This window comes from Sinocyclocheilus grahami, unplaced genomic scaffold, assembly GCF_001515645.1.
Source record: "Sinocyclocheilus grahami isolate Dianchi unplaced genomic scaffold, SAMN03320097.WGS_v1.1 scaffold3.1, whole genome shotgun sequence".
Taxonomy (NCBI): domain Eukaryota; kingdom Metazoa; phylum Chordata; class Actinopteri; order Cypriniformes; family Cyprinidae; genus Sinocyclocheilus; species Sinocyclocheilus grahami.
In genome coordinates, this window is record NW_015505182.1 from 1456271 (window position 1) to 1526925 (window position 70655).

The 70655-nt window shown below is 36.9% G+C and overlaps 7 protein-coding genes and 1 long non-coding RNA gene across 9 annotated transcripts in view; 5 read left to right on the forward strand and 3 right to left on the reverse strand.

Annotated features, from left to right (window-relative positions):
- Positions 1–2646: 2646 nt before the first annotated feature.
- Positions 2647–7377, reverse strand: gata1a (GATA binding protein 1a). Its single transcript, XM_016267641.1, has 6 exons — positions 7254–7377; positions 5485–5692; positions 4395–4886; positions 4172–4317; positions 3251–3376; positions 2647–3165 (listed from the first exon to the last, which is right to left on the reverse strand). The coding sequence occupies exons 2-6, from the start codon at positions 5690–5692 to the stop codon at positions 2884–2886; spliced, it is 1254 nt and encodes a 417-aa protein (XP_016123127.1). The 5' UTR covers positions 7254–7377; the 3' UTR covers positions 2647–2883.
- A 7136-nt stretch (positions 7378–14513) lies between these two features.
- Positions 14514–16936, forward strand: LOC107563599 (ras-related protein Rab-7a). 2 transcript variants are annotated; one of them, XM_016248535.1, is made up of 5 exons: positions 14514–14670; positions 15384–15510; positions 15686–15904; positions 15984–16109; positions 16276–16936. In XM_016248535.1, the coding sequence occupies exons 1-5, from the start codon at positions 14618–14620 to the stop codon at positions 16360–16362; spliced, it is 612 nt and encodes a 203-aa protein (XP_016104021.1). In that variant the 5' UTR covers positions 14514–14617; the 3' UTR covers positions 16363–16936. The 2 variants fall into 2 exon arrangements, with proteins under 2 accessions (XP_016104021.1, XP_016104100.1); XM_016248614.1 differs by having other exon boundaries at positions 15984–16105; positions 16276–16349.
- Positions 16937–18160: 1224 nt separating this feature from the next.
- Positions 18161–44095, reverse strand: LOC107563734 (host cell factor 1-like). Its single transcript, XM_016248709.1, has 29 exons — positions 43824–44095; positions 41184–41375; positions 40865–40883; positions 40033–40181; positions 39095–39255; positions 38798–39006; positions 38622–38706; positions 37738–37844; positions 36805–36984; positions 36320–36658; positions 36070–36221; positions 35796–35972; positions 34848–35066; positions 34628–34732; positions 34312–34528; positions 33907–34049; positions 33672–33804; positions 33332–33528; positions 31914–32562; positions 26190–26317; positions 25627–25959; positions 23412–23631; positions 23075–23335; positions 22627–22730; positions 22401–22538; positions 22111–22296; positions 20367–20664; positions 20207–20270; positions 18161–19781 (listed from the first exon to the last, which is right to left on the reverse strand). The coding sequence occupies exons 2-29, from the start codon at positions 41364–41366 to the stop codon at positions 19742–19744; spliced, it is 5196 nt and encodes a 1731-aa protein (XP_016104195.1). The 5' UTR covers positions 41367–41375; positions 43824–44095; the 3' UTR covers positions 18161–19741.
- A 5366-nt stretch (positions 44096–49461) lies between these two features.
- Positions 49462–52805, forward strand: LOC107563511 (blue-sensitive opsin). The gene is made up of 5 exons (XM_016248443.1): positions 49462–50008; positions 50118–50286; positions 50477–50642; positions 52036–52275; positions 52415–52805. Exons 1-5 carry the CDS (start codon positions 49636–49638, stop codon positions 52520–52522), a joined length of 1056 nt encoding a protein of 351 aa, XP_016103929.1. The 5' UTR covers positions 49462–49635; the 3' UTR covers positions 52523–52805.
- Positions 52806–53145: 340 nt separating this feature from the next.
- On the reverse strand, positions 53146–54371 carry LOC107563818 (uncharacterized). Its single transcript, XR_001606150.1, has 3 exons — positions 53813–54371; positions 53529–53563; positions 53146–53347 (listed from the first exon to the last, which is right to left on the reverse strand). It is a non-coding gene; the product is annotated as an uncharacterized lncRNA (long non-coding RNA).
- A 1904-nt stretch (positions 54372–56275) lies between these two features.
- Positions 56276–58634, forward strand: LOC107563418 (red-sensitive opsin). Its single transcript, XM_016248333.1, has 6 exons — positions 56276–56491; positions 56821–57117; positions 57243–57411; positions 57584–57749; positions 57831–58070; positions 58157–58634. Exons 1-6 carry the CDS (start codon positions 56389–56391, stop codon positions 58253–58255), a joined length of 1074 nt encoding a protein of 357 aa, XP_016103819.1. The 5' UTR covers positions 56276–56388; the 3' UTR covers positions 58256–58634.
- A 3664-nt stretch (positions 58635–62298) lies between these two features.
- On the forward strand, positions 62299–67338 carry LOC107563333 (guanine nucleotide-binding protein-like 3-like protein). Its single transcript, XM_016248219.1, has 15 exons — positions 62299–62372; positions 62472–62512; positions 62912–63019; positions 63160–63276; positions 63605–63688; positions 63806–63941; positions 64021–64124; positions 64253–64397; positions 64535–64622; positions 64701–64878; positions 64971–65113; positions 65844–65980; positions 66079–66242; positions 66353–66527; positions 67133–67338. The coding sequence occupies exons 1-15, from the start codon at positions 62360–62362 to the stop codon at positions 67198–67200; spliced, it is 1701 nt and encodes a 566-aa protein (XP_016103705.1). The 5' UTR covers positions 62299–62359; the 3' UTR covers positions 67201–67338.
- A 529-nt stretch (positions 67339–67867) lies between these two features.
- The window catches only part of LOC107563887 (transcription factor E3-like), a 7981-nt gene continuing 5193 nt past the window's right edge, over positions 67868–70655 (forward strand). The window contains exons 1-3 of the mRNA XM_016248892.1: positions 67868–67950; positions 68965–69200; positions 70304–70528. Coding sequence (XP_016104378.1) covers positions 69009–69200; positions 70304–70528 — 417 coding nt within the window. The 5' untranslated portion in view covers positions 67868–67950; positions 68965–69008. The remainder of the gene's footprint in view (positions 67951–68964; positions 69201–70303; positions 70529–70655) is intronic.

A 70655-nucleotide genomic window follows, 5' to 3' on the forward strand; every position in this document is an offset into this window, starting at 1 on the left:
CGCAGACCACTATTTCAGTGCAATGTGAAGCAGGTGCTGGAATATTTATTTGAGCTTCAGAGCATTTGGTTGTGCTCAGTTAGTATTGGCGTCTCCGCAAATAAACATCATCTGTCCTTTATAATTATTTTTTGTTTATTTTAATCCTCATGAAGCTCATAGAACTTCTCAGTTGTAACTTGACCTCTATTCAAGTTCAAGTCTGCTATCTTGACTATTGTACTTGCACCACACTGCCCTTAGAGGTCACTGTCTGTAAGATCAATGTCATTCATTAATACAGATTATACAGTAGTCAGCATTTGAAGTGGATCAAAACTTTTCATCAAAGTTGTCCCCAGGGCCGTCCTTAGCTGATGCGGGGCCCGGTTGCACCCCCCTAAGGATGGCCATGGTTGTCCTAAAACCTGTGTTCTTGTCTTGGGACAACTTTAATGAACTTTTTTGATCCACTTCAAATGTTAACTACTGTAATTTATACAATATGTTTATGACAGCTACATCTTTCTAAGTCAACTAAAAACTTTTATTTACAGCAGCCCTAAAACCTGTTTATAGTCATGTTAGCCTGACAAATGCTTTGTAGTTAATTTCAAAAAAGCATTGTGGTCTTTGTACAGACACCTAGTTACATGATTAGTATGCTATCATTTTGAAAAGTATTATGCAGAATTTACATTGTGCTATTGCATTCATGGAGAGTATGGTTGCTCAAGAAATTTAAATGAATGGATGTCCGTGAGTCTGAAAATGTGGAACGTGCACTGATTCAATATAGTTTTGATAAAAGATTTGGTAGTGGACATGTAACATATGGGGTTTGTATTTGCAAGTATTAGAGTGAGGGAGGAGAGACTGAAACACGAGAACTGTAACAGATGTCGTTTTTAAATTTGCTCGACTGGTCCTGTGGTTGCTAATCTCTTGCAGTCATTTGTCACCATTTCCCCAATACATGGCCGGCCGTCCCAACAGATAAACTCAGAGAGGGCAAAACAGAAAAAATAGATACCCATCACCTGCCACTCAGAGTTTGTAAGTTCAACGTTTCAAACATCTTTTATGGACTCGCCATATCTGTTAAGTTTGTTTTTATTTATCAAACACTTGATATTTGTGCAAATGTCTGAGATGAGAGATTTTAAAAACATGTATCTATGAGTAGTGTTAAGATTCAAGCTTGAACGTCTGGCAGTTTAGGCAAGCCTTTGCAAACTGAGTTTTCTGAAACCGTTTCTGATTAACGAGTCAGCGAGGGGTCAGGATTAGGTGGCGTCCACAGATGTTCATGGTTCCTTGTAAGACGTGATCTCTTCGCACTTGCACATGACTAATGATCAATCATTCAATAATTTGCCCACAGTATACACAAGTATGCAAATAATTATGTATTTCTGAAATTGCCCCATGAAGTATGCTAGTTTATTTTAGGGCCTTGCTGAGGAACAAAAATCGCAGGTGCTTGAGTTATGTTTACAGTTTTCTTAAGCATGCAACCCCCACCCCTAAGGCAAAGATAAATATGCTTTAAACATTTGCAGTCATTATTTGGAAGCTGATCCCATTCAAGGTGGTTAAAAGACAGTAAATGTGATCTCTGGTGATGCTGTGGAGGAGGGTCAGTGTTGAGAGTGTTGTGAATATAAGGTATCACTTTCACAGCACTCTAAACTGAACTGTCCCAACACCTTGCATTAGTGAAAATGGCAGTTTTTAAGTGTAAATGCTAAAAGGTAACGACTGTAAATTCCTTTTTTTTTTTTTTTTTTTTTTGATGTTGTTGTTGTATGTGTAGGTAACAGAACACACAGTTCAAAGGTCATTGTCAACTGATGTCCAGGAATGTATTCCTACTACACAAGTGCATACCTACAGAAAATACTTCATTAACGGTCAAATCCAGTACATACTATAAGAGTATGTGTATGTGGACACAGGCCAATTGTTTTTCAGCATATCTTGGTTCTAATATTCTCTGTAAGAATTTAAGTGCAGGTGCAATTATTTTGCCAGCATCTGGGCCGCACAGCCCGCAGTCGCGTTATGTACACAAATATAACAGTTTTTCCATGTGAGCTAAATTTAGGACCTGGCACAAGTGGAACCTTGGTTAAATGCTTTGTCACCCTCTGCCAGCTTTATGGAAAGTGTTTTATTTGCATGTTCATGCTCCAAAAGCAGATCAATTGTCAAAGCCTCTGCGGAATGGATGAATGGACAATGACACTATTATTGCATGGCTGGAATGACATAAAGTCCAAATAGCGAGCTCCAAACCACAAGGTCTAAAACAGTTTGCAATATTTAAATACCATCACCACATTGAAAATGGTTACCTTTGATAGTTAAACTTATATATAAAGGTCAACATGTAACATGTTGTTTGGTATCAGTGAGGGGTTACTTAAGCTTATCTGTAGGGGCAAATCAGACAAAAAACACTTCTATAGTATTAATCAGCAGGCTATATAATGGTATTGAACGTGCAATATTTCATTAATATATTTTTTTATTATTTTTTAATGTACTTAAATCTTTTAATCATTTAAATGAATGAACGTAAAATGTCTTTTTCAACCTCAAAACCTCATTTAATTGAACGTTTCAAAAGAAGTCATAGTATTATTACAGCACATACAATAAGCCATACAATCATATTTACATTTGTCATTCTAATACAGCTGACAGTTTCAGTTTTACTGTTCCACTATTCAAACTACATGACGGGTTCAAAATCACTGACAAGCTGGTAGACTGCGACTGTTATGGAGCAGCTTTAATGTATTTTCTCTTTACTTAAAAATGTGATGCATGCATTTATGCAAGAAGTGTGTTTACTATAGGTAAATGTAATGTCTCGTTATGGTCCAATAGATGTTTCCTTCACAGTAATGTGGGCACCATGCCAGAGTTTGGGTAGTGGGTGTAGGGCAAATTTGGAGAGGAAAAAGTGGAAGGGGGCAATAGGTGAGAGGTGTGACTGTAGGACAGGAGGGGTCCTGGGTTCAGACAGTAAGGTCCTACATGCTCATCAGGAGGTGCGATGTGAGACATGTCGGGGTAAACCTCTGAAGCTGCACTCTTTTTGCCCTTCTTGTTTCTGTTAGACACCTTGCGATTCCGTGTCTGTATCCCATCCTTCTTCATAGTTAAAGGCCTGTTGACCTGCAAAAAGACAAAGAAGAGATTTTAGGTTTGGCAGTTCCTCGTTTTTTCCTCTGATGAATGTAGTATGAATGAGTGCACTCACGTTGTGGAGTTTAAAATAGAGGCCACAGGCGTTGCACACAGGCTCGCCGCTAGCATTGCGTCTCCATAGTGTCGTAGTGCTTGTGTGGCAGTTGGCGCACTGAGTTCCAGCACGTTTGCTGACAATCTGACAGAAGCAAAGTGTATTGACACTAAAATGTATAACCACCAGATAATGAATTAATAACTCAAATTAATTAAGAATCAATAGTGAATTACACAACTACACAATATCCATCCTTACTCTGATACATACAGTACACTCAAAGCAGCAAATACTATATAGCAAATCTCGGCTATGTGATTTTTACATCGTTAAAAATATGTGAATGATATTATCACCCAGTAATATATATATAAAAAGCTGGCTGTATAGTATATGCTACTTTACTGTGTACATACAGTACACTTAAACACAGCAATATGTAGTATATAGCAAATCCTGGATATATTTTTTTTATAATGTGGCAGAAATGTTTTATCAAACAGTTCTGTATATAAATTTGATGTACTATTTGTTATATTTGACTTTTCGCATACATACAGTAAACTCAGGTAAAGTGATTTATACTATATAGCAAATATCAACAACCTGATTTTTTTTTGCCAAATTAAACTATATTATTGTCCAACTCTTGATATAAAGCTGCATACCGGATATTCCCATAAAGCTATATATACTATATAGCAAATCTCAGCTGCTTGATTGCTTATATCAAGCTCTAATTATCTTATCGCCCAGCTGTAATCTGCTAAATGCAACTATAAGACATGAAGATATTAAATATTATAAACCTTAACTTAATGATTTTATTTGAAAAAAAATGTGTACTGTGAAAATTCTATATAAATAATTTTAACTCGACATGATATAATCACAAACTATCACCAACATTTTTTTTTTTTTTTTTTTTTTACGTACCAGCCTCTTTTTTGGTCTGATGAGGGGTCTGTTCTGGCCGTTCATCTTATGGTACAGTCCGCAAGCATTACAGAGGTAGTGGCCCGTCCCATCTCGACGCCACAGAGGGGTGGCAGTGGCACCACAATTTACGCATTCACGTGCCTCTGTCAAATTCAAAAGTAATGCTGAATCATGCATGATTTTAACTTTCTTCAATCAATTCCAGAGGACTTTTACATACCCGGTGGCGAAAGTCTCATCTTGTTGAGAAGTTTGGGTGAGAATGATGAAGGGCTCATCCAGGGTCCCGCAGTAGAATAGAGTGCCGCTGAACTATAGTCCTGTGACGTGGTCATGTACGACCCGTATGGACCCAGCATGTGTGAAGAAGGACTGTACACACCTCCAGAGGCTGAACTCAGATTAAGAAAGCTGCTTACACCTCCACCCATGGGACTCAGGCGCTCGGCTTTCAGGACTTCCTGGAGCCTGGGACTTTCCTTTCCATCATGACTCGGGGAAGGGAAACCCTCTTTGGGGGAGGTGAAAGATGGGGTAGTGCTGTTCGGGTAGATGGATGTGGAAGTGTGAGGGTGGAGAGGCGTCTTTGTGAATGGGCTGCTTGCCCAGACAGTGGATGTGGGGTTGTAGGAAGAGTTTAGAGAGTGACCTGCAGAGTTGTCCAGCCACTGGATGTTTCCCGGAATTGATGGAGAGGAGTAGACTTGGCGAACTATTTCAATGGAATTAAAACATTAACACATTTTGACTCAAATAGAGCACAATATTGACTCTTATATTAAACAGTAATAGTTTTGAAAGATGTTTTTCAAAGTTTTTGTCCATGAGGTGACAATGTAACAACACTGGACCCCATTGGCTTTCAATGTATGGACAAAAAAAACAACAAAAGACATTGTGTTGCACATAAGGTCCTACAAATATGAAACAAAATCAGAGTGAGTAAATGATGACAGACTTTCAATTTTAAGTTGAACTACCCTTTACATTTTTATAAATAAAGGTTATTTATTGGCATCTATGGTTCCATAAAGAACCTTCAATTTCCATAGAGCCTTTTCATGTTCTATAGATTAAAATTGTTCAGCTGTTCATCGAAAGGTTGTTTGGGGAAACTAAAATGGCTCTTTTATGGCATTGCTGCAAACACCCCTTTTGGGAACCTATATTTTTTGGGAGTGAATGGTGGCGTGTCTTCGCACAACACCTCCTGATCTTTTATTATATTTACAATACCATTTGATTGTAATGGTAGTGAGGCAGAAACTGCACATCTCACAATCCTTTAAATGCAGCAGTGAGAATCTCACCTGGACTGTGTCTGTAAGACGACGAGGCTCGGCTCTGTCCGCTAGTGGAATAATATGATGGCAGTAAGTCAGTCTCAGAGCTGGAATAGAAAGGCTCATCATCTTCACTGGGTGGCAGCAAACCAGGCTCAGTGGTGTAGTTTGCCAATTGGTCTGGACTGATCAGGCTGGGGGACACCCAACGAGACTGCTCGGATGAGTTCTCCATCTTTCATGTGGAAAAAATAATGTTCAGACTTGCTTACCAGTATAGGAAGAATTATTAATTCATTTTAAAATTTGATAATTGAGCAATTTTTTAAAATGATGATTGCATAATTAATGTTGACAGACAATATTATAAATGAATGAATTAAAAATTCTATACAAACATTTTTCTCAATCCTTACAGCTGAGCAACTGCCATCAAGATGAATGGGAATGCTAACAGATAGCTTAATAGGTATTGTAAACCCCCTTGGTCAGTACAATACTTTAATAAGGTATCTAGACACACTTCCCTTTAAAAGGTCCTCATTTGACTGTCAGCACTAAAAATACATCAGCATGTCTGAATTTCTCAAAGGCATTCATAACAGTTAGCATTAGCTCACAACAATGTTTACTCCCTTAGGGGAATTGACTATTAAAAGATTAACAGAAAGACCATAGTATTGACTTTGAAAAACAGAATAACTGTCGAGCAAGATCAGTATTGATTATACGTTTGTCCTGCAAAATCTTTTACATTTATGTTCAGTCTAGCATCTTATTTTTTATGACATTTAAAAATATATAAATATATAAAATTTTTTGTAGCTTTAAAGAAAGTTAACCGCAGAAGTGACAACGTTCGAACATATTTTCTTGTCATTTCCCTCAGTCAATCATGTTATCGCGTGTTGAACAGAAAAACAATCTATCTAGTTGAGTGATTATGAATAGCATCATATTCTCCTGATAACTGTGGCTTATCGTGCATTATCAGTCTATAATCATCACACACATTTTTTAACAAAAAATGAACGAATTGTGAATCAAAGCACAAATGGCCCATTTTACCAGTGAAGGCACTGACAGTTACATGTAGGTCTGAGAAAAATGCTCTTGCTTTACAAGTAGTTATAGGCTAATTTAGAAATATATTCATATAATATTAAACCTATTAAAAATGTTAAAATTTTTGTATATTAAATAAGAGTACTGTAGTATTTATCATATTTCTTTGTATGTTAATGCAAGTGAGTTATAAAACAGACAGTACACATTATTATTAATTATTTTTATATATATATATATATAATTTTTTTTAATAACAATTACAATGCATTTTGAAATTGGAACGTTTTCACTTGACATTAATGAGTAACATCTTCTTTCGTTTTCTTTTTATTAAATTATTGTCTCTTAAATACAACAAACCGTAATTTGCTCATCTAACATTATTTTAAAATGTGCTGGTTTTAATAGCAAATAACAATTGCACATTTGTATTTATGTAAGTTAATAAAAATGTATTGCAAACAGCAATATTTATTTATTGGCTTATATGTGAATTAACCGATTAAATTGGTTGTCTGGACACTAAGATCTAGACTATAACAAAATATCCTACGTATTAAGAACCAAGTATATAAAATATTTGGCAAATATTAAAGATGTATCAATTTAATGTAAAAACTATATAGCCTACTCTCTTCTATATCTAAACACAGAAAATAATGTTGTGCGTATAAAGCCAGATAATGTGTTGTGAGACACTTTTACTGGCACTGTATGGAAGAACTTACCTACAAGTGATGTACTGAGTATCGTGTTTATCAGCTGAATAGATTCACACTGCTGCACAGATCATGGAGGGCGGCTGGTGAATGAGAGTGTACTGGTCCTCTGCTCGCTTGCTTATCTCCTTCAGTCTTTGGGAACTAGTAACTTCATTTGAAATTGTAGGGCACCAATGGGTGGGGTTGGGGTTGGGGTACTTTTTTGGACACTCCTACCATACGGCCAATTTTGAATATATGGCAGATCTCTGGCTGACACAGCAACTAAGTATAGATCAGTTTAACGAAGGTGGTTGGCCATTATGATTGTGTATGATGGTCGAAAACATGATTTTGATGATTTCCTATTCAGATATCACAATCAACTTTCAATAAGTTATTGAGCTTTTTGGTTCACAAAAACGTCTATAAGATTTTAACAAGACGGCTGTTATAAGATTTACACCAATATGAATTGTGATTGGGCTACTACCCAGAAGGTTGGGTTACACATTTAACCTAACTGTTGGTTGAAAACAACCCAATCGCTGGGTTTGTCCATATTTTACCCAGTGCTGGGTTGTATTTAACCCAGCATTTTTTAGAGTGCACCAGAAATCCTTATACTGTTCCACACTACAAACCAGAGGTTATATAACATTACCTGGTGTATAAATACAGATAAAGAGGCTAATCTAACAGTTCATTGTCTGAGAAAATCCCACAGAGCATATGAGAAACCCAAGTTTACAGCAACCATAAACTTATCGTTCATATGATTCAAGCACTGTTGTGAAAAATTCACAGAACATGTACGTTTTCTATAGCACTCACACAATTAATATAGGAATTAAAACAGCACAAAGAAGTAACAAAGACTGTTCCAAATGGAAACAGTGACTGAACAAAGCAAATGAAAATGCAAAAGCACTTTTCCCTGGTGCAGCTCAGCAAAGAACAGTAATGCAAATAAACTCAAATGCTGCATTCATGGTCAGAGATACGGACACAGCATGGCCTGGACTTAGACTGTCACTGTCATTTGACAGTCAAAACACTTTCAACTTCCCTCCACCATTGTGCATTTATAATTTTCAGGGAAACTGGGAAGAGACCCGGAGAAGCAAATCCTTCAACAAGGACCAGTTTATTGATTTACATAGGGCCCTATTTTAGCTTCATCATGTGTGCCAATACATTGTTACATTAGGACAGTTTTAAAGCAAAATTTGATTTACTCACCCTCATGTCATTCCAAACTGTATGACTTGTTTTTCTTCAGTGGAACACAAAGGGAGCTGTTTAACATTTAATGAAAGTGGATGGTGACTATAGGGCTGTCACGCAGCAAAAAGCAAATAAGAATAACATAAAACACCACAGAAGTATAGTCCATATGACACATTTTGTATGAGAAAAAGTTCAAATTCTAAATCATTATTCATCCAATTTTGTTTTAAAACATCCATTGTCAGCATTCACTTTCACTGTATGGAAAACAGTATAGCTTGGACATTCAGTTAAAAAAAGATACGACGGTAAATGATTACTAAGTTAACTCTCATTTTAAAAACAAGCCAATAAATACAACAGGACTTAATTTCTGTCCTGAACATGTTGTAAAGTTACAGTATTTGTGGTGACAAGGCATTGTCTATTGTTCTATAAAAAAAATGTTTTATTAACTTTTGACAAAGTTTGGATCTTCTCACAAAAACTAGACTGCCAAACAGAAAGAAATCTATAAAGAGAGAGAGGCAGTGTTGAGGGATGTGGCTGGTGGCTGTGTGTGTGCTGGCTGCTGAACTGTGATAAGAGGTTATCAAGATTGGAGTCGGAGGCTGGGGAATCGACCAGCCATGACAACACTACATGAACAAACTCACAGGAACAGTGACACCCTACAATGGTAGTCAGACAACTTTCTCTTTTACACACACACACACACACACACACACACACACACACACACACACACACACACACACACACACACACAAACACAAACACAAACACACACACACACACACACACATATTTACTTGGCTATCTAAATGAGGACTTTAGATGTCTAGTATTTGAATATGAAGCTAATTAATATAGACTACCTGAGCTCAAATCAGTGAATATGTTTCTCATATACATGCATACATGCATTTTTTTAAATGATGTATAGATAAAAAATTAATTTGAATATGAAAGACTCAAAACCATTTCTGACTGTATGCATATCTACACACTACTAAAAGTTTAGGGTACATTTTTTGAAAGAAGTCTCTTATTATTAAAATTAACTGTTTTCTATTTGAATATATTTAAAAATGTAATTTATTCTTGTGATATGAAGCTGAATTGTCATTACTTCAGTCGCCAGTGTCACATGATCCTTCAAAAATCATTCTGAGATACTAATGTGGTGCTCAAGAAACATTTCTTATTATCATCGATGTTGAAAACATTTCTGCTGCTTAATATTTGTGTGGAAACTGTTTTTCAGGATTCTTTGAAAATCGAAAAAAAGAACAACATTAATTTTAAATAAAAACTTTTATAACATTATGAATGTCGTTAGTGTCACTTTTGATACATTTAATGTGACCTTGCTAACTAAAAAACTGACCCCATAATATAGGTCTAAAAATATTGCATTAAATTGGTCTCTCAAATAAAATAACTTGGTAAAATGATGTGCATGCAACACACTCTTGTGCCATGTGTTTGCAATCCAAGGTTTTGTTTAGGGGTAATTAGCACAATGATATCCATTCCTGAAACCAGGAAGTCCTCAGATCCAGGTGCAAAATACACAATGCCCATGTGGATCCATAAAGATGTTTCAGTTGGTGAGTGACACAAGACTCTGTGGGAACTGTTACTGGTCAGGGTGGTGTGGGGGCCGGGGCAGAAAGGCCAAGAAGTTGGGGGTAGCTGTAGGTTTTTGGGGCAGCCATCCAGTTCCAAGGAAAGAAACCTCCATGAAAGCAGGCCCTTATCTCTGCCTCACACAGCCAGCTGAGCAACTCCATGTCATGAGGTACAGCTCAAAGGACCGCCTCTCTCTCCCTCTGCCTCGACTTCTTATTTTATTTATATCCAAAGTTAGAATGAATTTGTTTCAGGTCACATATGTAAGTGTTATTGCCAACAAGTAGCTTTATTCCCAAGTAATGACATATCTCATCCTCAAGACTCTAAAATCATTTCTAGCCAAAAGTCTTATCCCAAAGATAAGTACGAGTGAGAGAACACAGAATGCTTCTTGTCTATGGGTTGCAGACTGTAAGAGGACAAAATTTCCAGTCTGTCCCTCCTCACACCACTACCTATACTTCATCCACAACATAACGAATAAAGCTGTTAATTCATGACGTCAATTTGTAGGCTAACGCAGAAAGCTATTTACCATCCTCATGGGGAATTTCTCATTTGTTTTTAGAAAAGTGGTTTTCATGAACAACAAGAAGGAAATTACAGTGCTGTCCGATTCTTCAAGTATACGTAAACTCACATCCTTGTGGTAGTTGCAGTAAATTGCTAACAATGTTTAAAAGTTTGAGGTCGGTAGGATTTTTTATGTTTAGATTCTTATGCTTATACCAATGCTTCATTTATTTGATCAAAATACTGTAAAACAGCATATTGTTAAATATTATTACAATTTGAAATATATGTGTTCTGTTTTAATATATTTAAAATTTTAATTTATTATTCCTGTGATGGCAAAGCTGAATTTTCAGCATCATTACTCTAGTAGTCTTTAGTATCACATGATCCTTCAGAAATCATTCTAATATGCTGATTTAGTGCTCAAGAGACATTTCTTGCTATTATCAATGTTGTACAGAAACAGTTTCTGTGGAAACTGTGATAGTTTTTTCAGGATTCTGTGATAAATAGAATGTTCAAAAGAACAGCATTTTATTTCAAATAGAAATCTTTTGTAACCTTATAAATGTCTTTACTAGCACTTTTTCATCCTTGCTAAATTAAATTATGAATTTCTTAAAAAAACAAACAAACAAAACTTGGTGACCTTAGACTTTTTTAAACCACAATTGTCTCATTTTGATCTCATCAATTTGACATTTGACAACTGTCTTCACATTTGAGTGACTGTGTGTAATTTATGTTGTACAACAAAATGTGAAAGTATCTTAATGTTATGATAGATAGATAGATAGATAGATAGATAGATAGATAGATACTGTATATATATGTGTGTGTGTGTGTGTGTGTGTGTGTATCACTTGAATATAATTCATAGAGAGAGTGATGAATGTCACATAAGACAGAGGTGAAATTCTAAACTTTCAAAGAAGAGGATGTGTACCTGACCGCAAAGCCACATCCCATAAGTAATAGTGTGACTCAAACCAGCTAAGTTTGTATGTGTTTTGTGTTTTTGTGAGGTAAGTTAGTCAAAACCACGTTTCAGCTGAGGAGAACTGGCCTCAGTATTCACTGTTACAACTTAACAGTTTTGGCATCCACACCCTTAACTGACACAGAACAAGACACCTCCCATATGAGGTGCCCAAGTGTTTGCCTCTATATTTTATACTTTGAAAGCCAAATGAATGATTAAAGGGGTCATATGATGCTATTTCAAGTTTTCCTTTCTCTTTGGAGTGTTACAAGCTCTTGGTGCATAAAGAAGATCTGTAAAGTTGCAAAGACTAAAGTCTCAAATCCAAAGAGATATTCTTTATAAAAGTTAAGAGTCAGCCACGCCTACCTAAAACAGCGTTTTAGATCTGGGAAGATTTGCATAACACCGCCCAAATGTTCACGCAAAGAAAGAAGGCGTAACTTTTATTCTCGCTGTAGTATTGTTGCTGCCGCCATGTCGTGAAGGCGCTGTGTGTTTCATTGTGAAAGTGAAACTACTTTGTTTGGTCTTCCAAAAGAGGACGATATCTACTTCGTTATGCCTGAAGCTGATCCATGCTGGTCGCTAATGAAATACATCAACTTCGCGCTGTGGATCGCCAGATCGGCTTTCACCGTGGACAAAGCGGAGTACAGCCCGGGGTAGTCACATGTAGTTGCTGCAATCCCGCCTCCGCTCACTCAAGCCGGTTTCCGCTCACTCTAGAGTGTAACCCACAGAGTGTAAGTACGTTTTTTATATTTAAAAAATTTGCCACTGACGATTAAAACGCGAGTTTTGAGCAGTGTAGAGTAGCGTTTGTAGTTGATCATTTCTCCGATCACAAATGCAGACATGGTTTTATGTTTACGTGGCGCGATGCATTGCAACGCGTAAATAAGACAGTATAAGTCATTATTATGTCCCCACTGGATGCAATAATTTATATTTTATAATGGGTTTATAATGGGTTTGAATGTTTTTGTCTCTTCGCTCTTGGCCGGGACACGGCATCACAATATAGTGAGGGGCGTAACATTTCCGTCACACGCTTGAGGTATTCGGTCAATCACAACGCACTGGATAGCTGGCCAATCAGAGCACACCTCACTTTTTAGACCGATGAGCTTTGTAAAAATCGATGCGTTTCAGAAAGGCAGGGCATAGAGGAGAAACAATAATGTACAGTATGTGGAAAATAATGTGTTTTTTTAACCTTAAATCACAAACACATTTCATTACACCAAATAATGTTCTTTTTAGCAACATCATATGACCCCTTTAAAAGCTATCCTTACAAAACAGTACTGTACTGGTACCATGGTATGGTATCACATGTCTACACCACTGTACTTTGATATAATATGATGCTGAATTATTAGGCTATTAAATGTATGATAAGAGCTGGGTAGATTACTTTCAAATTGTAGTCCATTACTGATTCCAAATTATATGACAAAATTTGTAGTTAGTAGCCTAATGTATAGGCCTAATCCAGTGCATTACACATTTTAGGTAATAGGCTAATCATACTACTTTTAGATTACTTTTGACCTAACTCATTTATAACATTTATTTAAATAGGATAATATTGTACCATATTGATATAAAAAAACAAAGAGTAAGAAAATATATTCCATTCTTTGTTATTAACAACATGAAGTGCATTAAAAATTACATGAAGTCAAGGTTTTCCAAACTGGGGTTCCTGAAGGAACTGCAGGGGGTTTGTGAGTTTATTGAAGCTAATAACTGAATCATAAAAATGTTAAATTAAAATAGGACCTAAAAAAATTTATAAAAATAAAGTGCTTACTAAAAAAAGACGATCACTGCAATAACTTACAGTAGCCTATGTTTAAGTCATCTGAGGTAATTTTCACCAAAATCGATATGAAACAAACAAGAGACATTAAAAACAGTGCCATTTAAAATTTTATATTCATCAGACCAAATGGAGTAGCCTAATTTAAAACCTAATTTTGCTCATTTTCAAACAGCCTTTAAAGTTCATACTAAACCTGTAAAGTTTAAAAAAAATCAAAAGCACGAACTGTACCTCTGTTAAATGAGTTTTGCCTAATGCCCTTTAATTTTAAATTCACACTTTGTAGTTTCAATTTATTTTTATAGCTGTGTGTTGATGCCATGAAATTTAAAATCAACTTTTTCCCTTAAAATTATAAATTTTCTCAGTTTAAATATTTGATATGTCATCTATGTTGTGTTCTGAATAAAATTATTGAAATTTGAAACTTCCACATTGCATTCGGTTTTTATTCACAATTTGTACAGTGTCCCAACTTTTTTGGAATCGGGTTTGTATTTGAACTTGCACAATTGTAAAATATTTCACTTGCTGAATATTGTAATTTTGAAAGTTTAATTTAAAAAATCAACAATTTACTTTAAAAAAACCGTGCCATTTCATCGATTCCATTCATATGCTGAACATGGACGACAGAGATTAGCCTATCTAACAACTGAATGGCGCTATTGACCAATCGGAATTTAGTAGCCTAATTCAGAACGCGCGTAATCCTCTTAATTAGTGTTAATTTCCGCATTTTCTAATGCATTTTACTGCATTTTTATTTCAAGCCATAATCAACTATACCAAATATAAACTATAATATATATTAACCTACATAAATGCTGAAAAACGTTCATTGTTAGTTCATGGTGGTCATTTTGGCCTACTTTAAAAAAATTAAGAGCAATGCTATAGGATGACTACCAGAGAGATCATAGAATTTAAAACAGCCCAACAGGCCAAGTCTAACATTTCTGATAGCCTACACCACCTGTTTAGTTTAGCAAGCCGTTTGTTTACCTTACACTGCTAAGGTGGTTAACCATTACCTATTTTACTGTGCAGCTGTTGAAATGTTTTGATGGTTTTCTTATGGATCCGTGATACGAACAGGACATTACAGTCTGAAATGCAGAATGAAGAAGTGTTGTCTGAGATGAGTTCCTTCATGACCTCTTTTCACTGAAAACAGCTTTGGTTATTTTTATCATGACAGAGTGGAGCACACCACACTTGAAAGTCATTCTTATCGGAAACTCTGGGTGAGTGTCTGTCTTAGAAAGTTTTGATGGTAAATCTGCTAGTGAAGCATGTACGTGTAGACCCACATGCAATTCACATAAAAGGCAATACGAACAACTTTTCCAGTACAGTCCAGAATACTTCTGAATGAACAACAAAGACATGAATGCTACCATTTGGTATCACTATGACTATAATTTTGATGTTATACCTTTATTCACCAACGTTCCATTATATTGATTAAAAAACCTGTAAATACATTTCAATTATTTTAAAAGGATTTTAAAGGACAGTAATGGCTACTGAAAATGGAGCTTGCCCATCATAAATAAAAAATAGCCTAATATATATAAAAAAATTAAAACTTATTTAAAACTTATATGAATGTTTTTCATTGTATTTTGATCAATTAGTTGTTTCATTATGTACAAAATAATTTTTTTGAAAAACATGTTTCAAAGTGATTCCAGTGATTCCAAACTTTTGAATACCAGTGTATTTTGATCTAAAACAAAGACCAATATACTGTTAAACAAAAATAAGGAAGTACAGAAAGAAACTAATAGCAGTGTTACTCCCTAAACATGGAAAACCTCAACAGCTGCTGGTGTTTCTAAAAAAATTGGAACATTGGTTCTGTAACTCAATGTTAATGCACTGTATTGTGTTTAGTATAATTTCACAGTTAATTCTCTGGTCATTTAGTTTTCCCTGTTTCTTTTTGTTTGAACAGAGTGGGAAAGTCTTCATTTATGAGCCGGTTTGTCCACCATCGCTTTACTAATTTGTATCGTGCCACAATCGGGGTAGATTTCCTTACTAAAGAAATCACTATAGATAAAAGATCAGTGATTCTTCAGGTGAGATACATTTACATTCATTTATGTTAAACCCACAGTTTTTCCAAAATAAAACCAACATTCACTTCATGTCATACACAGGCTCCACAGATAGTTTTCATTACAGTTACACAGGTTACACCGAATAGGGCTCTACAAACTGTCATGCAATAATACTCAGCTGTTCTTGCACCAGATCTGGGACACTGCAGGAACAGAGAGGTTTCACTCTCTGGGTACCACACTGTATCGTGGAGCTCACTGCTGCCTTCTAGTGTTTGATGTTACCTCGTCCGTCTCCTTTGATGCACTAGACGTCTGGAAGAAAGAGTTCCTGGTGCAGGCATGTCCCTCGGACCCCTCTGCATTCCCTTTCATAGTGCTCGGCAATAAAATTGACTTGGATTATCGTGAGGTTAGTCATCGATATTGAATTACGAGCTATAAGATCTAATGACTTTGCTTGATAACTGATAGCAGGCTTTGATTGACAGGTGTCCCCAAGCAAAGCCCAGCAGTGGTGCAGTGAAATCGGAGCTGAATATTTTGAATGTAGTGCCAAGGAAGACATTGGCGTAGGCACGACTTTTCACAGTGTGGCACGAGCAGCCCTGCAGTATGTGAGTTCAAGCTGTCTATAAACAAGACTAAATTAGGATTTTTAACAAATACTTAATTTTGTTTTTGATCAGAGACTAGCCAGGCATAATTGAACATTTCATACTTGGCTTGTACCAAAAAAGCAGAAGTATTAAGTTATAGTTGTTTGTGCCACACTTTCTACAGCTCATAAGACACCATGTGGAAAATGGAGAAGACATCCAGATTACACAGAAACAACAGAAGAAGCCAAATAAAAAATGCTATTGTTGAAGCAAGGACAAACTCCTGTGCTACTCTTAAGTGTTAAGGCCCGTTCACACCAAGGATGATAATTATGATAATTGTAACAATAAATGTTCTAGTTCTGAGAAAAATGAAGTCCACAACAGCTATAAGAATAACTACACAGAAGAACGATATCTTTGGAATCGGTTTCAAAACAGGTTTTTTTTTTCAGCTGATGAATGATAAAAATATGGAGTCAATCAGAATCCACCCAACTTTAAAGAGCTTGATTATTTAAAGTGGCAGGCGACAGCTGCAGTGCATCATTATAATAAGCAGAATGTTGTCCATTGGTGTGGATGTTAATATAGTTATTGTTTTCAGTGTGAATGGGCAATTAATCTATAGAATTGTCAGCGGAATTAGACAAAAATGTTTGCTGACAGTTTTTTAAAATGGTAAAACTAGGTGAAAATCAGGGTTGCCAGGTTTTCACAACAAAACCCGCCCAGTTGCTACTCAAAACTTGCCCAATCGCGTTCCAGGGGGTAAAATATACGTAAAATACACCGTTTCCCTCATAAAATTCACATTCCAGAGGCTAAATATTATGTTATTGGGGTCGCTTCAACCTGCGGCAACAGTATTAAAGTGCCCCTATTATGGGTAATGAAGGGTTCATATTTTGGTTTTGGGAGTCCCCAACAACAGGTTGACATGCATGCAAGGTCAAAAAAACACTTTCATTGTCTTATAATATGCATTTATTTTTTACCTTACTTGTTCAACCACTCCCAAAAGATTTGCTCAACGATTCATTTTTCCAAACCCCTCCTTTGCGTGAGGCTAATCTGCGGTGATTGGTCGATTGGTCTCATTTTTATTTCATCATGAGCCTTTAATGCCTGATAAAGCAGCGTTTGTGAGCGCAGTGCTGCTTTGTGTACAGCGTTACTGGGGAAACCGCTCCAAAAGCGGCACCTAGTGGCAAAGAATGAATTTGAATTCAGACCAACGCGAAAAGACCAACAAGTGGGCGGGCAACATGCTAATGTTTCATGTTAACGTCAACATGAAACGGCTTGGGATTCATTTGAAAAACGACTCGGTTCAGTGACTCAGAGTCGACTCTTTCTTTTGAGCACTTTCAGATTTAAAACTTTGCAGAATGTTTTCATTCACTTAGAGCTGTTACACACACTGCATGAAAGGTAATTTTCAAAAATCCATAATAGGGGCACTTTAAAGTAGCCCAATTCCGCGTGAAAACCGCGAACTTGGCAACACTAATGCAAATGCACATCGTGATTATAGTTACACCATTTTAAAACACTATTGATGAAAATACAAGGAAAAATTACACTGCAACAGTACAATGCCCAGTTTTTTTCATATAAAGGAAGTATATGATAGTTTCACCAAGTTAAGAATGTCAAGTCGCAAAGAATTTTTAACATTTGTGTGAAAGGTTTAAACAATGTTTCTCGTCAAAAAAATTCTAGTTGACTAAAACGCTATTTTCATTTACTAAAATTAGCCATTTTAGGATATTTTCATTAAAAAATGATCTTGATTAATGTGTAAAAAGACATGAAAATAAAACCTCATGAACTACTTCATTCGAATACTATGCTGGGATATCATTCTTTTATTTGAGCTGAAATAGCTCCATATTAAATGCAAACGAGTCAACCGGCTTATCTATTCAGCTTTCTGAAAAGTGTTCCCTCAAATATAGCTACTTAAATTCACAGCAATTCTGGAAGACACTAGGGGTGGAACGAAATCTCAGGATGTGCTGCATGAAACTAAAGAAATTAGTCTAAATGAATCAGGGAGACCGTTTATATTTCTGTTTCTTTTATAAGTCAAGACAAAAAAGGCAATCAGGAGATGACCAACATGTAAAAACGTTGTACAGGTAAATATATAAAAGGCCAGGATATCATCTTCACTTCTTGCGTTATGAATTAACTATATTACAGTCGAATCCGAACTTGGCTTTCACCAAGAGTGAGTACAGCCATCCTCACCCACATGGAGACATACAGGTATACACTGAACATTTAGTTTGCATACCTCAGATAATCAAAGGTGGAAAAAAAAAAAGTAGAAATTTATCTTCACATGGACAACTTCCTTCCCAATCTAGGGCAGAGAAAATTCTACAAATTTATGTTGTGAAAAAGTTAAGAGGACAAGCCAGAGGAAGGGGAAAAGCTGAGTGTTTACTAATAAACGGCGGTTTGATAAAGGTGAGGAATTAAAAAAAAAAAAAAAAAAAAAAAAGTTTTACGATTTTTACATCTCAAGGTTTGGCATACACAAACACAGAGTGGAAACAAGCATAGAAATCTTCAGTAAACAAAGTAAAAGCCCTTCAGATGTTTACATCTTTTCAGCTGTAGCACATCACCACTCAACTTGAGCACAAACACAATGTCTTTCCTTATGTAAAAGTACTTGACAAGAAAATCTTTCCACAAATCCTTAAACCAATGGGGATGGCCAAGAATTTTTAAAACAAAAAAAAATAAAAGTAGTGAGTAAAAAAAAAAAAACACAGACATACACATACACACAGGAGAAAAGCTTTAAAAATACAAAAATAAACTACACAAAAGATCTTCATCATAGCTTGCAAATTTTTTGGGAAATTTTGCTTTTCCCCTTTTTGTTTTTCATTTTTTGTTTGTATGGCAAATCTTAGTTCTAGCAAAGTCTCTGTCCTGCCAGTAATGTACTTCCATGGCCACTTCTTTATTTGCAGTTCTGCCTCTATTTCTGCTCAATGCAGAAGTGCAGACTTCACCAGGAGGCTGGAGTCCAGAACGATTCCTTATGCAGATCTTATTTCACTGAGCCGTTCAAGTGAAAAATATCCCCTCTTGTCTGAGGACAAGTGCTTGATTTTTTCCCCCCCCCCCATTTCTCACATGAAAATAACATCAGTCATCTCCAATCAGAAATCCAACCGCAGTATGCACACATTTAACGTGAACTAAAACTTCACACTGAAGTCCATCGCAGAAAAGAGAGCTACTTCATTTGAGCCCAGCTGACAGAACAAACATTACAAATATCTTAAAACTGGTGTTTGAATTTGCTGAAGCAAGATATAGGTTTTGAAAAATGGGGGCGAGCAGAAAGGAAGACTCTACAATGGAAAAAGCAAATTTGTTTTTTCTTTCTCCCACTCCAAGTATGTTGAAAAATACTCAAAAATAAGCAATGTGCTTTTCTCCATTCATACTATTAAAAAGAAAAAGGCTTTCCCTAGAAACTGTGTTCTTAAACACTATTTCCTTGCAGATTTTGTGCTGTTTTGAAGGATGGTTACAGTTGAAGACGTGTTGAATCCGGATGGAGCGTTAGGAGTAGTGTAAGTCTTTCTGGTCTTGGAGGACAAACGGAGGAGAGGTGCTCACTGGTCCATTCTTGCTTTCTTCTGACCAGTCCCTTTCCTGTAATAAAATATACAAGCATTTTAATAATCAACCATATTTCTACTACCGTTTAAAATTTCGGGGACAGTAATATTTTTTTAAAGAAATTAACACCTTTATTTAACAAGGATGCTTTAAATTGATTAAATATTTATATGATATTTATAAAACAGTTGTGCTGCTTAATATCATCTGTACACAGGTAGGTCAGCGTCACATGATCCTTAAAATGTGTCACTGACGTGATCAATAAATCAGCACAATAGAATGATTAAGGATCATGTGACACTAAAGACTGAAGTAACGGCTGCTGAAAATTCAGCCTTGCATCACAGAAATACATTACATTAAGCATTAAAAAGGAAAACAGCTTAAATAGTAATATTTAACATTATTACTGTATTTTTGATCCAATGCACTTTTCTAATACTGGAGACACTCACGTATCTGGTGAAGTAACTGCTCTTTTTGGGGCAGGCTTTGCAGAAAGGCCATCTTTGTTAGACTCTACAAAACAAGAGGCGAAACAAATCAATTGTTAAAAATCTACCTGGTCACTACCGGAAACAAAAACCTTTCTTGTCCACCAAAGCAAACCTTTACCTTGCAGCCATCGCACTTGTGTAGCCGGGCCATAACCTTTCTCGTTGCGTGCAGCGATGCGGAAGATGATGGCGGGTTTGGTGGTGTAGTCTATGTGGGCGTTGGACAGGCTAGAGGACAGGACCAGGCAGGAAGGATTTGGCCCACAGTAAACACGCATGAAGGCAAGCTGGGCCGGGGCCGAGGGTTTCGCCTCAGTGGTCTGGCTGCTCTGGATAGCCAGATAGACAGAATACTCCGTGATCTTTCCTGATGTCAAGGATGGAGGCTCCCATGTAAGGTGTGCACCGTCTGGACTCTAAGGAGAGAAATAAGTAAAGAAAGGATGCGTTTTTATGCGTGTAATGATAAAAAAAAAATTTTTTAATTATATTAAATAAAATGTTTTCAAAATGTTTATTTAAAACATTTTTTTGTAATTATTTTACAATATTACATTTTTTACTTTATTTTTAATTTTAAAAGATGTGGCCCTGGCGAGCAGAAACATTAAAAATCTTACCAACCCTGAAGTGTTAAACAGTAGTGTAAATTGTGTTGGTCAGCAATGGGTTAAAACACATACACTGCTGTTCAAAGTTTGGGATAATAAAGATTTTTAATGTTTTTTTTAATGGAGTTTCTTACGCTCATCAAGGCTGTATTTATTTGATCAAAAATACAGAAAAAAAAACTAATATTGTAAAATATTATTGCAATTTCTATTATTTGTTTCCTATTTTAATATACTTTAAAATATCATTTATTTCTGTGACGCAGTGCTGAATTTTCATCATTACTCCAGTCTTCAGTGTCACATGATCCTTCAGAAATCTTACTAATATGCTGATTTATTATCAGTGTTGAAACTGTTGTGCTGCTTCATATTTTTGGAACCTATGATACTTTTTTTCTTTGATTCTTTGAATAAAAAAATCCTTTAATAAGGAATCCTTTAATAATAAAAAATAAAAAAGTCTTTACTATCACTTTATACATTTAACACATACTTGTTGAATAAAAGTTTTAATTTCTTCTCAAAAAAAAAAAAAAAAAGACTGACCCCAAACTTTTAAATAGTAGTGTGGGCTATATTTGAACACAATTTCTATTTTGAATAAATACTGTTCTTTTTACATTTTTATTTATCAAAGAATCCTGAAAAAAAGTATTGCAGGTCCCAAAAATATTAAGCAGCACAACGGTTTCCAACATTGATTATAAATCAGCATATTAGAATGATTTCTGAAGGATCATGTGACACTGAAGACTGGAGTAATGGCGGATGAAAATTCAGTTTTGATTCACAGAAATAAATTGTATTTTAAATTATATTAAAATAGAAAACTGTTATTTTAAATTGCAATATTTCACAAAATTACAGTTTCTTCAGTATTTTTGATCAAATATAGAGCCTTGAGCATAAGAATCTTCTTTAAAAATCTTACTGATCTCAAACTTTTGAACAGCAGTGTACATTGGACAAAACATTGTTAAAGAAATATCATAAGACATACTAAATTAAACATTAAAGTTAATGAATTAAATCAGTTTGGCTTATTGAATTATTCTAAATTATTCTATTCTAAATGCAACTGAAAGCAAATTAAGTAGGCTAAACAATCATTCTATTCATTTAAACTTTTCCTTAAATCTTTGAAAATCAGAAATCTGTCAAAATCAATTTTTGTAAAACAAAATTAAGGCCTAATTGCCATTAAAAAAAGTCCTTTATTATAAAACGTATGTAGCAGTAAGTGCAAACCTTGCTGATCTTTATGGCACACGGTGCCCCTGGGAAGCCCGGTAAACAGGTCTTGAAAGCAGATATTTCAGAAAAGGCTCCACGCCCACATGTGTTTATACCCGCCACACGGAACTTGTAGGCCGTCCCCGGCTGAAGGTCCACCCTCTTCATCTGGCTGTAGTCAGGGATTGTGCCAGAATCATCCTGCAGCATAATACACAAGTTCTGTCAGTATACTTACTTTTACAAACAAGCAATGACACAAGGTCTTAAAATATGGTTAGAAGTAGAATCTCATTGTGGCTCACCTCAACATAAGCGGCGTCATCTGCAGGCATGTAGAAATGTGTTACAACCATATTGGTCACTTTGACAATGCCAACATCAAACCACTGGTTTTCTTTCTTCACTTGAGGTTTGATGGTAACAGTGGGAGGGTTTTGCTTCTGTGGGGGAAAAACAGAAAACAGGATTTTAAACTATGCTTTTGCACTTCTGTGCATATTACCGTGATTCTTTACCCATGAAACTTACCGCAGCCTCAATACCATTGGCCACTTGAGTCAGAGCAGCAGCTGCCTGCATCTTAGCTGGACTGGCAACTACTGCAGAGGCTAATGTGCTGGATGGAGCCAAAGCTACAAAGGAAATAAACAGAATTAATGGAAATAAACAGCAAATTTGTCGTCACATCTTGAAATTTTATTTAAATAAATGTCATGTTTTATCTGTAAGCAGCCTATTGTCAAAAGTGTAGCGAAGTGAATCGCAGCTCACATGTCACATTCAAACCAAGCAGCTTTCAGTTGGTCAATGCCGTAACTAAGCGGTAAGCGTAACCAACTTTAACAACAGGTAATGTGACCGAACTTTAGACTATTTAGCACATTTGAGTTACTGCATAATTCAACTATAATAATGGTTCAAAACGACTAACGTTGATACTAGTCGATACTATTGAAAAGTGAAATTTCACGCATACTCTCTGCTGAGGTGCTAGGCAGCAGTCCGACTACTGTCCGTGTGGCGGCGATCTCACTGTGTCCATTGCTTTCTGAGGAGGGGTCATTTAGGCTGTCAGCTGGAGCCAAACCCTCAGTGGGCAGTGCGGCCTGGGCAGCAGCTTGCTGCTGGGCTGCCTGGAGCTGCTGTTGCTGCTGAACCAACGCCGCTAGTTCCTGCTGGGTCAGAACGATGGGTATGGTGTGGGTCTGCTGGTTGTCTCCTCCGGCATCACCTGAGCCTGACGAGGGAATGAGACAGAATAAACATGTGCAGGTCCTAGGTTGGGATTCTGCAGATAAATGATGGTGACTCACTCATAACAGCCTGCTGTGCTGCTTGTAGTACAGCCTGAATGGCGAGAGCTTGGGCCTCTTCTGTCGCTGCAGCCTGGGCCGCTACCTCTGCGGCTGCCGTGACAGCCAGCTCCTCTGGGGTCAGACCCGTCACCATCAGCGTTGTGGGTTGCCCGTCCAACATCAGCTCTGGTGGCAAGGCCAGCACCTCGGCTTGTGATGCTGCCTCTACACCCTCCATCTATTTTTTTAAATAAAAAGTTAAAAGGTATAGATCACCCAAAAATCAAAATTCTGTCATTAATTACTCATGTCGTTTCAAACCCATAAGACCTTCGTTCATCTTCAGAACACAAATTAAGATATTTTTGATTAAATCCGAGAGCTTTCTGATCCTGCATAGACAGCAAGGGTACTACCACAATCAAGGCACAGAAACGTAGTAAGAACATCGTTAAAATTATCCATGTGACATAGTGGTTCAACCGTAATCTTATGAGGCTACGAGAATACTTTTAGTGCGCAACGTTGTTTACGTTTAGATCATAGCATGCGCCGCATACTCTCCAAAACAGCACCAGGGTGACACGGAGGAGACGAATTGTTGAATAAAGTCGTTATTTTTGTTTTCTTTGTGCATAAAAAGGATTCTTGTAGCTTCGCAAAATTACGGTTGAACCACTGATGTCACATTAACTACTTTAACGATGTTTATACTACGTTTCAGTGACTTGATCGTGATAGTACCCTTGCTGTCTATGGGAGGATCAGAGAGCTCTCAGATTTCATCAAAAATATCTTAATTTGTGTTCTGAAGTCTTACGGGTTTGGAACTATCCCTTTAAATATAATACTTTTTGCTAATTAGCTTGATATCACAAGTTATTTGCAAAAATAGCTGAAAAATTTTACTGGAAATAAAACTTACATTAACCTTTACTTGTTTTGGTAAGAAATTAATATTTTACAGTTTTCCATGTTAACTACTATTCAAATAAATCAATAAAAAAAAAAGTACAAAATAACACTTTAAAAATTTGTCCGATTCAATTTAATTTGCAATAACAGCATTTTATGCAATCTTACTGGAAATAAAACTACAATTTGTCTCTAAAGGATATTAATATTTTTCATAAGAGTTAAAAAAGCAGTCCGTAATTTTTATTTGGTTAAAAATTATCCTAAATCAATATTTGAGCAAGTGCATAACCAGCCAGTGTTCAAAACCATCGCCTTACTTAAGCCCGATTCACAATGTTAAGCTTATAATAATGTTTTCTAATTTGAGTGGTACGGGTAGGTTTTCGTGGGAAATTCGAGCATGCTGCTGCTTCATTACGTCACGTCTGTAAACATAAGATTGAGTTGAGCTAGTAGGCTATCGCATGTGAGGATCCTGCAGGTGGCGTATTGTTTATAGCCTTTTCTCACAGCAGCTGGAATAATTAAATTGATCATTTTGTTGGCGGATTGTAATCCGGAAAGGATTATGTGTTTATGAAACACATGCGACTGAAATTAAATTATTCCAGTTTTAAATGTGCATCTGATTACAGATAGCCTGGGATTACACAGGGTTTGTATTTTAAAGACAACCAGTTCAAAGGAAGAACAATTTGCTTTTTGGGTTAAAAGAATTTCTTAATATGAAATTCGAATGGTATGACAATTAGAGATTAGACTGTCCAGAAATTGAAATCTACACGCTAATACACACGACATACACGTAGTCACGCAATGCTAATGTTGTCAACATTAACAATTTGAGAACAAAGTATAATAACAATAATAATAATTTGCATGGTTTGATATGAGCTAATGTATCGTTAGATTTAAATCACCATTGGTAGAGCGATTTATTGTATTGCTTTTTTCCTCAGTTGGTCAGAACACACGTGGCAGACTTGTTACTTGTTCTGATGACAATATCCGGTGAAATTTCTTATTTGGGTCATATATTCCAAGACGTACATTACAGTATCCACACCGGTGTGGTGACCGACAACCACACATTCACCTCAAAATGTTGGAGCCGTGCACAACCCACGCAATGAAAATAATTCCGCAAGTTACTGCAATTGCAGGTTTCACAAACCGAGATGGCGACAAAGAGGCAAAACTTACAGACTGCAGCTTTAAGTTAAGAGTTAAAAATATCAAACAAAAGTTATTGAATATTGGTCTGTCTTTCCAATAATAACTGTAAATTGTACAGTTAGAATGCAGCTGACTGTACCTCAGCTGTCGGTAGTTGCTCCTGAGCGGTTTCTCCCTCTGCCATGCTAGAAGCATCATGTTCCATTGGCATTGCCCCTTCCTCCGCCTGGCTCTCTGCCTGCATGGCTACCGCTACGGCTTCTCCCTGGAAGTCACTCGGCAATGCGGCTGCCTCCGCCTGGAAGGCACTTGGCATTGCTTCTGCCCCCGCCTCTGTCTGGAACTCTGCCTGCATGGCGACTGCCTCCGCTTCAGCCTGGCCTTCTGCCTGCAAAGACTCTGCCTCCGAGCTCTCCATAAAAACCGGCTCAGCTCCGGCCTCTGAGGATGACTCCGTGATTGAAGAGATGGACTACAGGAGAAGGACAGAGAAAGAAAACCTGCTAATGTTATAAATGCCTTTCTTTTCAACCCTCCCCTCCAACACCCTTCAACATGAAGTCCTCCACTAACATTCAGGCTCTTTAATGGTTTGCATTAGTTCCAAAAGGGTACGAAAGGTCTTACCTTACATTTTCTCTAATTCAATATCATGGTAATAAAATATAAGCACGTTTAGATCTCAAAATACAGGTCACTCACTGGAACAGCGGGTCCTGGTAGAGGTGTGGCCTGTGTGACTATAGTAATGGCTCTGCTCTGGGGCACTGCAGTGGACGGCAAGCCTTCCGTACTGATGGTAGGTTCTGATGCCTCACCACTCTGTTGGGCTAAATATACAAAATAAATTGTTACCATCAACTTTTACAAGACATAAAAAGGACAAATTGCAAATAAGAAAAAATTAATATTGGGTCTCATTCACTAATTTGTGCATGAAATCTGTGTACACACAAAGGCTGTGAGCAGCCTTACAATTATGTTGAGGAAATTCTATACATAGATATTTTATCTTATATATATATATATATATATATATATATATATATACATACATATATATGAGAAAAGCCATTATGTGGACATAATTTGGAGACAAATGTTTTATGCAAATCACTAGCCTCAGGCTGCAGGCACACAGTCATTCATTTAAAATACTCAAACTTCAATAATGTTAGAATGAGGTAGGGCTGGGCGATATGGGCAAAAATTTATATCTCTGTATTTTTTGGCCGATTTGCATTATACAGTATACATCTCTGTATTTTTGTTTTTGTATTTAAAAAAATCTGTATTTAAAAAAAAATAAATTAAAAAAAATAATATATATATATATATATATATTTATATATATCACTTAATGCCCAATGTTGTCCAACAAAACAATACATATTAAAGGGGTCATATGATGCGATTAAAATGTGCTGGTCACTGAGGGAATACATCAACTTCGCGCTGTGGATTGCCGGATCGGCTTTCACTGTGGATGAAGCGGAGTCCAGCCCGGGGTAGTCACATGTGGTTGCCGCAAGCCCTCCGGACGCTCCTTCGTCGAATTCGCCGGGCAAGCCGTTCTCAAGCCCGCCCGCCACCGCTCACTCTAGCCCACCGGCCCCGTTTCGTTGTTAAAGCAAACTACTTTGTTTGCCTTCCAAAAGAGGACACGGCTAGAAATCAGTGGTTAAGTTGTATTTACAACACTGATCCAGAACAGTTCAACCCAAATATTCATTTGTGTGCAGCACATTTTATGGAGGACTGTTTCCTGATCCTGGTAAAGTACAAAGACTACAATGCAGGCTGTTCTGACTCACAGTCTGTAAGTACGTTTTCATTTGAAGGATTTGCCACTGATGATTCAAACGCGAGTTTTGAGCAGTGTAGAGTAGCGCTTGTTTGTCATTTCTCCGATCACAAATGCAGACATGGTTTTATGTTTACGCGCCGCGATGCAACGCATAAAAAGACAGTACAAGTCATTATAATCCGTAATTATGTCCCCACTGGATGCAACAAATGCCTTGTTTATAATGGGTTTTAATGTTTTGGTCTCATCGCTCCGGCCAGACAGGGCATCACAGTATGGCATCACGTAACATTTCCGTCACACACTTGAGGTATTCGGCCAATCACAACACACTGGCCAATCAGAGCACACCTCGTTTTTCAGACCGATGAGCTTTGTAAAAATCGACGCATTTCAGAAAGGCGGCGCATAGAGAAACAATAATGTACAGTATGTGGAAAATAATGTGTTTTTTTTTTACCTTAAACCGCATAAACATTTCATTACACCAAATACACAAAATAATGTTCTTTTAGCAACATCATATGACCCCTTTAAAGGCAATGAAAATAAATTAATTGAATGCAACCATGTAAGCCTTTATATTATGTGCAAAAAAGGGTTAAAATCACATTTCATTCTAACATTGCAATCTAAAAACAAATATAAAGCTTTTAAAGTGGAAGTTAAATTCACTAAACTAAAACTAAAAAAAAAATTAGAACAAAAGCACAGAGTTGTGTTAGGCTATTTTGATTAGCCCATTACAGTCACTTTACGGTCAGCGATATCATAAAAATAGACTTACTTGTAGGTTAAAAATTCTACATGTCACATTTATTGTCCAACTACAAATATTTCAGCGAAATGTGTATTTTAAATCATTATTTTTGCGCTCCTCTTTAATTGAGCTCTGTCTGTTTGGCGCGCATGTGCGCCGTGCGCTCGTTCACTGAAGTCTGTGAAGTATAGTGGAGAATCCCAAAGCAGAAGGCTCATGCACTTCTGACAGAAAAATTTAAATATTTCCATGGCTTTCTAACATTTACAGATGGAGAATATACCTGTGAAAGTTATGCATTCAGGAAGACAGCACCTCAAACACATTAAACAGCACGAGTAGCCTCTAGCGCAGGGATGGGCAACTTTGATAGTGACGAGGGCCAGCATTTTTTCTTCTTTATACCAAGGGGCCAGATTACTAATCAACGTCCACACACCTTTTACACCGTTTTACTCAATTTCCTTTTTATTGAAAAGGAAATTAAAGTATAACTAATGTCATTTGTTTTTAAAGATTTTATTAAGTATAAAACTTGTGCAGGTATGCTAATTCAGAAGGAAAACTTTGTTGGGAGTGGACAGAAATATTACCCTGACTAGCCAATGTAAACATTTCAATTGCATTGTCTGTAAATTTGCAACAAACAAATATACAGGGGTCATTTTCTTTTTTATCAGTAGCCTACAGAACATTCTCAAAACAATAGGGCTGGGCAAAAAAAATAAATTGATTTTTCAATATATAATTTTTTTTAAATGTGGTCGATTCAATATCGATTCTCAAAGGCCACGAATCGATTTTTTTCAATATTTATTTCTGCAAACATTGAACATAAGATTTACGTTAATCTTATTACTAGTCTAATCCACTAGATGTCACCCCCTTATTTGCCTTGCGTGATGTTACAACGGAGAGTCCGTCATTCATTCATTGCTTAAAATAGCGGATTCAGGTGCGTTCCCGACATCAACACCACCTTCACATAAAAAGTCAGAGGTATGGAAGCATTTTAGATTTCGCAAGCACGATGACAAAGATACTGTGGACAAGAACAAAGCTATATGCCAAACAGCTGATGGGCCCTATTGACTTGACTTCCATAGTACGGAGAAAAATATATGGAAGTCAATGGGGACCAAAACAGTTTGGTTATCCATATTCTTCAAAATATCTTCTTTTGTGTTCAACAGAAGAAACTAAATTCATACATGCATAAATGACAGAATTTTTATTTTTGGGTGAACTATCACCCAAAAGCCAGTATTAGTTTTCCTACACCGTTCATAGGCTTGCAGCCTCCATGTTACAGCTAATGTTTGTTTTATCGTAAACATAAAATAACCTGATCCTGTTTGATCAAGGCATGCGACTGTTCTGACTTGTCCAATTTTCAGCATCAGTTTTTCATCTTGCATCAAAATTCTGTCTATTCATTGTACGCATTTGAATATAGAGTTTTGTTTTATTGTACCCAAGTGTACCTAAAATAAAAAGTGTTTAATATACAGGTTTGTGGCTCTTAATTTCCTTTTATTAATTAACCATTTGTAATCTTATGGTCCCGGTTCATTTTTTATAAATATAGGATTTGTATTAAATCTATATTCGTTCATATAGTCAAATCGAATCGAGAATCGAAATCAAAAATCGAATCGAAACTTCTGAATCGATACCCAGCCCTACAAAACAACCTAAAAGGACAATTAAAAAAAAGAATTTTACCATAAAATAACCTGGTATCTGCAGGATTTTAAAATCAAATTAAAGACCTTTTTAAGATCTGCACTTCACATTTCAGCCTTTAAACAATTTTTAAGAAAAGGGATGAGTCAAAAGTATCAATTATTATATTAATTTAAACAATTACCGTATTGGCCCGAATATAAGACGACCCTGTACTTTTTGGAAAAAGGCTTTTTAAAAAACAAATCTTGTTTTTTCTCAGTAAAAAACATTGTCTTCAATTATTTTCATATTGCATATTTTTCCTATTTTAAATTTTTTTTAAAGTACGGTAAAAACTGGTAAAATGTACCAACAATCACATTTAAAAAAAATATACACTTTTTGATATACCATTAAAAAAAAAAAAAAAACAGTTAGCCCATCTGATTTAGGACATTTAGGCTATCCATCTAATAGTAGCCTACCAAAATCTTATTAACAGTAGAAGTTCAATCTTACTGTAGTCTTCAAATCTGGGTACTGTCTTAAGTTTTAAAATCACAAAGGGAGTTTGGTCCCATCAGGCTAACGTGACAGTCACGACTCCTGCAGCTGTAAGGTTTTATTTTCTTTTGTTTTTACTCGCTGTCTTTACAACACGCATTACATTACGCATTTCATGGCACACTTGTTTTATGCGTATTTGGCGCCACCTATTGTTGTGGGTGTATTATTGACATGTCAAAGTCTAGACCCTGAATATAAGACGCCCGCGTTTTTTCAGATGTATTTCCAAGTAAAAAACATCGTCTTATATTCGGGTCAATATGGTATTATCAATGAATTATTATATTAAATAACATATAAATATATCTTAGTGTCTTAATTGTTTAGATTTTTATAATGCATTAGCTTTTTTTCGATCCATTGGTTCACATTTAAAAATATGTAGCAAAAATAGCATATGGGCTTATTGAAAAAGCTAATTTGTTCTCTGCCAGCAGGTTTCACTTTCAAAACTGTGCATATAGTGATTTCCCCAGTAACCGCAGTACACAAAGCTGACCAGCAGCGCTCAAGTTTATTCAGTGAAATCGTAGCCTTTTGAAGTTTAATCGTCATATTAATCCATATAGCAATTCTTGTGTTTCCGTCCCAAAAGACCTCTTATAATTTAGACTTTTTGTACCATTTAAGAGTTTGCATGGCCTAAAAATGTAAACAATTTAACTGAAGACGTTTTTAAGGACCCGCGGAAACTCTAATAAGAACATAGTCCAGTGCAAACATTTCTGTCATGCATTTGGCAAAAAGCTTTTGACTATGAATTGTACCTTTGAAATTTGAGGCAAGTGCAACTCTGGCGTCCCCGGTGTTTGTGAGCAGTGGTGTAATGGCGATTTAAATAAAATACAGATTTCCAAACAATCCAAACATATGGGTATCCCCTTGAACTTGGTAAAAAGATAATCTGTTTACCATGTTGACTTGAAAATACTGTTTTCATGGTCAGTTTTTCATTTATTATTTGCTAATGTTAGTGAATGTTTACATTAGAGTGCACGTCCTACTACGCTGAAATTCATAGGGGAGCGGCTGGAAATAGTGACCTCTCCTGGTTGGAGATAGTATTAACAAACTGAAAGCAATCTTTAGTGACTTGCTTTTCAACTGTTTTAAAATTGATCATCCGAGTCTAATATGGTCCAGCGGGCCGTACTAAAAGACCCATCCCTGCTCTAGCATCTCTGTCAGCGGCACATGCAGCATTTCTGTCAGAGCAAACGACGGGCTGAGCTGCTTAAACTAATATGCAAAATGAAACTATAAACTATGTCTTACCAGTTTTTGAAGGCCTTAATATGAAGCTTGTCACATGTTTAGAACAAATTGGATTATGCACTTTCTCCGCAGCAGCTCAGTCTGTCTCCTCCGCTATATTTTCAGATGCGCTCGTATCAAACTACTGTATATCGATATAAATGGTATTGCCTCATATCGAATCGCTTATAAAGAAAATATCGATATCGAACAAACTCGAACTTAAAAAATTAAGAAAATTATTTTTCATAAGAAAAAGTTCTTGTGCATATAAATACAAATAACCCACACAATTATTAGCGAATGAGACCCTGGTTTGTAAATACTATAAATGTGTAGATTTAAAAAATCTTGTGGAAATCTAAAGTACCTGTTTCCTCATCCGTCTCCATACTGCAGGTTGCAGTGGTTGCTGTGTTGGTGGTGCCCGTCTCGTGAGTTTCACAAGGTGGGTTTGAGCAGACCCTCTGCACCGTTCCCGTTTGATTTCCGCCCATGTTAGATGATGCTGTGGTTGCCGTGTTTGTCGTGCCCGTCTCGTGGGTCTCACAGGGTGGGTTTGAGCAGACCCTCTGCACCATTCCCGTTTGATTTCCGCCCATGTTAGATGATGCCGTGGTTGCCGTGTTTGTCGTGCCCGTCTCGTGGGTCTCACAGGGTGGGTTGGTACAGACCATCTGGACAGTGCCAGCAGGAGCTGTGCCCATATTTGAAGATGCTGTGGTTGCTGTATTGGTGGTGCCTGTTTCATGGGTCTCACATGGTGGGTTGGAGCAGACCCTCTGTACAGCGCCCATGTTGGCAGATGCTGTGGTGGCAGTGTTTGTTGTACCCGTTTCATGCGTTTCACAGGGTGGGTTGGAGCACACTAAAGTAACACTGCCAGAAGCGTCGCCTGCACCAGACTCAGTAGAGGTGGGCTGCTCAGAGGTGGGAGAGGCCAGAATGGAAAAAGGCAGATCTTGGCCAGGCTGAGCCTCCACACCACTGGGCGTTGTTATGAGAGTCACCTGGGTGGGCTTAAGAAAGGACGACACAAGATTAGTGACTACAGATTACGTTATATTTTTCAGTAAATTAAGTAAATATTGTGTAAAACGGTTCATTGTAAATACAACAATTTTGTGTGTTAGCATATAGTTTCCATTTTTTATTACATATTAATTATTCATAAAAAGTTTCCGGTCAGAATTATTATTATTTATTTTTTAAAGAAATTAATACTTTTACACAGCAAAGACATTAAATTGATTAAAAAAAAGTTACCATAAAGCCATTTATAATCTCATTAAGATTTCGGTTTTAAATAAATGCTGTGCTTTTGAACTTTCTATCAAAGAATCCTGAAAAATGTATCACAGATTTAGTTTTTACCCAAATCAGCATATTAGAAAAATGTCTGAAGGATCGTGTGACACTGAGTAAAAACAAGACTCGTTGAGTATAAGAGACTTGTAAAATTTATAAAACCATTAAAATTTTCAGGCCCCTACCAATAGTGTACATAATGATGATTAATATTGCTATCAACCAGTATCATATCGGACATTAAATAAGCCATATCAGTTCATTACTATACAAGATGAATAAATGGTGGTTTATAGGTAGAAAATGTATTTACTACAAAAACAATTTCGGTAAGTAATTATTTATAAAATATGTAACTATAAAGTATACTAGCATTATAACAAAAAAAAATTAAAGATAAACAAAATAGCTGCAATAATTAAGGAATAATTATATACAACTGCCATAAAAACAATCTGAAAAGATTATGTGGTCCTAAACCTGCATGGTGGAGGTGACAGTGGTCTGGTTGCTCTGAGCAGCTGGCACAGCGGTAGCATTAATGACCTGGCTGGAGAGGGTGGCAATCGTGCCCAGAGTGGTGATGGGAGTTGCCAGGGTGGCGTTGGCACTGGCTAAGCTTCCTCTAGCTAAGCTGGTAGAAACGGTTCCTGTGACTGTGCCAAGAGTTGTTACACCTTAGAAAGAGAACGGACACAGCGAGAGGAAAATACTTAAATCATTCATAATAGAGGTTGTTAAATTACACTTGGCACAGAGACACATGCAGTCTTTTAACAATGAACGTTAACTTTCGACTTTATTAGGCTAATATCCTTACCAGTTGTTCCCTTCACAACTAGTGTTGTCACAGTTGGCTTGACCCCAGATACTGGAGACACGAGACGCACTCCTCCCATCGGCACAGTGCGAAGGATGGTTCCAGGCTGACCAGGAGCTCCCTTTAGAACAACCTTCAGATAGGAAATAAACAAGCCAGGTAAGAAAATGGGCTTCAAGTGCTTCAACGGCATCATGTTTTCCCATTTTGCACCAGATATTCTGAACCCCAATACCTGTGTTAGGCCTTGCTGGCCAGCTGCTGTACCAATCTTAGGCACTGCTGTAATGATTTTGCCAGGAGTTCCTGTTCCAGATGTCATCACCTTTTTGGTGATGATGGTAATAGGACTCTTCACCCCTGTACTACTAGTCACACCTACAACAGAAAACAGATGCTCATTAAGTCCAAGCAAAGCCACCTAAAATATTATCAGCATTATTAATAATAATGTTGTTAATCATTGACAAACACACTATTATTAAAGTTGTTAATAATAAATTACACACAAATAGAAATCAATAAAAAAAATATTGTTAATAACAATAATATAAATAAATATAATAAGTGATATTTATCATCTTTATTGTGTATATCAAAAGACAAAAAGACTTCTTGACAAAATTGCTCATTTCTTTACCTGCAGCTCCCTGCTGTAGAGCAGACATGGGGATTGTTTTAAAAATAGTGGTGGTGCCCGGTTTGGTGGTGGTAGAGGGGGACATGCCACTGATGCCCAAGATAGTGGGCTTGTTTCCTGTGCCACTTGGTTGACTGGTGGTAATTATGGTGGTTGGTTTTCCATCCGCAGATGTTACCAGCTTCAGAATGGTGCCGGGTGGGAGGGGACCCTTAGTCTATGAAATAAGAATGAAATTGAAGTTGAGATTATTTCAAATTATAATTAATGTGAGTGTCTCAGAAACTTAAAACTAGTTATACTATAGGTTCAATACCTGTATAATCTGAGTCACTGGGTTGGAGGAGGCCTGTCCCATCAAAGCAGCTGTCTGCACTGGTTTGGTCTGTACCACTGACACCACCTTGCCCAAGCTGGAGAGCTAAAAAAAAAAATTATAATAATAAAAAATAAAAAAGGTTATAGATATAAAACTATGTCCACTAGATCTTTTTACCTTTTTAATTTTACCTATGCCAGAATTTAAAACACTGTACCAAGTTTCCTCCCATGGAAAGCGGGCTCTTGACAAGAGTGATGGTCTTGGTGACTCCGCCCACCACCGTGGTCATAACCTGAGCCTGCTGGGCTACGGTAACTGTGCCAGACTTGTGCACAGTGATGATGGGCCGAGCAACTGTAGTGGGACTGGACACTGTTGGAGTGGCCACCTGTGCAGCTGCAGTCTTCAGCATGCGAGTGGCAGGGTTGCTTACCTACGACAAAATATTTGTGGGCCACGAAATTAGTGCTGGCCAAGACTGCAGCATAAACAACTTCCCACAAAAATATATAATTTCATATATAAATATGTGTATGCTGGCGAATGCATGTTTGGAATTCAGCTCCTCCAATCAATAGTTCAGAGCTGGAACCATGTAAGTTTTGCTGTTTTGAGTCTTATTTTTTAATTTAAGCATTACACAATACGGTACTGAAGATATTAATATTTTTTTGAAGGAAGTATCTTATGTTCACTAAGGCTGCATTTACTAGATCAAAAACACAGTAAAAACAGTAATATTGTGAAATATTACACACAAAAACATTTTTAAATGTAATTTATTCCTGTGATGACAAAGCAGAATTTTCAGCAGCCATTACTCCAGTCTTCAGTGTCACATGATCCTTCAGAAATCATTCTGATATGCGGATTTGTGATCACGACACATTCCTTATCATTATCAACGTTGAGAACAGTTGGGATACTTTTTTTTTTTAATTCTTTGATAAGTAGAACAGCCATAAATTCTCTTTTGATAAATTCAATACAACACTGCTGATTTAAAAAAATCATACTAATCTTAACCTTTTGAACAGGAGTGTATTTTTGCAAATAATAGAAAAATAAAAAAAAACAAAATAGGTCGAACATGAGAAATAAAGCCCAAGGGGCAAGAGGCAATATGAAGGATTTCACACAGTGACAATCTTAAGATAATTACCATGACAGGTGATGCCACTCTAACTGTGGTGGACCCAGGTGTCACAGCCACCGTTTTAACAATTGTGGCCCCAGCCGGCATATTGAGAACAGTGGCTCCAGGGGAAGGAGGGATTTTCTGAGTGGCTGCAGCAGCTGCAGCCAAAGCTGCCATTCCACTCATCTGAGGGCTGCTGGGCTAAAAAAAAAAAGAAAAGAAAAGGGGGAAAAATACATATTTAAATAAAACTATTTATAAGACATCAACAGTTTTATAGATTTGTTTTGCTTCATACCAATCCTTGAGTGGTCTGTGTTGGCACTACCATGCGAACACCTGCAGGAAGTGATGTCACAGTGACTGGGGACTTTCCGGCCTGGGTGGCCTGTCGCACAGTGACAATTGACGTCCCGGTGCCTGATTGAGGGGCTGCAACTTTCAGAATAGCTTAAATATAAAATGAAATAAGTTAAACTCAACCTTTCATGAGGGGAAAAAAATAAAAAAAGTAAAATTAAGCTACTGACAATTTAACAAATCGGCACCTGGTCCACGGGCTGTTGAGGCAGCCACAGGACTTGCAGGTGTGCTGGGCAGAACTGAGGCTGTGGGAGAAGCAGCCTGGGGCACGAGGGTGATGCCACTGTGCGGCAGACTCTGAGCAGACGGAGCAGCTGCAGCAGGCGCTGGACACTTAGGCGAGTTTCCAGGGAGGGAGGGAGCTGCGTTGAGGGCTGGTGATGTGGCAGCAGTGGCTGATGGGATATCATATTTCTGAAGCTGAAGCAGGTACATGTCTGCTGTAGACACCGCTCCCCAGCTAACCTCCAAAGAATTTGTGTTGGCCCGGACAAGCTGTACCCGTGAAGGAGGATTAGGTCGCTCTGCAAAGAAAAAGTGCAATACCGACAACCAATCAACTGATGCAAAAAAAATACTTCAAGTGTGAAACATTTTATGCATTTGGGTATTTTATGAAGCAGTTTAACTGTACCATAAATAGCCCATACTGCATATCTGTTGCACCCACCTGTCTCCAGGTACCACAGGTCTTTGCAGCACACCTGATTGTTCCAAGCTTTGCGGTACCCATCACGTCCACTCCAAACATAAAGTCTGTTGTTAATAGAAACCGCGCAATGTCCTGCTCGTGCACGTGGTATGTTGTCCTCCAAAGTGTCCATCAAAACAGTCTCCCATGTCAAGGTGTCTTAAATGAAAATACGTTTGTTTTTTTTAAACAAGGATTTGGTAACTGTAATCAAATTGGGCTCAATTCCAAAGTCCTACCGTTTTACAGATAATATTATCACAATACCAAACTTCCTGTAGATAACACAATAAGTGAAATTTCACAATCAATTTCAAAATACATTTTTACTAATAATTATGTAACCTGGCAATAATTAGGAAACACAGAACAAAGATTTGTTTTTGATAACTGTTTCATTTATATTAACAACAATAAAGACAGCAGTATCAGGCTGCATTCACACTTAATGCACAAACTAGACATATTGAGTCAATAATCTGTACTCTTTTTAATATCAGTATTGACGTACTGGCACACACTACCATTAAGTTTGGGGTCACTCCACTTTTTTTTTTTATATGAAGGAAATTCATACTTGTATTCAAATATGCATCAAATAAATGCTGTTACTTTGAACTTTATATTTAAAGAATCCTGAACAAATACATCACAGTTTCCACAAAAATATTAAGCAGCACACTTTTCATAACAGAAAATAATAAATGTTTTTTAGTGCACCAAATCAGCATATTAGAATGATTTCTGAAGGACTGTGTGACACTAAAGACTGAAATAATGGCTGCTAAAATTTCAGCTCTGCCTTCACAAAAAATACATTAAAATAGAGAACAGTTATTTTCAATAATATTTTATTAATATGACTGTTTTCGCTGAATTTTTGATCAAAGATTTTTACATGTACAAACATACCCAAGTTCAGGCAGGCCAGAGTGTTTGTACACTTCCATTCCTTCTCATGTGTGGCCACCTTCACATCATCCATCACTAAGGGAACCCAGCCACCAAAAACATACATTCTGCAGACAAAACAGATAAAAGGATTAAAAAGTCAGTAACGCCATTGTGTGCATTTAGGGAATTCCCTGTTGATGCAATTCTAGATTACATTGAGGGTGCTTTCACACCTGGCCTGTTGTTTCGGAACCTGCCACGTTTCCCCCCTTAGCTCAGTTCTTTTGGGCATATGTGAACACGGCAATCACCCTCGGAAAACGAAATCTTGAGCGGTTCGGTTGTTGTGAGAAAGCAATCCAGTCCAATAGACCAACGAACCAGGCTATATCCCAATGTATAATGGGTAATTACGCAAGTTCCATGAAAAGCATTAATTTTGTTGTTTTGCTAATACCTCAAAATGAATCTGTGAATGTCTGTGGGTGAGCACGTCTTCGCCATTCAAAATCAAAGCGCACATTTTCATTTTATAATGCCGTTTTACTGCTCTTCTTCGTAGTAGGTGTATTTTAAAAATGTTATTAACGTTTATTTATAAAAATTAATATAACGACAGCTAAAAAAACAAAACAACAACAAGCAGCCCGTGAAGCTGTTATCATTCCATCCTGACGGATGACATGCGTGAGTGGAATTCGGGAAAATAAACCGTGGAACTTTGACCAATGAGAGAACAGTTTACTCGCACGTGACTTGTATTAATAAATCTGGTCCGTTTAGAAACTTTGCCATGTGAAAGCGAACCACACCAAGAATAAAAAGCAACATTGTAATAATTTTAATCCCTGTTCTGGAACAAAGCAATCGATCTACAGGTGTGAAATCACCCTGAAACTCACTTGTTTGTAATAGTGGTGGCTGAGTGAAGGCTACGGGGGAGGGGAGCTGCGCCGCTTAGTGCAGGCTTGTTCCAGGTCAGTGTATCTGTAAAGCAAAGAATGGCCTAATTATTGCTTAACCTAATTGATTGGTTGAATTAATTGTCTGACAAACAGCACAGCGATAACCTTCATACCAATATCCAATGTCCAAAGATCTCCCAAACGGCAACCACTCATTCCACCATATATAACAAGACGTGACTTCTTAGTAGCTTTTTCAGTATAAACTACAGCAGTGTGGCTCTCTCTTGGAGGAGGCAGCACTCCATATGTGACCGGTATATCCCAGCCCACAACGCTGGAGCCCGGACGTAGCTCGAGGGTATAAAGGTCATTCAAATATCTGGAAGCACATGTGAGTGAGTCTATGAACCAAATAATATACAAATATTTATTCACTGACCACATTATTATATAGTAGGAAATAATACCTGGGAATGTTGTTCTTGGGGTCTTCACTGTCATTGGCAAGCCCCCCAAAAAGATAGCACTTGTTGCCTACAAGAGAAAAACTGTGGCCCAGGCGAGGACATGGTGGGGCTCCACTTTTAGGGGCTTTTGGTTTCAATTTTTTCCATTCCCATCTGCTTGCCTGATAATAGTAACCACAGGAAGAGGTTATAAAACACTAGGCATCATACACTTGCAACGATGCATAACTGGGTAATTTACACTAAATAACTATGGGTCACACACTACCAGACAGTCTTCCACGTCAGTCCAAACACAAACTGATACAGAAACATGCACCTCATTGCTTGGACACACATAACAAATAAAAATAAAACAATAAAATGGGAGCTCACAGCCAGAAAAACAGAATTATGAGTTACACGGAATATATGAAATTTATGGCATATGAAGATGCAGAAGTCCAGTATCAACAAACACACAGGGAAGAGACAGAACAATTTTTAAACCAAATAAATACATGATTATAATCCTATGTTCTATACAAGTTCTTCAACCAATGGACAGCATACTTAGCATTTAGCATCACATATATAATACATTTCTGCCTCATTCGGTGATCTGGCCCTGGCACGCACTAGCATGCTTATTTTGGCACGATAGTGGAAATACGGCTAATGTGTGGTCTAAAAGATGGCTCAAAATAGCAAACATATTTGATATCAACCGACTAGATGGAGCATAATCCGAAGCTAAAAATTCAGAAAGTGTGCCCATCATACACTATGTAATTTTCTGTGAAATCTGTCAACTCTTGACTGGCCAAAATCAGCAGGCCAGCTACAGCTTTCAGGCATATAGAGCTGAATATTTTAGTCTGCATATCTAGGCAAAAGTTGTCTAGTGTATTCCAGTTTTTAGTCACATAACAGAGTGATTTTAAAGAACTTTTTCTCACCTGTAACTCATAAAGGTCATTGCTGTACTTTCCATATTCCACCATTCCACCAAACACTAATAGACGTGTGCCATCACATACAAAACCATAAGCTGCACAGCCGGGAGGAATGTCTCCACGAACAGCTGGTATGAACCATTGGTTTGTTGCTGAAAAAGAAAGAAATATTTCATTGCTCAGTCAGTACTCAGTGATAAGGTGCAGACGACTTGCAAAAACATTCTCTTGCAGTTTTAAAGCCAAGGTGAATGAAACACTTTATAAATTCAAAGCACTAATAGTCGACATAAATTAGACAGTAGGACAAAATTAAAAGACAAAGGAAGATTTGATTAAAAAAAATAGATAGATATATCTCTATCAATATAAAACATTTCTGGAACTACCTACTGGCAATGTATTGTCTAGTCTAGAGCAGCCTAATATCCACAATACTACTCAACAGTCACAACATTCGCGGAAAGAAAACAAAAAAGGCGCACTGCTGCACGTGCAGGAGGGGCGTTCGCGTGACGCTGCCAACGTCCATTTTTGTTTTCTGGCGCCTTTTTCTTTTCACAACATACGAGCTGCGAGCGACATGGCAATGAACTCACAGATTATTTATATACAAATACTATGCTCATATGTAATATAATATGCAGTTCTATTTTTCTTCGTAATGCAGAAAACGTACGACTGTAACTTCAAGTTAAGTCGGATCTTCATCGTTGCGCGCAAGAAATATAATACTGAAAAAGTGTGACAAGGTAAACACAAAGAGCACATTTAGCGACGTTTTGAAGTTTGTACGCATATACACACGTTCCTCAAATAAAAACATTGTCCTTACCAGTATTATAAACGTGCAACTCGTCAACGATCCCTTCGTTTCCTCCGCCGAAAACAAATATGGCGGAATTACCACGTCCCTCTCTAGAGCTCTTTGTAAAACACTCACTCGCAGCTCAGATATACAATCTGGCATTTCTTAGGCAATTCTTTTATAATTATCATACCCTATAGGTATGTATCTGAGATCTGCTAAAACTATTCCGGCAATTTCTACACATTTTTTACACTTTATATATTAAGGGCTTATTGTCCCACACTAAAGATGGCGATTTAAGTCGAAGTTTATTGTTAGATATTCGTTTTCTGACACATTAAACGTGCAACTCGTCAACGATCCCTTCGTTTCCTCCGCCGAAAACGACCATCAGCTCCTTGATGGCTACGGCTCTGTGCCCGTGTCTCGGTCGGGGAACCGGCCCGGACCATCCCAGAACCCGCTTCCATCGCGGCTGCAGCGGAGCTCCGGAGGGTCCAAGCACAACGGAACCGGGGGACGTCATGTCCTTTTACTGAGGAAAAAGGCAATGCACTTCAGCGACTCTTAGCCACTAACATCTGTTTCTGTGAGCACAAGTCAGCAAAAATATAGCACAAAATATAACCGTATATATTAAATAACACGTTCTGAATATAGATATAAATTGTTAGAACATTACAGCAGTGCCATCAAAACCCCAAACCCTGTGGGTTATTCAGAAGTTTGATTAATTCATGAATGCCGCCATTTTGGAGCTTGCAGACGGGCTAAAAGCCGACAAGCAAACGTTAGTCTAAAATACCGCGCACAGTAAGTTCAGCATCGATCATTTTATATACCAAATAGCACCACGTTCTAGTTTAAAGTCACATACCAAAATTACATTAGGCTGTTAAATGTCCCTGATGCAGAAAGAGTATCAACCCATGGAAGTCGCCATCTTGAAACAAGCCTCCGCCAGTCTGAAAAATGGCGGAGCTGCAAATAAAAACAATTCATTTCAGTCAGCTAAATAGCAAGTGTAATCGGACAAACTATCTACTAACCGCTAAGTGAGAATTACTCAAACCCCAATCCGTGAAATACTTCGAAGGTACACAAAGATACAAAATCAGAGACTTAACACTCGAAACCCAGTCCCTATTTATAAGCTTTACAGGCAGTAGGTGATAGATAATAACAACAATAATTATTGTTAATTAAAAAATGGCATAGATATTGGTATATTGACAAATCGGTGCAGCATTTATGACATTGACAAACATGGAGAGATGACTTGACATTACCAGGGTCTTTTCTCCTTTTACTCTCCATTTAATCTCATAGGAGGAAAATTCACTTTACATGGCTTAGAATTAAAGACATTTAATTTGTGTCTCATTTTGTTTTTCTTTTCTGCAGGCAACTGTGGTATTCCAGAGGCTAAATACAAACTTTTTTTGCCGATGATCCACCAAAGGTTCAGCAATCAGTTCAAATTGTAAGTATGCATCCCTGTAAAAATCTACTAATGTACTTCTTATGGAATCAGATTAAACACATTGGAGAACTAATGATGCTCTAAAAATTATCTTTTCTCCAATGCTTTTTAATTCAGTGCACAACATAGCATAATATTTAGTTATATCTAGCAACAGCATAGCATATGTAATTTCTGCTGGTTTTCATTATTGTGTTTATTTTATTAATCAAGGATAAACAATAGTGACAACCATTCTGTAATACCTTCACAGTGTGTTTGCATTTCTCAAGCTTGCATTGGAAGTGCAACTGTGTTTCAGATGCCTTATAAAGAGTCTTGTGATCATTAACTTTGTAGTAGACTCCTCCCTCTTCCGGACTTGTTGCGTTGTCAACTTTTAATCACTGTGACCCTTCCTCTTTGACCTGATCCATTTCACTAATATCCATTACACAAGAAATGGAAAATTCCATGTTTTGTCAAGATGTGAATTTTAGTATCAGTCAATCAATATGTGTGTTATGTCATACTAGAGGTCAATACAATAATTTTTCTCTGAATCCAATCATAGAGTCAAATCTCTCTGACTGCAACGGGACAAATCATAATCTAAGAAAGCTGATTTCAGTCAAAACTTAATGTTGACAGCTTAGTGATATTGCAATGTTTAAAAAATTCTGTTTAATTGTTGTAAGCATCTACTTTTTAACATTAAGGTTAATAAATGCTGGATAAGTATTGTTCATTGTTTTAACTGATGTTAATGAATGACACAAGTGTTACCAAATATGAGCCCCTTTAGGAAACATCATGTAAAAAATTTGGGGATGATTTGCAATAGCGCACTTAAATTTGACAAGCAGATAAATGAAATCGCCAGAAAGAGTTTTTTCAAATTGAGGATTATCTCTTAAGATTAAGCCTTTTTTTTTATCCCAGAAAGATTTGGAAAAAGTTATTCATGCGTTTATCGTCTCGAGATTAGACTACTGCAATTTGCTATACTATATGCAGAAGGCTATTTTCACGCCTCTCTGGGAGTCGCCATCTTGTCAGCCACTCAAAATAGCAACAATACTACATTTTAAGCGTGCAGTTTGATTCCAGTGCAGTGCAAAATAAAACCATCGCCCGAGTGCTGCAGTTTCTAAGCGGTCTGAGCATTTAAACGAGACTTTTACGCGTGCATAATATTCATGCAGTTCCCGGTTCTCAGCAGCGCAGCTAAAACACACACCTAGCCTCGTTTCGTCAAAGGATCCTCACATAAATACGTACGCGCAAATACATCCCGATACATACTATGAGAAGATACGTCCGTGCAAGTCTCCTCCAAGCGAAAACTATAGACGGGATGATTTTTATTTAATTCATGCCGCCCCGGTGTAAGCAGCCATCTTGTCGTCAAATCAACCCACTAGCAGCTCCCACAAGAAAAATGGCGGCTACGTTTATGTTCGCCATCAAAAAATACACATTTCGGCTCAATGCATGACCTTCGCCAAAAGTCATACGTACGAGATTCGTGTTGCAATATCCGAGGAATTGTTTTGATGGCCTGTTTTTGAAATGATTGCCCAGGTTCAGCCAAATCTGTTAAGAAGTATCCACTCTCATGCCTGCCTGGAAGCCGCCATGTTCTTGAAAATGTACAGCCGCTCCTGCAGCCACCCGTAACAAATATGGCGGAATTACCACGTCCCTCTCTAGAGCTCTTTGTAAAACACTCACTCGCAGCTCAGATATACAATCTGGCATTTCTTAGGCAATTCTTTTATAATTATCATACCCTATAGGTATGTATCTGAGATCTGCTAAAACTATTCCGGCAATTTCTACACATTTTTTACACTTTATATATTACCCCGGTGTTAAAATCATTGCATTGGTTGCCTGTTTCTTTTAGGATTCATTTAAAAATTTTATTATTTGTATTTAAATCTCTGCATGGCTTAGCTCCATCTTATATTGCTGATCTAATTCAGGAACAAAAGCCAACAAGATCCCTTCGATGTCAATCACAGAAACTTCTTGTTGTTCCTTGATGAAATCTAGAGGGGATCGCCGCGTTTGCGGTCGCTGCCCCTAAATTATGAAACAGCCTGCCGCTATATTTTAGGGACGTACTGATGCTCGGTCTGTTTTAAAGCTATTTGAAAACATATTTTTTTATGATAGTGTTCGATCATAGATAAGTGCGAAGGTTGCTAGTGCCATGTATGCCTCTTCTGATCCTATTTTAAGATGTATTTTGATTGTTTTTTTTAAGGTTTCTTTTACTTATTTAGTTATATGGATGTGATCCCTTTTTAAGAGTTGTCTTCTGCTCATTGTGTTACTGTTTGTACAGCACTATGGTCAACGTTGTTGTTTTATTCATTGCTTTAGAAATAACTTTGAACTTGTGATTTATACAGCATGTGTTTGCTTCTGTATGTGTTATTGCACTTTCGCTTGTTAATGTTAATCACTAAGACTGGTGAATAAAACTACAAGATGGCTGTAGACATACTGACACAAACTCAGCTCTGAAGCAGGTTAATAGGCTGGAGATAACTATGTGACGCACTTACAGGTGTCTTTACCTCAGGCACCCCTCTTAACTGGTCTACACTGACTGTGGTATTTAAGAGCCTTAGCACAAGTCAAATAATTAGTCCTAAGCCACTAAACAGATCATCATATGGGACATTCAAGTGAGGAAGACCAGAGATTAAAACAGAAGAAGAGGGAAGGGACAGAGCTTTGACCACAGAGGGAGACATATTTTGAAATGGAAATGAGAATGATTTTAAGACAATGATAATTTTGATAATGACATTGATGATAATGGCACTAGAAATACTGAAACATAATAAGTAAAGTATGTTTAACATTTATAGTAAGTAAATATACTGGTGTTGAATGTTTAGTTGGGAATTTTTATCTTTGCTACATGGTATATGGGAAATCTGCTGTTTACTTTTCAGGGAGTGATTAGCTCAGAGGAGTATTATAAGCCAGAAGACGTTAACTCAAATCCCACTCTTTGCTCACACAGTAACTTTTCACAGGATGCACAAGTGCACACGCTGTAATTATATGAAAACCATTACAATATTGTTTATTACTTAAAGTGACACCTCACATTGCAATTACATTTGTGTTTCCCACAGACTTGCACAAACGCTGCTTTATCAGACATTACATGCAAGATGAAATGAAAATGACATCCAAAATTTTCTGAAGACAGTCGGTTTCCTTCAGAAATGATACAGTGATATAAAAACACCTGCATCGGGTTTCGATTTTGAAACGTGCCGTGCTCATGTTTATTCAACAAAGTCAAAGCCTTTTGGAAAATCTATTTGTGGCGGTCAGTTTTGATTTTGTGGCGGGCACCACAAATAAATCAATGTATGGGAAACACTATGAAAAATGTTTCATTTATTTATTTATTTGCATTAACACAGCAACTCCATTTTTGCAAAAGGTGAACAGTGCACTGCAGTTTCAAACTGTACTAGTATGAAGAGTTGCACTTATCAAGTTGACTTTTAATAATTAATTAACAATATTATATTACAATTATTATTTTTTATAAGATAATACAGTTATGTTGTCAATAAGCAATTATCGACTTTAACCTTAAATTGTGTTAAGTTCATAATAAGTTTATTTTAATGGCTGCTCTAAACAAATTAAGGTTTGCTACTCATTATCTCATTGGAGCAACAAAACCAATAAGGTACATATAAACTTTGGCTTTATTCCATGACTCCATCCTGTAAATCTGTAAATTAATTTTCTTCTTTTATCACTGTAAAAAAAATGAAATTGATTTCAAAGTACAGTTGCTGCCATGAATTAAGTATAATCAACTTGGTTGTAAAAGTCTTTTCAACTTAAATAACATTAAACCAAATTTTTTTAAAATCATGTATTTTTTTTGTATAACTTATAAAAAATTAATTAGTAATAAGTCTAAATTAAAGTAATTTAGAAACATAAGTTGCCGTGACTTACTGAAATTATCATTTTTTTTACAGTGTATAGGTTTGTATAGTCTTATGTAATACTATATTTGTGTAACATTCACTTTTAGTGTGATTATTAACCTTGTTAAGTGTATTTTTTGACGAAAAATGTGTACCCGTGTCATTATTAGCACATTTTCTGTCATTTACAGTGGGTGCACTGGATTTATTGACTTTAATGAATACAACTCAGTTGTATTAAATTAAATACTGTTGTATTTAATTAATACAACAATAGACCATAAGATTTTGATTACACGCTTAGAACAATGTGTTGGTATCATAGACTGTAAAAAAAAAATGGACGACACGTCTCCTATTCCTTCCACTATAGAAAAGTGAAGCCAAAGCATCTCAGTATGGCCGCTGCCATCTTGAGTAAATGACGTCATTTGGAGCCAGAGTCTGCGCAGTAGTGTCGTGAGGTGGAGTCGCGGTATCAAACTCCCGCAGGCCCAATCAACCATAACGACACGCCCTATTTTTATAGCATCAAATTACTAGCTAAAATCAAACGTATCACAAAAACGAACAATTGAACATATATCAGCGTGATAACTACCTTAAAGGACCAAAACCATCTTTCGGAAAATTGTGTAAGTGTAATTAATTTTTTTATTTTGACTCAAGTCCCATTCGTTTACATGGAGAGGGCGGGGTTTATGACCTGTACTGCAGCCAGCCACCGGCAATCAAAGAGCCCGCAGCTTCACTTTTCAGGACGTGTGAGACACACCTAGTTGGTATTAAGGGTACTGCATTGGGATGGTTTAGATCCTATTTGTCCGAAATAACTTTCTCAGTTCGTTTTAGAGACTTTGTCTCCTCAACTGCTTCTTTCACGTGTGGGGTCCCGCAGGGCTCCATTTTGGATTCTATTCTGTTCTCCCTGTATATGCTCCCCTTTGGACATATTTTTAGGAAATTTGGTATTTCTTTTCATTGTTATGTAGATGATACGCAAATTTATCTGCCTTTGAAACGAAAAGATACTTGCTCTTTAGCGCCCCAATTGCAGTGTCTTGAGGAAATTAAGGCCTGGATGGCCTAAACTAAATTTCCTTAATTTTAATGAAAATAAAACAGAAGTTATACTGTTTACGCCGGGAGGTACTTGTGAATCATCAGATTTGGACCTTGGTGAATTGAAACTCCTTGTGAAGCCCTATGTAAAAAATGTAGATGTTATCATGGATTGTGATTTTAAATTGGACAAACAGATTAACTCTGTAATTAAATCTAGTTTTTTCCAATTGAGACAACTCACCAAGGTGAAATCTTTCCAGTCTTTTAAAGACTTTAAAAGAATCGTTAATTATATGCTCCCCTTTGGACATATTTTTAGGAAATTTGGTATTTCTTTTCATTGTTATGTAGATGATACGCAAATTTATCTGCCTTTGAAACGAAAAGATACTTGCTCTTTAGCGCCCCAATTGCAGTGTCTTGAGGAAATTAAGGCCTGGATGGCCTAAACTAAATTTCCTTAATTTTAATGAAAATAAAACAGAAGTTATACTGTTTACGCCGGGAGGTACTTGTGAATCATCAGATTTGGACCTTGGTGAATTGAAACTCCTTGTGAAGCCCTATGTAAAAAATGTAGATGTTATCATGGATTGTGATTTTAAATTGGACAAACAGATTAACTCTGTAATTAAATCTAGTTTTTTCCAATTGAGACAACTCACCAAGGTGAAATCTTTCCTGTCTTTTAAAGACTTTAAAAGAATCGTTAATTTTTTTAGTTCAACTCGTCTGGATTATTGTAATGGCCTCTATATAGGTATTAGTCAGGCCTCTCTCTCCAGACTGCAGATGGTCCAGAATGAGGCAGCTCGCTTGCTGACGGGTACACGAAAGCGGGAACACGTCATACGCGTTCTCGCCTCTCTTCACTGGTTACCTGTCCATTTTAGGATTCAGTTTAAGATGTTGGTATTTGTTTTTAAATCTCTTAATGGTTTAGCACCTAAATATCTGTCCGACTTGATCAAGCTGTATGCTCCGCTAAGAACACTATAGGTCTGCTGACCATTTGCTTTTAGTTGTCCCACGGATAAAGTTGATGAGCAGGGGTGACCGAGCATTTGCAGTGGCGGCCCCAAAGCTCTGGAATAGTTTGCCCCTCTACATTAGACAGGCTCAAACACTTGCTGCTTTTAAATCTAACCTAAAAACTTATTTTTATAGTCTGGCGTTTGACGCTACGTGATAGCTGCTTTCTTTTATTGTCTTTATGGTGTCTTCTTGTCTTCTTTTGTGTTGTTGACTGTTTGTATCATTGATATTTTTATTCTTTTATGTGTGTACAGCACTTTAATAAACACTTGCTGTTTTTTTAAAAAGTGCTTTATAAATAAACTTTGACTTTTGACTTTAACTAATTAATAATTATAAAATCTTCATAGGCTCCCCTTTATGAAAGCTGAAATAGATCATTCTGTTTCAACTTTCATAAAGCAATCTAAGGTTGTCTAATCAAAATACAGAACATGAAATAACCTAAAATTATGAACAGTCATGAACATCAACAATACAATCAAATGCTGTGTCTGTGAAGTCATTATTGACAATTCATAATTATTTCTATGTGATGCATTGTGCTGACAAGCATGTTTTTCACTGCATTTTACATTATCCATTTTTTTTTTTTTTTTTTTTTGCTTAGATTTTACTTACGTAAAATATAAGCTGAAGTTCCTTTCTCGGCTCTGATACAAGAACCCTCTACAGACGAGTGTCAAGGGCATTTCAGCTGTCAGGTATTTAAGGCTCTTCACAAAGGCCGTGATTCCAGGCTCAAAGCTGGAGATAATACAATGGGAAGCAGATTAAAGAGGGGTTAACTGCAAGTGATTAACTGCATTATCTGCACTGTGCAGCAGATTACCTGCCATCGCTAACTCAGAACCACACTGCATGGTGAAAGGGATGATCCGAATTAGCCAGGTTTTGTTGTTGGAAATGAGATTAGGTGAATTGTGTGTCTCGCAATACACAGATGTAGTTTTGTCTGTGTGTGCACAAGAGCCTGTGTGTTTGGTAGATGACAACAAAGCACAAATCCTTCCATTAAGACCATTTGGGAGGAGCGAAAAGGAATCTTTTGAATCCTTATAAAAGATGGATCACTTAGAAATTGATTGAGGGAGGCTTCATCTGGTCATTAACCAAGAGAGAATTTACATCGATACGGGTTAGACTTTATTTTCTTGCGATGCTGCAGTAATCTGCGAAGGAAATAACACAACTGATTTAAGCTTTAAGGCGTTATAGCGTTCTCGGTGGAGTGGTTGCCAGTTTCAAGCAAGATGAAGCAAGTACCAGAGTTTCAAGAAGACTTCTACATCCCCATCTCTTTAGATATCAACAACATCTCAGCTTACAGCCCTTTTTTGGTCCCCCAGGACCACCTGGGAAACCAAGGCGTATTCATGGCCATGTCTTTCTTTATGTTCTTTATTTTCGTCGGAGGGACTTCAATCAACATCCTTACCATTGTTTGCACAATTCAATTCAAGAAACTCAGATCTCACCTTAACTATATTCTTGTTAACCTTTCCATTGCCAACCTGTTCGTGGCCATTTTTGGTTCCCCGTTATCATTCTACTCCTTCTTTAATAGGTACTTTATCTTTGGGGCGACAGCATGTAAAATTGAGGGCTTCCTTGCAACGCTTGGAGGTAAAATGCAACAAGCATCCACATTATTTTAAAGCTTCTGTGTTTCAAGCTTCTGTAGTTCATTGTAGTTCACAGATAGTTTCAGTAAACTGTTTTTCTATTTTTGCAGGAATGGTGAGTTTGTGGTCTCTTGCTGTAGTGGCATTTGAAAGGTGGCTGGTCATTTGCAAACCCCTTGGGAACTTTACCTTCAAAACCCCTCATGCCATAGCTGGCTGCATACTTCCTTGGATTAGTGCAATGGCAGCTTCACTCCCTCCACTGTTTGGCTGGAGCCGGTAAGTCCCACTGCTCCTAACACACTGATAAAAACAAAGCCACAGTGCCTCCCTCCACTTAACCTGAAGAAAGAAAACCAACACCTAGCACCTTTTTGCTCCACTCCTAAACAACTAGTTCAAGTCTAGAAGTGAAATCCTCACTCTGTTGTCTGTGCCATCGATTTCACTGAGATCTCTCCTCTTACAGGTACATACCTGAAGGTTTGCAGTGCTCCTGTGGACCTGACTGGTATACCACTAACAACAAATACAACAACGAATCCTACGTCATGTTTTTGTTCAGCTTCTGCTTTGCGGTTCCTTTCGGCACCATCGTGTTCTGTTATGGCCAACTACTCATCACACTCAAATTAGTGAGTACAATTTGTATTTCCCATCAAAAGCTGCCCCAGAATGAATCATTTTAGTGAAATGTTTCGAGAAAAGAGTTAAAGTTTGGGTGAGGAAAATAATTTTATTGAACAACACAGTGTTGTTTTTTAGATATTTCTATAAAAATACAAAAATTAATTGATTTAAATAAATATTAAGACCACAAAACCATATTATTTTCTGTTCATTTCTGTTCTTTATTTCAATTGGAAAACCTTAGCCACATGAACATTCAAATTATAAAATTAAATGGTATAATAAAGGTAGGGTTTATACTAACACTAAATAACATTTATTATGTATTTTTTTACATGAACAAATGATATATTTCTTTCATTGCTCTGCCACACTCTTTAAAGGGATAGTTCACCCAAAAATTTAAAAAAATTATGTTTATCTGCTTACCCCCAGGGCATCCAAGATGTAGGTGACTTTGTTTCTTTAGTAGAACACAAACGGAGATTTTTAACTCAAACCGTTGCAGTCTGTCAGTCATATAATTGAAGTGGATGGGAATCACGGCTTTGAGAGTAAAAAAAAAACATACACAAACAAAACCAAATTAAACCCTGCGGCTCGTGACGATACATTAATGTGTAAAGATAAGTTTCAGCAAGAAACTGAACAGTATTTATATAGTTTTTTACCTCTGGTTCACGCAATGTCCGAACTGTCCTGAGTGCGTTCTCAACAGCAGGCACGTGTGGCATCTTCTTGCTTTACGGCGGATCGCAGACTTATAAGTGCATTACCTTCACATATCTCTCAAGTGGACCATTGACACTCCTAATTGAGATTGTAGATAGAGTGTCAATGGTCCATTTGAGAGATAGGTGGCGGTAATGCACTTATAAGTCTGCGATCCGCCATAAAGCAAGAAGAAGAAAAGGATGCCTCACGCGCAGGCTGAAGAAGAAGATGCGAACGCACTCAGGACAGTTCAGACATTGCGGTGAAAATCAGAGGTAAAAAACGATATAAATACTGTTGTGTTTTTTGAACAGATCAATCGTTTTGTGTCTTTACACATCAATGTATCGTCACGAGCTGCAGGGTTTAATTTGGTTTTGTTTGTGAATGTTTTATGACTCTCAAAGCCGTGATTCCCATCCACTTCAATTATAAGACTGACAGACTGCAACGGTTTGAGTTAAAAAATCTCTGTTTGTGTTCTACTGAAGAAACAAAGTCACCTACATCTTGGATGCCTTGGGGGTAAGCAGATAAACATAAAATTTAAATTTTTGGGTGAACTATCCCTTTAATGCTTTGGGATACGCATTGCTCGTGTCCACTAGATGGAGACTGTATATGGGTTATTGTAGTGCTGGTCACGTTGCCAGGTGCTCTAAAATCCCTTGTTTGTTCTACCAGGCAGCCAAAGCTCAAGCAGATTCAGCTTCGACCCAGAAGGCAGAGAGGGAGGTGACAAAGATGGTGGTGGTGATGGTGTTCGGCTTCTTGGTATGCTGGGCACCATATGCTAGCTTTTCTCTCTGGATAGTTTTTCACCGTGGTGAAGCATTTGATCTGAGAATGGCAACCATACCATCCTGCCTTTCTAAAGCCTCTACAGTGTACAATCCTGTCATCTACGTCTTAATGAACAAACAGGTATGGCATTATGTGCTAAGTGGAGATTTGAAGTATTGTTGAAGTTTGTCCCCACAGGGCTACAGTACCAAATGCCATGTTCACATGGCATGACTATCACTTCAAGTAACATGTTCTGCTCTTTTCTTTTTAAACACAGTTCCGTTCCTGTATGATGAAGATGGTCTGTGGCAAAAATATTGAGGAAGATGAGGCCTCAACTTCATCTCAGGTCACCCAGGTCTCATCTGTTGCGCCAGAGAAATAAACCCATTCTCAATGTAACCTCATCCTGTGGACAGAACCACTGTGGCAGTGAAACAATTTTACAACGATTGTAAATAATAAACATAGACGCAATAGGAATTCTCGCTTTTAATGTCAACATTTTTGTAACTTGGTCTTGGCTTGCTGAACCAGTAGAATTAGTAGAAGTTAACTGTTATCATTAAAAATGTACAATAAATGCAATGAAACAAAGAATTGTGTTGTTAAATGTATCAGTTGAAGAGTAGTGACGTACAATGGTTAACATTTAGTCATTTAGCAGATGCTTTTATCCAAAGCGACTTACAAATGAGGACAATGGAAGCAATCAAATCAACAAAAGAGCAATGATATGCAAGTGCTATAACAAGTCTCAGTTATCGTAATGCAGTACATGTAGCAAGGATTTTTAAATAATATAATAAATAAAAAAGGAAACAGATAGAATAGAGCAAGCTAGTGTTAGAGGTATTTTTTGCTTTTGTTAATTGGATAATAAATGAAAAGAAAACAGATAGAATACAAAGAGATTAGAACGCTAGTGTTAGTTAAAAAAAATTATAAAGAAAACAAGCAGCAAATGAATAGAGTGCAAGTCTAAAAGGGACAAGTGTTTTTTTTTTTTTTTTTTTAAGAATAGAATTAGAATTGAGGTTTATATATTACATTTGTCTTATTTCTTCCTGTTTTAAACAGACTGATGTAGTGAGCACACCATTTTACCACAACTAAAACATGATAACAGAGAAGTATCTCATATATCTGGTTGTAATCAAGTCCGTAGCCCTTCGGTTATGAGTAATGGAGTAACACATCCAAGGATGGTCTGAAAAATAAAGTCAGAGTATTATCTGGTATGCAAAACTACTTTGCATTGAATTGCTGCACTAATATTTCATGATTTTTTAATTATTGGACTAATAATTAATCATGAGAATTTATGTACATTGGTTTTCAATGTGTCATTGCTCACGTCACTGATTTGTGTATGCATGCTTTATACTCACCTTAACTTCTTGTACTTCATCCAATAAGTAGATCACTTCCAAATCAAGAGAAAAGTGCAAAGAAAGAATGTGAAGTTAGCTTTTTCAATTTTCAAACCATCCTAACACAGTCAAATCATGAGCAAATCAACTTGGTAGTTCATCTAGAAATTAAAACCACAAATGATGTTAGAGAAACAATGAGCAGTAAAAGCAAAGTTTTGCCCATGTTAGATTAACATCTATCGTATGGATTAATTTCATTCAAATGTATTTTAAAAAAATAGACATTCAGCACTATATACCGTGAATATAGCAGTTGTCCAATGGCAGGCCATGTGAGACCAAACTATTCTTGAGCTTTCGTTGAGAATTCAGTTGTATATCCGAGTTCTGCTAGTAGTGAACTTTTGCCAATCACGAATAGTTCAGAACTAGCGGAATTCCAGACATACGACTGACTGAGGGCTGTCCCATGATACTTTCTGATCCATCTGTTTCTGAAAAACATCCTTTTCAACTACATCACTGAATATCTGTGATGTACACTCTGATAGCAACAAAACATCACAATAGTGACCCTTGATTCTTAATCCCACCAAAGCATAGATATTAATTCCATTAAGTCCACTTTTAAAGAAAATCTAAAAGATCATAATGAACAAATACCTGATCTGAATAACATACATATCAGTACAATTCTTAAAAACAAGGAAACAACTGGTAGAGTAAAAAAAAAAAAGTTTACAGACTGCTCTTGTCTTTGTGTTGGCTCCATCCTCATACTGGTTTGGTCTGTTCACGTCCTAGCGTTCACTTCCTCCTGCTCCACTTTGCCACAATAGAAGGAGAAGCAGATGACTGAAAAAGAAAGAAAGAAAACGCCTATCGTCAGAAACAGGGAGAGATTAAAACTGACCTCATCAAGATTTTCAGATAAACCCTGCTTTCCCTAAACTGAACCATCAATCCAGTGGGATTAGGAAGGTTTGGGCGGCATCCTTGTCAATACTAATTAGGATCCTGTGTGAAGGGTACCTGGGTACCCCAGTTGTCCCAATAAGCTGATTTGGACTTGGACTGTAACCTAGATGTCTGACTTACCCTGCACAAAACATGATGAGTATGATTGAAATTGTTTTGAACTGGCACGAAAGAGTAATGATTAAAAGTTGTTGGGCATAAACTGTGGAACTGTGTTTACAATGACACTGATATCATTGAGAAAATGTTCATGTCCTTTATTAAGACTTAATGAAAGACTTATACTCTGTAAAGTATTCAGTCAAGTTGTGCAGTCATTTTAACATTATTTATGACTTAGGTGAACCTGCAGTATATATTGAAACGGCCTAAAATCTTTGAAATTTGGAAAAAGTAATTACAGCTTCTTTAATGAAAAGAAAGAAAGAAAACGCCTATCGTCAGAAACAGGGAGAGATTAAAACTGACCTCATCAAGATTTTCAGATAAACCCTGCTTTCCCTAAACTGAACCATCAATCCAGTGGGATTAGGAAGGTTTGGGCGGCATCCTTGTCAATACTAATTAGGATCCTGTGTGAAGGGTACCTGGGTACCCCAGTTGTCCCAATAAGCTGATTTGGACTTGGACTGTAACCTAGATGTCTGACTTACCCTGCACAAAACATGATGAGTATGATTGAAATTGTTTTGAACTGGCACGAAAGAGTAATGATTAAAAGTTGTTGGGCATAAACTGTGGAACTGTGTTTACAATGACACTGATATCATTGAGAAAATGTTCATGTCCTTTATTAAGACTTAATAAAAGACTTATACTCTGTAAAGTATTCAGTCAAGTTGTGCAGTCATTTTAACATTATTTATGACTTAGGTGAACCTGCAGTATATATTGAAACGGCCTAAAATCTTTGAAATTTGGAAAAAGTAATTACAGCTTCTTTAATAATATTAATATCCTTTGAACCACATACACCTAAAAACATTTTTGTGCTGAATGTTGCATGTGTGTTTGTGTGCGTGTGAGTGCGGAATATAATAGAATAGAAGCTACGTAATAGATTCTATGCAGTATATAAGGAATGAATGTGCAAATGAGCAGTATTTGTGCAATGCGCCAATTAATACAATCTACAAACAACTTAAAATAATGTAAAGATTCTTTACTCCTGCAGTAGGCAGCAGGGGCCATTATACAAAAAACATGCTGTAACTCTAGAATCCTGTTTTATTTCTTTATTGCCATTTCAGTTTTTTAAACTTTATTTTTTATTGTAAAACCCATAATGGAACCTTTCTATGCATTTTTTGAAACCTAAAAAGCAGAGTTCTACTGAGCACCAGAGAGGATTCTGATATTTTTACAAGCCAGGCCACTCTAATGCTGTTTTTGTTTCAGAAAATGCCATGTTTTTACTTGCAATAATTATCTTATGCATGTTTAATAAAAGTCACTCTTGACACACTGTCCAAGAAGCTTCAGTCAAGGGCAAAAATGATCTGTGACCTAAACTTAACATTTACTTAAAACTTAGAAAGCATCAAAGGGCGCTGTCATCTTAAAATCACTCCTGTCTCGGTCATGCCAAATGTCGCCGCACACTGTTTTGGTTTACCTGTGATGGCTTCAACAATCCTAGGAAGGAACAGTAGCTTAGGCCTCCTGTAAGCCTAATGAATGAGTCTTGGTTCTGCTCCTGATACCTGTTTTGACCTCAAAAATTCTCCAACCTGTAAGCCAGGGCATCCTCCTTTTTCGCATATAAAAGCATTTTGACAGGAGCCCGAAGTCTGTCGGTGCGAGTTGGCCAGAGACAACAGATAGTACAAACATAAAGGCCCAGACCTTTACAACAGCCAGGTAACTACAGGTTTGGGCTACACAACAACGGCCAACAATGGCAGAGCAGTGGGGAGATGCAATCTTCGCAGCCAAGCGAAAGGGAGATGAAACGACGAGGGAAACAATGTTTGTATATACCAACAGCAATAACACCAGGAGTGAGTCTTTAGTATTTTTTTCTGTATTATTTCTCAACACATTGTAATTTGAAAAACAGAGATATTCTGTTAACAATAAAGCCATGTGAAAATCTTTGTGGGCTTAAAACTGTTTCAAAATAGTGACAAAGTAATAGGAAAGGAATTTTTTATAGTCAGTCTTAAACTTCAAATGTTTGTTTTTTGACCTGCCAGAAGGAACATACAGGACAAAGAACAATTTCAGACTGATAAATGGGAAGCTTTAGAAAAATGAGAGTTGGTTGCAATGGCTGTTAAGTGAGAACTCCTTCAAGGTGATATCACTGCTCTTTGTTTCTCATTTCCAGATCCCTTTGAGGGACCCAACTACCACATTGCCCCTCGATGGGTGTACAACGTAGCAACATTATGGATGTTTTTTGTGGTCATTGCCTCGACCTTCACCAATGGCCTGGTGCTGGTGGCCACAGCCAAATTTAAGAAGCTCCGTCACCCTCTTAACTGGATCCTGGTCAACCTCGCTATAGCTGATCTAGGAGAGACTCTTTTGGCTAGCACCATCAGTGTCATCAACCAGATTTTTGGCTACTTTATCCTCGGACACCCCATGTGTGTTTTTGAAGGCTACACCGTGTCTGTATGTGGTAAGTTACTGCCCAAAGACATAATTGTTCACAACTACAGAGAAATGCATTGGACCAAAGTTTAATATTTGACATTTTTGAAACTTTGTCAGGTTTTTCATAGTATCTAACAACACAATCAACAGGTATCGCTGGTCTGTGGTCTTTGACGATCATCTCTTGGGAAAGATGGGTGGTCGTCTGCAAACCATTTGGAAATGTCAAGTTTGATGCTAAATGGGCATCTGCTGGTATCATCTTCTCCTGGGTTTGGTCTGCTTTCTGGTGTGCACCTCCAATCTTTGGCTGGAGCAGGTAAAATCCATTATTAAATCATCTAAATGAATGATTTGACAGCATTTGACATTTGACAGCTAGGTGTATATTCATTGAACATAAAATTATTGAATTCTTTGGCTGGTACGACAAGCATGTAAGTTCCACACAAGCTAAAATGTGGATCTTCCGATCGATTATCTTTTCAAAGATTCTGGCCTCACGGTCTAAAGACCTCCTGCGGGCCTGATGTCTTCAGTGGAAGCGAGGACCCTGGCGTCCAGTCCTACATGATTGTCCTGATGATCACCTGCTGTATCATCCCTCTGGCCATTATCATTCTCTGCTACATTGCTGTGTGGCTGGCCATTCATGCTGTAAGTTGTCTCCTGGACTGCTTTCAGAAGTTTTTCCCGTTTGTAAAAAGGCACTAAGCATCTATAATTTCTTTCCAACAGGTCGCCCAGCAGCAGAAGGATTCGGAGTCCACACAGAAAGCAGAGAAGGAAGTGTCCAGAATGGTGGTTGTCATGATCCTGGCCTACTGTCTTTGCTGGGGACCTTACACGTTCTTCGCCTGCTTTGCTGCTGCAAACCCAGGCTATGCCTTCCACCCACTGGCAGCAGCCATGCCTGCCTACTTTGCCAAGAGCGCCACCATCTACAACCCCATCATTTACGTCTTCATGAACCGACAGGTAGGCCAATACTGTTTAACAGAGCTCAGACCTTGAGCACATTGAGAAAACTTTGCAAAATAATCCTGATTTGTCTTTCTTTGCAGTTCCGTGTATGCATCATGCAGCTCTTTGGAAAGAAGGTGGATGATGGCTCCGAGGTGTCCACATCCAAGACAGAAGTGTCCTCTGTGGCTCCTGCATAAATTGCACACCAGATCTCAGAGCAAACGTCTTGACTCCGACATGGGAAAAAAAGATGACAATAGGACTTTTTATATTCCTTGTTTACCCTCACCGTATCTTGATGATTCTGCTTCCAGATATTTCCCTTGGAGTGATGGATGTTGCATGACAGTGTGTGTTAACATTACTTTCTCAATGGCCCTGTAACATAAGATCCACAGGAACGATGTTACAGTTTTTATGGTAATCATTTGTCACACAATCATTTGTCCACTGGCTATTCAGAAGGTTGTGCGCATATATACAGCACTTCTTTGTGGGAATGTGACACTCAGTGTTGATTAATTAACAGCGAAAAGAACTCGCCTCATTCTAATGTACAATTCTGCTGGATGGCAATGTATTAACGATTTTTTTAAGCCATCTTGCAAGAAAACAAAAATGACAAAGAAATGTTTGATAGATAGATGCCTGCCCATGTACAGCATGTAATATGGTTCTATTTTTTTCTTTGATGAAAATAAAAAAGCAGCAAAATAAATATTTCGTCTTTCATTATTAGACATATTACAAGAATTAAAATGATCATATTTTATATTTAAATATTTAATGCTGACTTATATTCCCCTGGCATTAAATTTCAATCAGTCAATCAATAACTAGTCAACACGCTACAAGGATGTTACAGCTGCTGAGGAAGTGACTGTAAATTTGACATCCTAATTATCCGTGACAATCCATCTCTATATGTTTTTCCTATTTTGGAAAGTCTTGGAAATCCAATAGTGGATTTGTCTTTTGCAGCTGAAGTTATTGGGAATGGAAAAACAATATTTGCTATGGTCTCCTACGTCTGTGTTCCAAACCTGGAAATGTGAAAAGAGTCCATTATCTTGTTTCAAATGGTCTTGTCTCTTAATTCAATTTTACACGTTTCCCATGTTTCACTGAAATCCCTAAGACAGCCAGACAAAATCCACTTAAAAGAAAAGAACTTTCAATTCAATATGTTTTATTGTAGGCTACAAGACAGGATTGAAAGTTTAAAAGTCACTTAGAAGTCTACAAATAAGAGCAAGTCAATTGCAATTCCCCCATTTAAGCCTAAGGGGGCTAAGCAATTTCAATTGAAATGTGACACTAAAAGCACTTCTTATCTAAGGAAGATTAACCTCGAACTAAGGTCTTACCTTTTTAATTCTGAGTATCCATGTGCCCCTGTGTGTGCATGAGTGCAAATGTAGAGTATGCATGGACGTGTGCTTTCATACCAACAGTTAAGGCCCATAATTTCACATGCAGATTTGGGTGCACTTCCTGTACCTCCCAGCTAGCCTTAATTCACTTCACATCAGAAAGTTACAAGGAAAATCTTTATGATGATGAGCTGCCAGTTTGATGAATGTGATTTTAACCACAAAAGGAGACATAAAAAGCAAAGGAAGGGCCAACCACCAACCACGAATGTTGTAACATGTACAACCACTGCAATATTTATTATTTCTGGTCACATTTCATTGAAAATGAGAATGGGATTTGACATTAACCATGATTCAATTTCGAATTTTTTGATCTCCAGGGTTTTCAAAATGGCAGAGTGGGCCTTTGTGGCCTGTGCTGCCAGACAACAAGGGAACGACACAACGGGTGAGTCTGTTTTCATCTATACCAACACCAATAACACAAGGGTACTTCACCAATTTGATCTTCAGGAAACTGCTGGACTTCTATATATTATGAATAAGTAGAAGTGGAAGATAATATATGTATATAATTATAATAATATATATGTATAATAATGTCTCATCTGTTCACAGATCCATTTGAGGGACCCATCAGTAAAGTTGGAATAGTCTTGACTGTACATATTTAGCTAAAACCCCATTGTTTACTTTCCTGGGAAATGCTGAACTCAAGTTGAACAACATTTGGTAAGACCTAAAGAGATTTATTTGCAATACAATTTTGCTTGAATGTCATTCAAATCTTTTATAAAATTTCTCATAAAATTAGGGAAAAAAAGGTCATATTTGTTTCATTGTTTTCTGAAGGAAAAGAATCATGCAGCAAAATGATGCATTGTAGTCTTGCTTTCAATATTTCAGTTGTCTGAACTGTTAACAAATTGTTAATAGAAGTGTGTTCCCTCTCGGTCCATTTGCCGCCGGGCCCCCTCAAGCGCGGGGCCCGGTGCGACCGCACCAGTTGCACCCCCCTTAGGACGGCCCTGTATGTATCTTATATTTACTAAGCTATTGAGCTGATGCAACCTCCCAACTTTTCTCTTTTTTATCAAAATTTTACCTTGGATTGTGTAATATCATTTAAACTTTATTTTTTAAAAGCAATCAAGATGCGTTTGACATTTCAAAACACATTCTCATGTTAGCAGACAGATTATACTTTCACATGTGACCATTCCACAACAAATATAATGAAATATTATCAAAATATTCATCTGAAGGAGGTGACAGACCTGTCAGAGTTGAAACATCTGACGGTGGTGACGAAAACCTGAATTTGTAGTCATTTTAACGATCAAATACATTGAATCAATCAATTACTGTATTAAAACAAACACAACAAACGGTGAGTATGTTATTGTTTATAAAACTTTTATTCAAGATTCACATTTAAGTATTTTGATATATCATTGGAACACAAATCAGCCTTATGTTCCCTGAATCTTATGTTCCCTCAACCCTAACTCTGCTAGAAGTGATGACTATCAATTCACAAAAGCAATATACGCTGTCAGGTCACATATTTAGTATTTATACATTATTAGAAAAATTAAACAATATTTTATATTTAATATAATCAAAAATGACTTGAAAACCACAAAAATGTGATGACTTCACGTTGAAAGTTAACTCCGTCATTGGCCTGTCACCACAATCATACAGAAAATATTACGGTGGTGACATCTGACGGTGTTGACAAATTTGGCAATTCTTTCACAAAACAAATGGAGTTCATGTAGTAGCAATTTAGTTTTTATAAACAATAATACATTTTTTATAATACAATTATCTAAATATTTCAAATAATTTCCTCAGAAATTGGAAGATGGTGTTCCCATATCATGGTTGTGACACAAGAAATATTAACATCAGGATTTAAAATATTCTAAAACTATAAAACATACCAGAGCCTGTCTGACACTGATGTACTCTGCAGAGGTGGAATGTGGCAAGGGGGTCCTTTGTGACCGCTGCCACTGATATACCCTGATTTTTTTGACATTTTAATGAATGTCTGACGGTGTCGACAAAAAGTGGGGACACAACTTTGAAACCTTATGAAACACACCTGTCCTTGAAAAACTACCTTGCTTTGATATGAGATATCATATCCATTTTTATCCATATCCATATCTATATTTTATCCATTTTATAGCATTTAAATGATTGAACCCTTCTCTGTGGACACACTGTTTTAGATGTAGTGTGAAGACATAAAGTGTCATAGATTTGATATAATAATGATCAAATTAAATTGAAAGGGATAATTGTGTTAAATAGGCCTACATTCTATTATTAATCCCCCATAACATTTACAGTTGAAAATAGCCTATTTTCATTTTTAAACTTAATAACAGTTACAATTGCTGGACATGTTTTGTCCCATCTCTTAAGAATCAGTGGTATATTAGTACATTAGTGTGAGTGTAGACTGACTGTTGTATTTGTTCGGGAAAAGAACAAAACAAAAACGTTTTAATGGAAATGATTTTGATACTAATTTTAACTGAGAAAGAATCAAACAAATAATAAAAAATTATAATTCAGGGACTTTTTTATCTACCTGAGTTCAGGACTTTGAGATTTAGATATTGAATCATATTATTTGTAATCTGGCAGGATAATTTTTTTTCTCATCAACTATGAACGGATTTCAAAGTGGGTTTTTGGAGGGACATCATGCCAAGTTGTAAGAATAAAGTCATGTATTAACTGAATTTACGTTATAGTAAGTATGTGGCAGCATTGTGCCATTGTACAGTTTTCCAGTGGGTTTTAAGCCACGGGAAAGTGTTGTTTCACTCAGACTTTTATTTTGAAAATTACTGTCGCTCGTTGCAGCCTTCACACTAGCACATTTAAGCGTTCACACGTGCAGTTATGTCTAAAGCAAGTGAGTACATGTGTTTCTGAGTCTTTTTATACGTAGAGCATTCAAAAGTTCTGCTAACACAGTGGCCATTCTAATTTAATTACTTTTATCATGTTACAGAACAAAAGCGAGCGAAACGTCTGGGTTTGTGCGGCAAAAAGGTACGTAGTTTAGCCTGCATGCTAAATTACTGTCAAATCAATGCTGTGTTTAGTTCAGTTGAAGTGAATATGACATGCTTGCTTACTGTATGTCTAAATGTACCAGAACAAGACACACTACCAGTCAAATGTTTGGACACTCCTAATTCATTATTATTACGGTTTTCCTATTTTAAATGACCAAAACCATGGAATAACTCTATAATGGAAGTGTGGGAATTATGTGGTTTGATAAAAAGGTAAACAAATCAAATTTTATGTTGAGCAGATTCAAAGCTCCGCTCTTTGCCTAGATTTGCAACTCTTTGGATTTAAGATAATGAGAAACGTAAATTAAGTGTCCTACCTTCTGACATGCAGTGCCTGTTGTTGACTGTCATCTGTTTCTCTTCTCTGAAGTCCAAGGATGGACAGCAGTCTCATGGAGGAAAGAAGGATCCTGGCATACCTAATGTGCGCAGCTTTAAAGATCACAGTAAGAGACAAGCTGAACTCCGAAAACAGAGGGTGAGGAAGGATCTGTACAACTAGTTCTAAATATGCTGCATATTTCCAAATCTGAATGACATATGATTTGATCTTTGCTTGTATTGAAGAGCTTTATATAAAAGAATGCTGACATGCACTTTTTGTCTACTGTTTTCTAGCTGGAGGAGCAACAGGAGAGGCAGAGGTTGTCAAGAGAAAAGGAAATGATGAAAAGGAGAAGTCTGGACAGTTTTCAGAAAGACATCCAGTTGCGGCAAAAAGAGTTTGAACAGAGGGTTGGTGTCTGACATTTTACTAGATGTGACAATGGATTAGGTTTTCTCTAGAGTAGAACAGAATATATTTATTGTGTTTTAAAATACAGTACATTTCAAATATGTTGTCTTTTCTCAAGTTCAGAATTTGCCAAAGTGGTGTTTCTTCATAAATCGATAAATAGAAGGACAGCCTAAAATGTTTGCAAATGATATTTTATAGTTTAGCCATGTCACTATTTTGTGCAACTGTTGTACCATCCCTGTAAATTATTATTTTGTAATCGCAAACTGTTAAAGAACTGCAGCTTTATCTTAATATCCCTTTATTTGTGTTGCAATGATGCAGGAAGTTCAAATGCAAGACTTGGAAAAGCATGTCAACTTTGAGACCGAGAACTCAAGAAAAGCGTACTGCAGAGAATTTAAAAAGGTACTGTTTTCTGTACTGACCTGTCTTAATAACCCATTATATTTCCTTGAACATGAATATGCACATCTAATGACAAATTCTTAATAACAGTTTACTTTTTTTTTTTTTTTATACCAGGTAATAGAGGCAGCAGATGTTATTTTAGAGGTTCTGGATGCCAGAGATCCCTTAGGCTGCCGCTGTCCACAAGTTGAACAGGCTGTCGTCCAAAGTGGAACCAACAAGAAAATTGTCCTTGTTCTAAATAAAATTGGTAAGAAGATACATGCATAAATTCAACCAGCAGCAGACAGAAATACATAAAATAAAATATCTGCAATGTTCACTTGCAGATTTGGTTTCCAAAGAAATTGTGGAAAAATGGATCAAGTATCTTCGCAATGAGTTTCCTACTGTGGCTTTCAAATCATCAACTCAGCAGCAGAACAAAAATTTGGTGAGTAGCAGTAATTTAGTTTTATTCTTTTATTAAATCTTTGTATATTCTTTTTATTTTTTTTACTGTAGTCTGTTTATGAGAAAATCACAAAGTTACAGTAATATTTTTCTGTCTGACGTTTACAGAAACGCAGTCGTGTGCCTGTGACCCAAGCTACTCAAGAACTGCTCGAGAGCAGCGCATGTGTCGGTGCAGATTGTTTAATGAAACTATTGGGAAACTACTGCCGTAACCAAGATATAAAAACTGCCATAACTGTAGGAGTGGTTGGTAAGTTTCACACAAAAGTTGAGATATGACTGCTACATTGTTTTTTGTAAATAATTACATTGCTAATTCCATAATAAGCAAATTATCAACAGACACCTATCTTTTTGGAATCACATTTCCTCGCTTAAATGTTTCAGGTTTTCCGAATGTGGGGAAAAGCAGTTTAATTAACAGCTTGAAGCGTTCTCGTGCATGTAATGTTGGAGCTACACCTGGAGTTACTAAGTATGTTAATTAGTTTTGATATTTTCCATACATTTCAAATCTTCTGCTCTCTTAACCTAAAATCACTCTGTTTTCCAGGTGTTTACAGGAAGTCCATTTAGACAAACACATCAAACTTTTAGATTGCCCTGGTATTGTCATGGCAACCTCAACCAGTGATGCTGCCATGATCCTTCGGAACTGTGTCAAGATTGAACAGCTGGTGGACCCAGTTCCACCTGTTGAAGCTATATTGAGGCGTTGCAATAAAGCGCAGGTAGCAACTCATATTTCAGGAACTTGAATTGAATGGGGAATCACAGTATTACACACTATTGAGATCAGTTGTTTGAAATCTTTCTTGCGTAGATTATGGGTCATTATGGAATTCCAGACTTCCAGACGGCACATGATTTCCTGGCCTTACTTGCCCGTCGTCAAGGCAAACTAAAGAAAGGAGGACTGCCTGACACTGACAAAGCTGCCAAAAGTGTTCTTATGGATTGGACAGGGTGAGATTAAAGTCCCATGACTTAATGTCAGTTACTTGTTGATCTTTAATAGTGATACTTCACACAAAAATGTTGCCCCAAACTTGTTCCTGTTCCAAACTTTCTTCTGTAAAGCTAAAAATAATGATATTTTGAAGAATGTTTCACCTGTTTTCGCACATACAAATAGGTGCAAAACAATTTTGGACCCCATCAATTCATGGATTTCATGGATAAGCAATGAGAAGTTTTTTTTCAAAATATCATCTTTTGTGTTTCGCAGAAGAAAGGCATACAGATTGGAAACAGTATCTCTTTAAAGGGATAGTTCTCCCAAAAATGAAAATTCTGTCAATAATTACTCGCCCTCATGTCGTTCCAAAGCCATAAGACCTTCATCCGTTCTCCGAACACAAATAAAGATATTTTTGATGAAATCCGAGGGCTTTCTGACCCAGCATAGACAGCAATGCAACTGACACGTTCAAGGCCCAAAAATGTAGTAAGGACATCCTTAAAATAGTCCATGTGACATCAGTGGTTCAACCTTAATGTTATGAAGCATATTAAAATGAACAAATTTCATTTCTTGAAGAAAATACTAGTCCTTCTAAAGCAGAAAAAGTCCAGTTTTAGATTTTGATTCCATGTCAAATTAAATGCTACTTTAACTAGCACAGATGATGCTGGTTGGTCAAAAACAGTCGACAACTGTAAGGTTCATTATACATTTTATCTCTCTGTTTTGCAGGGGTCGTATTAGCTACTTCACACATCCTCCTGAGACGCACACGCTGCCCACGCATGTCAGTGCTGAGATTGTCGCTGAGATGGGTAAAGCGTTTGACTGGGATGAACTGGAGAAGGGCAATCTGGAGGCACTTGCTGGTAACCCTGTGTATACTTGCAGTGATATTGACACGACACATTTTATAACCACACATTGCCTACACACACTTTTGCCATTATATTTTTGTCCAATATAGAATGTGGCACATCTGATGTACAGATGGGTTTCTGTATGGCTACATCGGGATTGACACAAGGAGGTCAAGGAGTAGAGCTAGCAGAACAGCAAGTGGACGACCCATCAGAGGACCTTGAACCTCCAGACACGATTGAATCAATGGATGCAGATGAGGACCCAGAGGTATTATGCAGTTATTAGCCATTCAGTGTGCAAAGGTTAGGTGATTTGTTATGGTGCGTTTTAAGACTCCTATCTAATTTTTGACTTTCAATTATAATTCTTCCCTTAAGTTTGGACCAATGACTGTTGAGCTCAAAAATCCCAAGACAAAAAGCAGTTGTGCAATTGAAGCTGTAGGCCCAAAGCCAGTGGACCTAAAAGACATCCTGGATGTTGACCCACTCCTGCAAGGTCAGGCTCTCCTGGCTGCCAACAAAAAGAGAAAGAAGCAGCAAAAGCGAGCTGGTAAGACCCACTTTGTTTTTCCTGACTCCAAATCCACTTGAAGGCAAGCCTCCAAGGTTAGCCAGAAAAAAAAGAAAGCACAATGCTTAGGTGCACAATGTATGCAGGGAAGGATGTAAATGGAGGAGAGGCTTCATTACACTGAATAACTGAATTTGTGGCAAAACAGCTTATTTAATGAATTAACAGCCTGTTGACTAATCTTCAGCAATCTTGCTGTTAAACATTTAGGATTGATCTGTTTTTAGAGTTTACACCAAAAAAATACTGTTTTATAAGAAGTCAAAATCAGTTTTGCTACAAGTAGGATTGAGTTTATGGCATTTGTCATTCATTTCTATGGTATCAGAAACCGTGATTGATTTGCACAACTAATTCACTGACATCAAGGCTGTAATGTGATTGGTTGACACACATGATTCAAGTTGGCTGTTATTCCAATGGTTGAGCCATGGACTCTGGTATCTTCCATCTTATTTGAGTAAATCCATTCTTTGTGTTATTACCATAGAAATAAGTTATGAACAGTTTTGTTTTACATGTATTACAAGTCAAACACAGCTGCTTTTAAAAACATGTACATCTTGTCCTTTTTTCTTTCATAGATAAACTGGGCACCAAACTTTCAGATTCTCTTACGTCAGCTTTGAATTTCTCCTTCTCTGACAGCTGATTTTGAGCATTAAACCAAGATGCTTAGGGGAGTTCATTCTACTTTTTACATGTGGTTGGAAATACTAACACGCTTGTATATTGAAATTATTTACAATTTAAAATATGCAAATAAATAATCTTTTCTCTGACTGAGAAGAATGACTCAACTATGTGTCTGTGGCTATTTATTGACCTTTCTACTCATAAATCACCTGCAAGTTTTATTTTTTATTATTATTATTAAGTTTGAATTTTACGAAAAATGTTTTCTTTTATAGAGACAATCATTCTTATTGTAAACTCTCTACTATTATAGTATTTATTAATAGCTTTTATTTTCAAATGTTCAGTTTTTGTTTTAATTTTGTTTTAAGTTTTTGTAATTTTTATGTGCTTTTAACATTTGTTTTCATATATTTGTTTAGCTTTATTTTTATTTATTTTTTTGTTTTAGTAATTTTATTTGTTAGTTTCCAGTGGAGTTTGTCATTTTATTTCAGTTAGTTGCCAATGCAACAGTTCTAATCTCATTTTAAAGCTTCTCATGTAATCTTTTATTTTATTTCAATTAACTAACTTTTTAATAGTTTTAGTTAACAATAATACAAACTTTACATGTGAAATGGGAAAAGAGTAAAAGTTGGTTGAGTGTGATGAGGAGACAGACATGGGACTCGCATGGGTCTGTCGCATTCAAAACAAGGAAATCCGCGTGCGAACAATGGCGATTCTTCTAGCAAATTCGCTTTACTTCTGGTAACACAACAAGGTAACTCATCCAACTTTATTTCGACATCTTGTTGAGCTGACACGTATGTATAAATCGTGTTAATCTCAGAATAATTCTGCGTTAAGGAAAGTTAACAAAGTTGAATACAGGCAACGGGCCAATTTGACGTTGGTTGACATGTCAACTAGCTAGCTAGTTAGCTTAGCGCTAACAGCTGGATGCTGTCAAAAACAACTTTTCCGGGCTTGTTAAGTGCGTTTTAGAGATAATCATATGCAGTTACATTTGCTTTATGTTGTAAATAACTAACACACACGTTAATTTGGTGTAAAGTTAACGAATGGACTGTACTTTAAATAATCCCGATAATGTGGCGAACTGTTACATAACTATCAAACTGCACAATCGTAATTGAAGTGTTTGATGTATTTATAGCTCCAGAAATATATCCAGATTAGTGTTTATACCTGATGATTTGTTGGTGGTATTTAAAAGGACATGTTAGTTTTAAAGTTAAATCCTGAACAATAGTAGTTTGTTTAGCTGTCATCTGGTAAATTCTGTACTTCCCCATGAAAGAGCTGCAGATTTCACTCATATGACTTTTTACGGATTGAGATCTTCAATTTTAAAGAGTATTTTGGTCAGACATATGTTTTATCTTGTATATTTGAATATATCTCGCTTGTTGGGTAGTTTTTAAAAATGCAAAGTTGCAATATAAGTATGTAGTACTTGTGATTTGTGTGTGTTTGTATATGAATATACGTGTATGTATGTGTGTATATATATATATGTATGTATGTGTGTGTGTGTATAATTTATATTAATATAAAGTCTTATAAAGTCTGAGAGATGAATCTGTTTGCTGATCATGCTTTGGTAGAGTATTACATTTCTCTTTGAATGCAACTATCTGAGTGGGATGACTCAGCTCAGTTAAATTTCACTGGTTCTTAACCCTTCATTGTCCAAAAGGAGAAGTGATTTCCATTATTTTCTTTGATACTACTTGTACTATTGCCAATGTTCTTGATGCTTTCACCATTGCAGCTTGTTAATTGTTCTCATACTTGACTTGTGGAACCAGCGTAGCCATGTCATCCCGGGTGTTGCTACGGCAACAGCTGATGCGGGAACAGGCACAAGAGCAGGAGAGGAGGGAGGCGCAGCAGCAGGCGTCTGCCGCTCAGCTCCGTCCTACAGAGTCCACTCCCGCCATCTCAGTCACAGTGCCACCCATGGCTGCCCGCCCTCCTCCAGCTCAAGTACCGGTGGAGGTTCTGAAGGTGGGTTTGGACCTTCTTATATTTCTTTTTTTCTTTTTTGTTTAGTTTCTTGCCTTGTTATACAGTCTATGGCCGTGACACAGCTGAAAGTTTAAAGCTAGACTCAAAACTATGAAAATAGCATTGAAATAGAAACTCAGTAGAAGTTAAATATAAATATCTAAATGCCAGTTTTTGTTATTGTTAATTAAAAAGAATTAAAAAAGAATTTCCATTAACTGAAATAAAATATAAATATTAGATGAAAAACCTGAAACTTAAGCTAGACTAAATTTAGATTATGAAATTAAAAATGTTGCCTTGACAACTAAGGGAAATAAAATATTTTTTTAAGTTGAAGTACTAAAATAACTTAAACCAAAATAGAAATAAAAATAAATTATAGCTAAATAGAAATATAAAAAATGTTTTAAAGAAACTCTTTGCTAAAAACATGGACTTTGAAGATGCTATAGTTATAAGTTATATAGTTTCCAAACCTATTACAAACCTATATAAATGGCTATAAGAGTTGTTTAAATTACCTAAAATGCATTCAAATTTAACTTAAATTAAATTTTTAATATGTATATTCTATTACATTATATTATAAATTATAATAGTACTAATCTTAATAATATTGTATGTGTGTATGTGTATGTATATATATATATATATATGTATGCATGTGTATTATTCATATATTATAACATATTATTTATTATATTATATGCCAGGCTGTTGTAGAAAATAAATAAATAAATAACTTGTGCTTCAGTGACTTACCTGGTTAAATAAAGGTTAAAAAAAGAAATGATTCTATGATAAAAAAAAAATTTTATTAATAAAAAATACTTTAATAATGAGTAATATTTTTAAATATTACAGACAATTGAAATGAGAGCCTTCGGTGTAGTCAGCTTCACTAAAGTTTTAGTTTCATGTCACATGCATCCAATGTAGACTTGCAAGACTTCCAAACAAGTGTAAGTTCCCTTTTTAATTAAAAGTGACAACATTTCCTTATAACTACTGCATGGACAAAAACATATCAATGTGTAGAGCATGAAATGTCACTGACGTCTTTACGTGACCATTGATCCACTGTTTTTACTTTGCTGTAGGTGCAAACTCATCTTGAAAACCCAACTAAATACCACATCCAGCAGGCCCAGAGGCAGCAAGTGAAGCAGTACTTGTCCACTACGCTAGGAAATAAAGTTGCCACACAAACTCTCGGTGTATCCCCCCTTCCACAGTCAAATTCTGCTCCGCAGAGGTGCCCTTCTGCAAGCAGTGCTCCCAACAGTCCAATGGCACATCTTAACCTGGGCTCCAACAAAGAAGAGGTAAAGCACATCTAAATATACACTGTGTACTGATCATCTCATTCAAATGTAGAAGTTGCTTAAAGGGTCATGAAACGCCCTGTTTCAGCACTGGTTAGTTCTCACCACAGTTTTAAAAAATGCTAAA

Coding starts and splice junctions, on each gene's coding strand:
- gata1a (XM_016267641.1), bottom strand. CDS start 5,692: ATGGAGAACTCATCCGAGCAGTCTCGTTGGGTGTCCCCCAGCCTGATC. Junction 4,887..5,484: donor GTCTTACAGACACAGTCCAG/GTGAGATTCTCA, acceptor CCATTGAAATAG/TTCGCCAAGTCTACTCCTCT. Junction 3,166..3,250: donor TCTATTTTAAACTCCACAAC/GTGAGTGCACTC, acceptor GTCTTTTTGCAG/GTCAACAGGCCTTTAACTAT.
- LOC107563599 (XM_016248535.1), top strand. CDS start 14,618: ATGACAGAGTGGAGCACACCACACTTGAAAGTCATTCTTATCGGAAAC. Junction 14,671..15,383: donor ATTCTTATCGGAAACTCTGG/GTGAGTGTCTGT, acceptor TTGTTTGAACAG/AGTGGGAAAGTCTTCATTTA. Junction 15,511..15,685: donor AAAGATCAGTGATTCTTCAG/GTGAGATACATT, acceptor TTCTTGCACCAG/ATCTGGGACACTGCAGGAAC.
- LOC107563734 (XM_016248709.1), bottom strand. CDS start 41,366: ATGACGTCCCCCGGTTCCGTTGTGCTTGGACCCTCCGGAGCTCCGCTG. Junction 25,960..26,189: donor TACCAGGACCCGCTGTTCCA/GTGAGTGACCTG, acceptor CTTCTCCTGTAG/TCCATCTCTTCAATCACGGA. Junction 22,297..22,400: donor ATGACGCCGCTTATGTTGAG/GTGAGCCACAAT, acceptor ATTATGCTGCAG/GATGATTCTGGCACAATCCC.
- LOC107563511 (XM_016248443.1), top strand. CDS start 49,636: ATGAAGCAAGTACCAGAGTTTCAAGAAGACTTCTACATCCCCATCTCT. Junction 50,287..50,476: donor CCACTGTTTGGCTGGAGCCG/GTAAGTCCCACT, acceptor CTCCTCTTACAG/GTACATACCTGAAGGTTTGC. Junction 52,276..52,414: donor ACGTCTTAATGAACAAACAG/GTATGGCATTAT, acceptor TTTTAAACACAG/TTCCGTTCCTGTATGATGAA.
- LOC107563418 (XM_016248333.1), top strand. CDS start 56,389: ATGGCAGAGCAGTGGGGAGATGCAATCTTCGCAGCCAAGCGAAAGGGA. Junction 57,118..57,242: donor CTACACCGTGTCTGTATGTG/GTAAGTTACTGC, acceptor CACAATCAACAG/GTATCGCTGGTCTGTGGTCT. Junction 57,412..57,583: donor CCAATCTTTGGCTGGAGCAG/GTAAAATCCATT, acceptor ATCTTTTCAAAG/ATTCTGGCCTCACGGTCTAA.
- LOC107563333 (XM_016248219.1), top strand. Junction 63,689..63,805: donor ACTGCAGAGAATTTAAAAAG/GTACTGTTTTCT, acceptor TTTTTATACCAG/GTAATAGAGGCAGCAGATGT. Junction 64,398..64,534: donor CATAACTGTAGGAGTGGTTG/GTAAGTTTCACA, acceptor TAAATGTTTCAG/GTTTTCCGAATGTGGGGAAA.